Consider the following 72,089-nt stretch of genomic DNA (forward strand, 5'->3'; position numbering starts at 1 on the left):
AAACCAAAAAACAAAACAAAACAAAACAAAACAAAAAACAAAAAAAAGGAGGAGGAAGAGGGGAGGAAGAGGGAAGGAAGAAAGGTGAGGAGAATTTCTACCACATGATTATTGTGACTCCTTCCTGACTCCCGATGACTGTCTCTTTGCTTTAAAATTATTGACACATTGGGGGAGTCAAGATGGTGGAGAAGTAGCAGGCTGAGACTACATCAGGTAGCAGGAGATCCGCTAGATAGCTTATCTAAAGATTGCAAACACCTACAAATCCAATGGGAGATCAAAGAGAAGAAGAACAGCAATTCTAGAAGCAGAAAATCAACCACTTTCTGAAAGGTAGGACTGGAGGAGAAGTGAATCCAAAGGGACAGGAAGATAGACTGCGGGGGGGGGGGGGGGGGGCTGGCTCCCGGCAAGCGGCGGAGCAATGGAGCACAAAAGCAGGACTTTTAAAAGTCTGTTCCGCTGAGGGACATTGCTCCAGAGGCTAAACCGGGGTGAAGCCCACGTGGGGTCAGCATGGCCCCAGGTCCTGCAGGGTCACAGAAGGACCAGGGGTGTCTGAGTGCCGCAGAGCTTGCAGGTATTAGAACAGGAAAGCCAGCTACAGAGACAGAGTCAAGGAGTGAGCTCTCAGCTTGGGGTTTCCTTGAATTGGTCGCAGGCTGGGTGAGCTCAGAGCGCGGCCGGAGGCCAGGGATACGGTGATTGGGCGCTATTCTCTGAGGGCGCACTGAGGAGTGGGGCTCCAAGCTCTCGGCTCCTCTGGGCCAGAGATTGGAGGCCGCCATCTTCATTCCTGTTCTCCGGAACTCTATGGAAAGCGCCCAGGGAACAAAAGCTCCTGAAAACAAACCGGAGTGTATTACTCAGCCCTGCCACTGGTAAGGGTGGTGCAATTCCACCTGGGGCAAAGACACTTGAGAATCACTACAACAGGCCCCTCCCCCAGAAGATCAACAAGAAATCCAGCCAGGACCAAGTTCACCTACCAAGGAGTGCAGTTTCAATACCAAGGAGAGCAGCAGAATCCCAGAGGAGGAGAAGGCAAAGCACGGAACTCAAAGCTTTCTCTCCATTATTCTTTAGTTTTGCAGTTAATTTATTTTTTTTTCAATTTTTTTTCTTCTGCTGCTAAATTGTTTTTTAACTTGTACCCTTTTTTTTTAACGTTTTTTAACTAGTTTATCTAATGTATATATATATTTTTTTTCCTTTTTATATTTTTTCTTTATTCATTTTCTTTTTTTAATCGTTTCTTTTTTTTTTCTGAACCTCTTTTTATCCCCTTTCTCCCCCCCACGATTTGGGGTCTCTTCTGATTTGGTTAAAGCATATTTCCCTGGGGTCTTTGCCACCCTTTTAGTATTTTACTTGCTCCTTCATATACTCTTCTCTGGACAAAATGACAAGGCGGAAAAATTCACCACAAAAAAAAAGAACAAGAGGCAGTACTGAAGGCTAGGGACCTAATCAATACAGACATTGGTAATATGTCAGATCTAGAGTTCAGAATGACAATTCTCAAGGTTCTAGCCGGGCTCGAAAAAGGCATGGAAGATATTAGGGAAACCCTCTCAGGAGATATAAAAGCCCTTTCTGGAGAAATAAAAGAACTAAAATCTAACCAAGTTGAAATAAAAAAAGCTATTAATGAGGTGCAATAAAAAATGGAGACTCTGACTGCTAGGATAAATGAGGCAGAAGAAAGAATTAGCGATATAGAAGACCAAATGACAGAGAATAAAGAAGCTGAGCAAAAGAGGGACAGCTACTGGACCACGAGGGGAGAATTCGAGAGATAAGTGACACCATAAGACGAAACAACATTAGAATAATTGGGATTCCAGCTTTTTCGCAACGGGTTTGCTGCCAGAACACAGGTGTCATGAAAACCACCGCTCAACCTAAGCCAGAATGGGGAAGGAAAAGACTCATATCAACATTGTTGTCATCGGACACATAGATTCGGGCAAGTCTACCACTACTGGTCATCTGATCTACAAATGTGGTGGGATCGACAAAAGAACTATCGAAAAATTCGAGAAGGAGGCTGCTGAGATGGGAAAAGGCTCCTTCAAGTATGCCTGGGTCTTGGATAAACTGAAAGCTGAACGTGAACGTGGTATCACCATTGATATCTCCCTGTGGAAATTCGAGACCAGCAAGTATTACGTGACCATCATCGATGCTCCAGGACACAGAGACTTTATCAAAAACATGATTACAGGCACATCTCAGGCTGATTGTGCTGTTCTGATTGTTGCTGCTGGTGTTGGTGAATTTGAAGCCGGTATCTCCAAGAATGGGCAGACCCGTGAACATGCCCTTCTGGCTTACACACTGGGTGTAAAACAACTAATTGTTGGTGTTAACAAAATGGATTCCACTGAGCCACCCTACAGCCAGAAGAGATACGAGGAAATCGTTAAGGAAGTCAGCACCTACATTAAGAAAATTGGCTACAACCCTGACACAGTAGCATTTGTGCCAATTTCTGGTTGGAATGGTGACAACATGCTGGAGCCAAGTGCTAACATGCCTTGGTTCAAGGGATGGAAAGTCACCCGTAAAGATGGGAATGCCAGTGGAACCACACTGCTTGAAGCTCTGGATTGCATCCTGCCACCAACTCGTCCAACTGACAAGCCCTTGCGTCTGCCTCTCCAGGACGTCTACAAAATTGGTGGTATTGGCACTGTCCCTGTGGGCCGAGTGGAGACTGGTGTTCTTAAACCTGGTATGGTGGTCACCTTTGCTCCAGTCAATGTTACAACTGAAGTCAAGTCTGTTGAAATGCACCATGAAGCTTTGAGTGAGGCTCTTCCTGGGGACAATGTGGGCTTCAATGTCAAGAACGTATCTGTCAAAGATGTTCGTTGTGGCAATGTGGCTGGTGACAGCAAAAATGACCCACCAATGGAAGCAGCTGGCTTCACAGCTCAGGTGATTATCCTGAACCATCCAGGCCAAATTAGTGCTGGATATGCACCTGTGCTGGATTGTCACACAGCTCACATTGCTTGCAAGTTTGCTGAGCTGAGGAGAAGATAGATCGTCGTTCTGGAAAAAAGCTGGAAGATGGTCCCAAGTTCTTGAAATCTGGTGACGCTGCCATTGTTGATATGGTTCCTGGCAAGCCTATGTGTGTTGAGAGCTTCTCTGACTATCCTCCTCTGGGCCGTTTTGCTGTTCGTGACATGAGACAGACGGTTGCTGTGGGTGTCATCAAAGCAGTAGACAAGAAGGCAGCTGGAGCTGGCAAGGTCACCAAGTCTGCCCAGAAAGCTCAGAAGGCTAAATGAATATTATCCCCAATACCTGCCACCCCAGTCTTAATCAGTGGTGGAAGAACGGTCTCAGAACTGTTTGTGTCAATTGGCCATTTAAGTTTAATAGTAAAAGACTGGTTAATGATAACAATGCATCGTAAAACCTTCAGAAGGAAAGGAGAATGTTTTGTGGACCATTTGTTTTTTTGTGTGTGTGTGGCAGTTTTAAGTTATTAGTTTTTAAAATCAGTACTTTTTAATGGAAACAACTTGACCAAAAATCTGTCACAGAATTTTGAGACCCATTAAAACAAAAGTTTAATGAGAAAAAAAAAAAAAGAATAATTGGGATTCCAGAAGAAGAACAAAGAGAGAGTGGAGCAGAAGGTATATTGGAGAGAATTATTGGAGAGAATTTCCCTAATATGGCAAAGGGAACAAGTATCAAAATCCAGGAGGTGCAGAGGATTCCCTCAAAATCAACAAGAATAGGTCCACACTCTGTCACCTGATAGTAAACTTTACAAGTCTTAGTGACAAAGAGAAAATCCTGAATACAGCCCAGGAAAAGAAGTCTGTAACATACAAGGGTAAAAATATTAGATTGGTAGCAGACTTATCCACAGAGACCTGGCAGGCCAGAAAGAACTGGCATGATATATTCAGAGTACTAAATGAGAAAAACATGCAGCCAAGAATACTATATCCAGCTAGGCTATCACTGAAAATAGAAGGAGAGATTAAAAGCTTCCAGGACAAACAAAAACTGAAAGAATTTGCAAACACCAAACCAGCTCTACAGGAAATATTGAAAGGGGTCCTCCAAGCAAAGAGAGAGCCTAAAAGTAGTAGATCAGAAAGGAACAGAGACGATACACAGTAACAGTCACAGGCAAGACAATGGCACTAAATTCATATCTTTCAATAGTTACCCTGAATGTTAATGGGCTAAATGCCCCGATCAAAAGACACAGGGTATCAGAATGAATAAAAAAACAAAACCCAACTATATGTTGCCTACAAGAAACTTATTTTAGACCCAAAGACACCTCCAGATTTAAAGTGAGGGGGTGGAAAACAATTTATCATGCTAATGGACATCAGAAGAAAGCAGGGGTGGCAATCCTTATATCAGATCAATTAGATTTTAAGCCAAAGACTATAATAAGAGATGAGGAAGGACACTATATCATACTCAAAGGATCTGTCCAACAAGAAGATCTAACAAGTTTAAATATCTATGCACCTAACATGGGAGCAGCCAACTATGTAAACCAATTAATAACAAAATCAAAGAAACACATCAACAATTATTCAATAATAGTAGGGGACTTTTACACTCCCCTCACTGAAATGGACAGATCATCCAAGCAAAAGATCAACAAGGAAATAAAGGCCTTAAGTGGCACATTGGACCAGATGGACATCACAGATATATTCAGAACATTTCATCCCAAAGCAAAAGAATATACATTCTTCTCTGGTGCACATGGAACTTTCTCCAGAATAGATCACATTCATCCTAAATCAGGTCTCAAATGGTATCAAAATATTGGGATCATTCCCTGCATATTTTCAGACTACAATGCTCTGAAGCTAGAACTCAATCACAAGAGGAAATTTGGAAAGAACCCAAATACATGGAGACTAAACAGCATCCTTCTAAAGAATGAATGTGTCAATCAAGAAATTAAAGAAGAATTGAAAAAATTCATGGAAACAAATGATAATGAAAACACAGTGGTTCAAAATCTGCGGGACACAGCAAAGGCAGTCCTGAGAGGAAAATATATAGCAATACAAGCCTTTCTCAAGAAACAAGAAAGGTCTCAAGTACACAACCTAACCCTACACCTAAAGGAGCTGGCGAAAGAACAACAAAGAAACCCTAAACCCAGCAAGAGAAGAGAAATCATAAAGATCAGAACAGAAATCAATGAAATAGAAACGAAAAAAACAATAGAACAAATCAATGAAAATAGGAGCTGGTTCTTTGAAAGAATCAATAAGATTGACAAACCCCTGGCCAGACTTATCAAAAAGAAAAGAGAAAGGACCCAAATAAATAAAATCATGAATGGAAGAGGAGAGATCACAACTAACACCAAAGAAATACAGACAATTATAAGAACATACTATGAGCAACTCTACGCCAACAAATTTGACAATCTGGAAGAAATGGATGCATTCCTAGAGACATATAAACTACCACAACTGAACCAGGAAGAAATAGAAAGCCTGAAGAGACCCATAACCAGTAAGGAGATTGAAACAGTCATCAAAAATCTCCAAACCAACAAAAGCCCAGGGCCCGACGGCTTCCCAGGGGAATTCTACCAAACATTTAAAGAAGAACTAATTCCTATTCTCCTGAAACTGTTCCAAAAAATAGAAATGGAAGGGAAACTTCCAAACTCATTTTATGAGGCCAGCATCACCTTGATCTCAAAACCAGACATGGATCCCATCAAAAAAAGAGAATTATAGACCAATATCCTTGATGAACACGGATGCAAAAATTCTCACCAAAATACTAGCCAATAGGATTCAACAGTACATTAAAGGATTATCCACCACGACCAAGTGGGATTTATTCCAGGGCTGCAAGCTTGGTTCAACATCCACAAATCAATCAATGTGATACAACACATTAATAAAAGAAAACAAGAACCATATGATTCTCTCAATAGATGCTGAAAAAGCATTTGATAAAGTACAGCATCCCTTCCTGATCAAAACTCTTCAAAGTGTAGGGATAGACGGCACATACCTCAATATTATCAAAGCCATCTATGAAAAACCCACCGCAAATATCATCCTCAATGGAGAAAAACTGAAAGCTTTTCCACTAAGGTCAGGAACACGGCAGGGATGTCCATTATCACCACTGCTATTCAACATAGTACTAGAAGTCCTAGCCTCAGCAATCAGACAACAAAAGGAAATTAAAGGCATCCAAATCAGCAAAGAAGAAGTCAAACTATCACTCTTTGCAGATGATATGATACTCTATGTGGAAAACCCAAAAGACTCCACTCCAAAACTGCTAGAACTTGTACAGGAATTCAGTAAAGTGTCAGGATATAAAATCAATGCACAGAAATCAGTTGCATTTCTCTACACCAACAACAAGACAGAAGAAAGAGAAATTAAGGAGTCCATCCCATTTACAATTGCACCCCAAACCATAAGATACCTAGAAATAAACCTAACCAAAGAGGCTAAGAATCTATACACAGAAAACTATAAAGTACTTATGAAAGAAATTGAGGAAGACACAAAGAAGTGGAAAAATGTTCCATGCTCCTGGATTGGAAGAATAAACAGTGTGAAAATGTCTATGCTACCAAATGCAATCTACACATTTAATGCAATTCCTATCATAATTCCACCATTTTTTTCAAAGAAATGGAACAAATAATCCTAAAATTTATATGAAACCAGAAAAGACCTCAAATAGCCAAAGGAATATTGAAAAAGAAAGCCAAAGTTGGTGGCAACAGAATTCCGGACTTCAAACTCTATTACAAAGCTATCATCATCAAGACTGCATGGTAATGGCACAAAAACAGACACATAGATCAATGGAACAGAATAGAGAGCCCAGAAATAGACCCTCAACTCTTTGGTCAACTCATCTTCGACAAAGCAGGAAAGAATGCCCAATGGAAAAAAGACAGCCTCTTCGATAAATGCTGTTGGGAAAATTGGACAGCCACATGCAGAAAAATGAAATTGGACCATTTCCTTACACCACACATGAAAATAGACTCAAAATTGGGGCGCCTGGTTGGCTCAGTGGGTTAAGCCTCTGCCTTCGGCTCAGGTCATGATCTCAGGGTCCTGGGATCGAGCCCCGCATGGGGCTCTCTGCTCAGCAGGGAGCCTGCTTCCCCCCCCTCTCTCTGCCTGCCTCTCTGCCTACTTGGGATCTCTCTCTCTCTCTCTCTGTCAAATAAATAAATATTAAAAAAAAAGAAATAGACTCAAAATAGATGAAGCACCTAAATGTGAGAAAGGAATCCATCAAAATCCTTGATGAAAACACAGGCAGCAACCTCTTCGACCTCTGCCACAGGAACATCTTTCTAGAAACATCACTAAAGGCAAGGGAAGCAAGGGCACAAATGAACTATTGGAACTTCGTCAAGATCAAAAGCTTTTGCACAGCAAAGGAAACCGTTAACAAAACCAAAAGACAACTGACAGAATGGGAAAAGATATTTGCAAATGACATATCAGATAATGGGCTAGTATCCAAAATCTATAAAGAGCTTATCAAACTCAACACCCAAAGAACAAATAATCCAATCAAGAAATGGGCAGAAGACATGAACAGATATTTCTGCAAAGAAGACATCCAGATGGCCAACAGACACATGAAAAAGTGCTCCACATCACTCGGCATCAGGGAAATACAAATCAAAACCTCAATGAGATATCACCTCACATCAGTCAGAATGGCTAAAATTAACAAGTCAGGAAACGGTGAGGATGTGGAGAAAGGGGGACCCTCCTACACTGTTGGTGGGAATGCAAGCTGGTGCAACCACTCTCGAAAACAGCATGGAGGTTCCTCAAAATGTTGAAAATAGAACTACCCTATGACCCAGCAATTGCACTACTGGGTATTTACCTTTAGGGTAAATACCCCTTTAGGGTAAATACCCAGTAGTGCACATAGTGATCCGAAGGGGCACGTGCACCCGAATGTTTATAGCAGCAATGTCTACAATAGCCAAACTATGGAAAGAACCTAGATGTCCATCAACAGATGAATGGATAAAGAAGAGGTGGTATATATACACAATGGAATACTATGCAGCCATCAAAAGAAATGAAATCTTGCCATTTCTGACGATGTGGATGGAGCTAGAAGGTATCATGCTTAGCGAAATTAGTCAATCGGAATAAGACAACTATCATATGATCTCCCTGATATGAGGAAGTAGAGATGCAACATGGGGGTTTAAGGGCGTAGGAGAAGAATAAATGAAACAAGATGGGATTGGGAGGGAGACAAACTATAAGTGACTCTTAATCTCACAAAACAAACTGAGTGTTGCGGGGGGGAGGGGGGTTGGGAGAAGGGGGTGCGGTTTGGGACATTGGGGAGGGTATGTGCTATGGTGAGTGCTGTGAAGTGTGTAAACCTGGCGATTCACAGACCTGTACCCCTGGGTATAAAAATACATTATATGTTTATAAAAAAATAATAAATAAGTTAAAAAAAATTATTGATACATTATTTGTTTACTAATGTGTTCAAAATATTTCCTCAGGTGAACATAAAACTTACCAGCCTCTGTAGTTTGGATTACCAACTTTATTTCTTTTTTTGAACATTGCAATAGTTACCCATCCCCAATCTTGCTTTTACTTATGTTTTCCACAATTCTTCCAAATTTCACAATCTAAAATTTCGGTGGCTGGTAGTAAGGTGGAAGCAAGGAGCAAGGGTGACTGCTATTGAAAATTAATCACATTAGACTCCTAAGATGATGTCTTTGGATGATTAGTTATGATCATGATAGGATGAAAATCTCAGAACTGTACTTTTTTTTCTTTCTTGATCCTGAAAGCTCAATGGTCAAGAAACCAATGGTCAAGATCCAGAAAGATGTTGGAAATGAACTATTTAAACTGTTCAGGAAGAAAATAATTCTTTTTGTGTATAATAAAACATTGTTCTTATGCAGCACACATAATCACCTACTCCCACAGCTCACTCTCTGTCCTGTGTTTTTCCAAGCAAAGGGCACTTTTCATTCATTTATTGCATGAACCCATGTGAAGGCTGGAATGTTAAATTGCTGAAATTTAACCTTTCTTAAGCCTTGACATTTAAACTTTTTTAAGCTATGAAATGGCAATGACAATGTAACAGCATGTACAAGGCATTGGACGTCCAGTAGAGAACAAAAAGACAGAAGCTCTGCACTTAGGACACTTACTTTCTATGTAGGGACAATATGATGGATGAAAGCCTCCTAAGCCTAGAAAGTTTCTAGTGAATATTTTATTCAAATATGGACATTTTTGAAAGTAAAAGTTTGGAGGCACTGTTAACAATTATGTTGAGGCAATAGGACTGTCAAGGGCAAACCAGTATGTGTGGTCTCCCAAATTAGAGAGGATAGGATGGGGCACCTGGTTGTCTCAGTTGGTTACATCTCCAACTCGTGATTTCCACTCAGGTCATGATCTCAGAGTCATGGGATTGAGCCCCATGTCAATTTCTGTACTCATGATGGAGTCTGCCTTGGATTCTCTCTCTTTCCCCCCAAACCTCCACCCCCCCCCACTTTTTCTTCTTTCTCTCTCAAATAAATAAATAAATAAAACTTTTTTTTTTTTTTTAAGAAGAAAGGCTAGGATAGGTTTGTAGTAATAGCAGTGACAGTAGATGGTACATATTCTTGAAACCTATATGTGCTAAGCACCCTAACAATCACTAGGCACATCATTTCTTTCACAGCCTGTAAGATGTAATATTGAGGCTTTTAGAGGTTCCCAAGCTGTCAGTGCAGGAGTGAGATTTGAACCCATTAAAATACAAAGCCAGTGCTCATAACCAGTGGGTCCACTAAGTAGGAGACTCTCTAGAAGCTTGAAAGAAGCTTCTGAACACTTAGGGAAACAGATATTTTACAGAATGACTATTCATCTTCTAAAAGGCATCATGCCAAGAAGTGATACAAGATGAAAATGTGAATAAGCCTGAGAAGGGGTGAAAGACCTGGAGACTGGGTTGGTGACAAATGACTCCGTGAGGTCAGGGATATTTATAGATACTGAACAATTTTTCTGTGCCCATGCTATGAACAATGGCCATGATACTTTCTCATGCAGCTTGGACCACTGGCCTTTAGTTTTAACTTATATTTTTAATGTTTGTACATACTTGATAAGTAACTGGTTCCTAAAAGATGTTGACAGACTCAGAGGATTGAAATCATCTTTCCAATTGTCCACCTGTCAGCCCTCACATCATTTGTCCAGGGCACTTGCTATGTACTGTGAGCTCTTTGGGGCTAATGATGTAAAAAGAATTTGAACTTTTAACAGTAAATAATCTGCTAGATAACAGCAGCTGGCTGGATAGAGACCATCTTTGGTGCCATGAACATCCTCCCTCCTGCCAAACATTTTTGTCCTGTGGCGCACCATCCCTAACTCACTTTAAAGTCCTGGAAATGCTCCCTGCCTAAGCAGTTTTGGTCTCAATGTTCTAATCTCCCATGTGGCAAATGTGTTTCTCTGACTGATGTGTGTTTATATGTGTATATGTATAAAAATGAGAGGTTGGCAAGAAATGGAAATGGACTTCTATAGATAGACTGTCCCTGTTAGTGCAATATTTATCCATTCATCTTGCCTCACTCTATATTACTGAGACTCTATATGTGGAGATAATCCCTTTCTGAAATTATAAACAGCATCTTCACACTTACTATATGGTGTGATGGAGCTAATAATACCTCAATAAATTGTCCTAGAAGATTATGAGTTTCCGATCTCTGTTTTGTGGCATTCAACATAGAATCAACTGAAATAATTTTACTGCATTTGTAATTAAGCCCTCAGAAAAAGGAAAGAGAATGTATATTTTGACACAGTTTTATGTGGCAAGATACATGTCAATGTAACTTTTCTCTTTGCTAAATGTAAAATGGCCCCCAAAAGTAATTTCACTAGGTCACAAAACTCTTCTTTCTTTTTAAATAAATTCAGTTTCTTTTCCGATAGATGAGAAGGAAATTCATTGGCTTCAGGTTATGTGAGGTGAGGAAATCAGGGGAGGCTCTCCTATTTGAAAGGATAAGAATGTTCACAATGAAAATAGTTAGAGAGCCCAGGTTCTGGTTGGCACCATTTTTATCTAGTGTGCGATAGCAGGAAACAGGGTGGATTAAAATCTTTTTCAGGTGGATTGAAAAGGTACATTCTCATTACTCTCCTCAGATCATTGGAGGTTCTGTTTATTTTCTGGCTCTTTCTACTTGATACTTCTTTCTAGTTTCCAAGTTTTTCCTCCTGAGGTGGTGGTCAATATACAAAGAATTCCCTAACTCTGGCAAGTGGAATTATTTTTCAAATTATCAGTATTATAGTAATTGTTATTACCACTTTAAAGACATTCCTGTCTAAATACTTTGAATATTACAACAGGGACCCTCATTATAAATACTCATAATTTTGGATTTCTATCCCTAATATGATATTAGGTCAATTGACTCAAAGAAAAAGAACTCCAGCTGGAGTCTTTTGTGAATGCAGGGGAAATAAAATCGAACAAAAAGAAGAAAAAAAAATACAAAATACTCAACAAGCCCATAACTATAGACGAAAAGTCCAATGTCTTGTGTTGGAATTTTAATGTTTAATTTTAATCAAGTAAGTTTGTAGTTGTTAAAATCCAATTCCATTACCAGGACTGGTTAATAGCTAACTACCTATGAGGCTGGAGAAGTTTCCCTCAGTGGGAAGGTCCCTAATGATATTAGCTACTCCATCATTTAGCTCTTGAGTAATTATTTTGTAAGCATACACATATTATCATCATCATCATCCTCATTTCTCTGGTACTCTCTAACTTGTGGCATGACAATAATAGTTTGAAACTTTGTGCAGTCTTATGTAATAACTATTCTAGGATCTGAAGACATTTCTAGCTGATATTTCCATGAATATTTTATTTTATTTTTTTGAAGATTTTATTTATTTATTTGACAGAGACACAGCAATAGAGGGAACACAAACAGGGGGAGTAGGAGAGAGAGAAGCAGGCTTCTGGCTGAGCAGGGAGTCTGATGTGGGGCTGGATCCCAGGACCCTGGGATCATGACCTGAGCTGAAGGCAGATGCTTAATGACTGAGCCACCCATGTGCCCCTCCATGAAACTTTTAAAAGAGAGAAATTTGATTGCTTCCCCCCCCCTTTATCTACAGTCCTTGCAGGTGCATTAAATGAAAGAGAAGTGAATGTTGAACTCATTTAGATCTCCTGGAAAAATAGATCTTTCATGGGCAAAGATAACATCTCGTCATTTATGTTGTGAAAACCTAAATTTTAGATTTCAAGGAAGGGAGTGTGGTTTTTTTTTTTGATAACATATGTAAATGGGAAAGCTAATCTTATAGGTTTTTTTTCCACCTAACTTTCCTTTTTTTAGGCATCCCTTTGGACTAAATATCCTCTTACATGGGTTCCATATCTAATATTTATTTTTATTTATTTATTTATCTAATATTTATTACAATATTATAGTTTCTCATATAACTTGGTTTATCAGGTGTGGCATTAACTTCACCACTTTAGTAGGTTTGGAAGAATGAGACTGGTTACTCTGTTATATGACTTGTAATTCTTAGCTGTTTTAAGCATTTTTCCCCCCAGGGTGGCTAAAGTTTAGAGTCCTAAAGTCTAGTATGATGCCCTTACATGGTCCTCAGGCCAAAGTCTCTGAAACAGAAGCCTTGTTTGTCGTTTTTGTCATTAGCATGATTTAGTACTGTGACCTCAGTCAAGGTGTGGCCCTGCCAGACAGTAAACCTATAAAAAGAATATAAGTTCCTTCAGGCTGTAAAAGAGATTAGTTGAAGGAAGTTGGTTGTGACTAAGATAGAGCTGGAGACTGAAATCAAAGGATTTGTTTGTAAGGTAAGGTCTAGAAATAATCTACTGTTTTCATTATAAAGAGGGTTCAGCATGGTCCTGGTAAAGCCATTTTGGGGACATATGTGGCTTCTAGTTCTGTGTTTTACACCTCATCCGTAGGAGATGCCCCTCTTTGCTTGGAGAGCAAAACTCTTCGCTTGATAGGTGAGTAGATTTCCAATTCCTGGAAGTTTTTATGTGTTAAGAATTGAACGAGTAATTCTACCTTTAGAAATTCATATTTTGATCTTGAGTGTAAGGATAATTTGTTAACATTGAGAGAATCTACATGTTTGTGGTATCCAAAGTATATATAATACTTAAGAGAATTTGATATTCAGAGCATCTGACTGACGTGTCTTCTGTTGAAAAATTTAAGTGTGTGATTAAGCAATTGATTCTAGACTTGAGATATTGAAATGCACGAAAGAATATGATTAAGCTTTAAAGCACTGGTTATAGTTTGTAAGATTTCTAAGTTGAGGGACGTATCTTGATCTTGAGTTTGAGCCCCACGTTGGGAGTAGAGAGTACTAAAAAGAAAATAAATAAACAAATAAAAAATAAAATCATTAAAAACAAAAAAATAAACTTAAAAAAGATTTGTAAGATGAACTTAAAACTTATGGACTACTGGGTTTTTGTACTTACAATTTTAATAATTTGCATATTAGCTTAAAAAAAATCTAATGACTACAAATCATGGTCTCCATAAACAAAAAGCCCCATTCTAACACCAAAACACTCGTGGTGACACTTGGTACTGGTGCAGAAGCAAAAATCTTGCCTGTTTAGCAAATGCTGCCTTCCTTCTCCTAGCCCTGCCCTGTCGCCAGTTCCTCCCACCTTCAGTCTGCCTCCAATTAGAATTCCTTTTTGTACTATCTTATTACAATCCCTTATTTCCACTTCTACCATTTGTGTTACCCAGAAGTTAAGTATTTATTTACATCCCTACCCTGCTACCTACCAAAGTTCATGTTTTGTTCTCCTTTTTGTGCCAGGCCATCTAAGGTGTTATACAGACTCTTTGAAATGTTATATGGTATTGTTCTATAGTCCAAGAGGCTGCACATTTTAATTCAGGAGCTAAGCCTGCTCTGTGTGAAGCAGCCATGAACAAGCAGTACTGTATAGTTCCTGCAGGCTCTGATTTACTAGTTCAGAATGGGCCCCAGAAATCCATATGTGTAAGGAATCTCCAGACAATTCCACTATGCCAGCCAGGTTGGCTATTGCTGGATTAGAGGACAGAGGTTATAATCAAGGAAACAAGTTTAAAGGCACTATGCTATTTAAAACTAATATTCAGAAGCCTAATTTAGTGTATAGGTAATGAGTAGAGCAAGACAATGATGCTAGTTTTGAGTACTAGTTTTGCCCTCACAACCCAATTTAATGGCTCTCCTAATGGGTTTCAAGGCCCATATATACCTGAACAGAGTTGAGGCCTCACCCTTGCTAGAAAAAATGATGGTAGGTCTTGCCTCCCCTGGGCTGGGCAAGTGTCTGGGAAACTAACAAGGATCCTGGGATGAAAGGGCCAGAAAGCCACAGATCCTGGAAAAAGCTTGGCTTGGGGAACTACAAGGTTCTTTGTGTCAACCACAGTGCCATGGGACTGTGTGGAGTCCCCTTGGTCTCCATGAGACCAGGTGAGGGCTGAACAGGTGGGATGGGTCCTCACTGTCCTGGGGCAGACTCAGGACCTAAGCAAAGCCCAGCAGATTTTCTGCTTTTATACCTGTGACTTAAAGGGAGCCTTGCTTTTCATCACCTGTGAAGTTACTGCCTTTGCTCGTGCCTGTACTCCATTGAAGCATGTTTCTGTCCACACAGAAGTCCCTCCGAATATTCAGAGAGGGGGAGATTGAGCAGAAGTAGTGCTAGAGTGCAGTAGTGCACTGCTAGTAGTGCAGAAGGCTAGAGGGGGGTAAAAAGTGTAAGAGATATTTAAGATGAAATATTAAATTAAAAAGAGTACTTAGCTAACTAAACCTGTAGATGTGATTTCCTAACTAAACAATTAAGGAACTACAGGTAAGGTGGTTCCAGTTGAGACTCCACTTTAAGAGCTAGAAGGTCAAGTGCACAAAATATCTCAAAACAGAGCATAATTATATGTAGAGAGAAATAATGAGGAAAAAAACATTTTGGTGGGACAATTATCCAATTTAAGAATGAAACACTGCAGGGGCGCATGGGTGGCTCAGTGGGTTAAAGCCTCTGCCTTCGGCTCAGGTCATGATCTTAGGGTCCTGGGATCGAGTCCCGCATGGGGCTCTCTGCTCAGCAGGGAGCCTGCTTCCTCCTCTCTCTCTCTTTGCCTGCCTCTCTGCCTACTTGTGATCTCTGTCTGCCAAATAAATAAATAAAATCTTTAAAAAAAAAAAGAATGAAACACTGCATCTTTGTGGGGCAAATATTGGGTAGCTTGTTTTCAAAAATAGAAAATTTATGAGAGATAACTATTAATGCAATAAAAAAGTTATGGTAGGTTTACAAATTAATTGGAGGAGAAGAATAATTAGAAATGATCAAACTAACAAACCGTAAAAGACTCTTAATCTCATAAAAAAAACTGAGGGTTGGGAGCCTGGGTGGCTCAGTGGGTTAAGCCGCTGCCTTCGGCTCAGGTCATGATCTTGGGGTCCTGGGATCGAGTCCCGCATCGGGCTCTCTTCTCAGCAGGGAGCCTGCTTCCCTTCCCCTCTCTCTGCCTGCCTCTCTGTCTACTTGTGATCTCTCTCTCTGTCAAATAAATAAATAAAAAATCTTTAAAAAAAAAAACTGAGGGTTGCTGGAGGGAGGGGTGAAGGGAGAGGTGGTTGGGTTATGGACATTGGGGAGGGTAGTGGTATGGTGAATGCTGTAAAGTGTGTAAACCTAGTGATTCACAAACCTGTACCCCTGGGGCTAATATTATATTATATGTTAATAAAAAATTAAAAAAAGAAAAAGAAATGATCAAACTAACAAAACCAAGGAAAAATTTTTTTTTTTTAGAATTTATAATTTTTTATTTTTTTATAAACATATATTTTTATCCCCAGGGGTACAGGTCTGCAAATCGCCAGGTTTACACACTTCACAGCACTCACCATAGTACATACCCTCCCCAATATCCATAACCCCACCCCCCTCTCCCAACCCCCTCCCCCCATCAACCCTCAGTTTGGTTTGTGAGATTAAGAGTCACTTATGGTTTGTCTCCCTCCCAATACCATCTTGTTTCATTTACTCTTCTCCTACCCCCTCAACCCCCCATGTTGCATCTCCTCTCCCTCATATCAGGGAGATCATATGATAGTTGTCTTTCTCCGATTGACTTATTTCGCTAAGCATGATACCCTCTAGTTCCATCCACATCGTCGCAATGGCAAGATTTCATTTCTTTTGATGGCTGCATAGTATTCCATTGTGTATATATACCACATCTTCTTTATCCATTCGTCTGTAGATGGACATCTAGGTTCTTTCCATAGTTTGGCTATTGTAGACATTGCTGCTATAAACATTCGGGTGCACGTGCCCCTTCGGATCACTACGTTTGTATCTTTAGGGTAAATACCCAGCAGTGCAATTGCTGGGTCATAGGGTAGTTCTATTTTCAACATTTTGAGGAACCTCCATGCTGTTTTCGAGAGTGGTTGCACCAGCTTGCATTCCCACCAACAGTGTAGGAGGGTTCCCCTTTCTTCGCATCCTCGCCAGCATCTGTCATTTCCTGACTTCTTAATTTTTCGCCATTCTGACTGGTGTGAGGTGATATCTCATGGTGGTTTTGATTTGTATTTCCCTGATGCCGAGAGATATGGAGCACTTTTTCATGTGTCTGTTGGCCATCTGGATGTCTTCTTTGCAGAAATGTCTGTTCATGTCCTCTGCCCATTTCTTGATTGGATTATTTGTTCTTTGGGTGTTGAGTTTGCTAAGTTCTTTATAGATTTTGGACACTAGCCCTTTATTTAATATGTCATTTGCAAATATCTTCTCCCATTCTGTCAGTTGTCTTTTGGTTTTGTTCACTGTTTCCTTTGCTGTGCAAAAGCTTTTGATCTTGATAAAATCCCAATAGTTCATTTTTGCCCTTGCTTCCCTTGCCTTTGGTGATGTTCCTACGAAGATGTTGCTGCGGCTGACGTTGAAGAGGTTGCTGCCTGTGTTCTCCTCAAGGATTTTGATGGATTCCTTTCTCACATTGAGATCCTTCATCCATTTGGAGTCTATTTTCGTGTGTGGTGTAAGGAAATGATCCAATTTCATTTTTCTGCATGTGGCTGTCCAATTTTCCCAACACCATTTATTGAAGAGGCTGTCTTTTTTCCATTGGACATTCTTTCCTGCTTTGTCGAAGATGAGTTGACCATAGAGTTGAGGGTCTATTTCTGGGCTCTCTATTCTGTTCCATTGATCTATGTGTTCTTTTTTTGTGCCAGTACCATGCTGTCTTGATGATGACAGCTTTGTAATAGAGCTTGAAGTCCGGAATTGTGATGCCACCAACTTTGACTTTCTTTTTCAATGTTCCATTGGCTATTCGAGCTCTTTTCTGGTTCCATATAAATTTTAGGATTATTTGTTCCATTTCTTTGAAAAAAAAATGGATGGTACTTTGATAGGAATTGCATTAAATGTGTAGATTGCTTTAGGTAGCATAGACATTTTCACAATATTTATTCTTCCAATCCAGGAGCATGGAACATTTTTCCATTTCTTTGTGTCTTCCTCAATTTCTTTCATGAGTACTTTATAGTTTTCTGTGTATAGATTCTTAGCCTCTTTGGTTAGGTTTATTTCTAGGTATCTTATAGTTTTGGGTGCAATTGTAAATGGGATGGACTCCTTCATTTCTCTTTCTTCTGTCTTGTTGTTGGTGTAGAGAAATGCAACTGATTTCTGTGCATTGATTTTATATCCTGACACTTTACTGAATTCCTGTACAAGTTCTAGCAGTTTTGGAGTGGAGTCTTTTGGGTTTTCCACATATAGTATCATATCATCTGCGAAGAGTGATAGTTTGACTTCTTCTTTGCTGATTTGGATGCCTTTAATTTCCTTTTGTTGTCTGATTGCTGAGGCTAGGACTTCTAGTACTATGTTGAATAGCAGTGGTGATAACGGACATCCCTGCCGTGTTCCTGACCTTAGCGGAAAAGCTTTCAGTTTTTCTCCATTGCGAGTGATATTTGTGGTGGGTTTTTCATAGATGGCTTTGATAATATTGAGGTATGTGCGGTCTATCCCTACACTTTGAAGAGTTTTGATCAGGAAGGGATGCTGTACTTTGTCAAATGCTTTTTCAGCATCTATGGAGAGTATCATATGGTTCTTGTTCTTTCTTTTATTAATGTGTTGTATCACATTGATTGATTTGCGCATGTTGAACCAAGCTTGCAGCCCTGGAATAAATCCCACTTGGTCGTGGTGAATAATCCTTTTAATGTACTGTTGAATCCCATTGGCTAGTATTTTTGCGAGAATTTTTGCATCTGTGTTCATCAAGGATATTGGCTGTAGTTCTCTTTTTTGATGGGATCCTTGTCTGGTTTTGGGATCAAGGTGATGCTGGCCTCATAAAATGAGTTTGGAAGTTTCCCTTCCATTTCTATTTTTTGGAACAGTTTCAGGAGAATAGGAATTAGTTCTTCTTTAAATGTTTGGTAGAATTCCCCCGGGAAGCCATCTGGCCCTGGGCTTTTGTTTGTTTGGAGATTTTTGATGACTGTTTCAATCTCCTTACTGGTTATGGGTCTGTTGAGGCTTTCTATTTCTTCCTGGTTCAGTTGTGGTAGTTTATCAATCTTATTAATTCTTTCAAAGAACCAGCTCCTAGTTTCATTGATTTGTTCTATTGTTTTTTCGTTTCTATTTCATTGATTTCTGCTCTGATCTTTATGATTTCTCTTCTCCTGCTGGGTTTAGGGTTTCTTTCTTGTTCTTTCTCCAGCTCCTTTAGGTGTAGGGTTAGGTTGTGTACCTGAGACCTTTCTTGTTTCTTGAGAAAGGCTTCTACCGCTATATATTTTCCTCTCAGGACTGCCTTTGTTGTGTCCCACAGATTCTGAACTGTTGTGTTTTCATTATCATTTGTTTCCATGATTTTTTTCAATTCTTCTTTAATTTCCTGGTTGACCCATTCATTCTTTAGAAGGATGCTGTTTAGTCTCCATGTATTTGGGTTCTTTCCAAATTTCCTCTTGTGATTGAGTTCTAGCTTCAGAGCATTGTGGTCTGAAATATGCAGGGAATGATCCCAATCTTTTAATACCGGTTGAGACCTGATTTAGGACCCAGGATGTGGTCTATTCTGGAGAATGTTCCATGTGCACTAGAGAAGAATGTGTATTCTGTTGCTTTGGAATGAAATGTTCTGAATAGATCTGTGATGTCCATCTGGTCCAGTGTGTCATTTAAGGCCTTTATTTCCTTGTTGATCTTTTGCTTGGATGATCTGTCCATTTCAGTGAGGGGAGTGTTAAAATCCCCTACTATTATTGTATTCTTGTCGATGTGTTTCTTTGATTTTGTTATTAATTGGTTTATATTGTTGGCTGCTCCCACATTAGGGGCATAGATATTTAAAATTGTTAGATCTTCTTGTTGGACAGTTCCTTTGAGTATGATATAGTGTCCTTCCTCATCTCTTATTATAGTCTTTGGCTTAAAATCTAATTGATCTGATATAAGGATTGCCACTCCTGCTTTCTTCTGATGTCCATTAGCATGGTAAATTCTTTTCCACCCCCTCACTTTAAACCTGGAGGTGTCTTCGGGTTTAAGATGAGTTTCTTGTAGGCAACATATAGATGGGTTTTGTTTTTTTATTCATTCTGATACCCTGTGTCTTTTGATTGGGGCATTTAGCCCATTAACATTCAGGGTAAGTATTGAGAGATATGAATTTAGTGCCATTGTATTGCCTGTAAGGTGACTGTTATTGTATATTGTTTCTGTTTCTTTCTGATCTACTACTTTCAGGGTCTCTCTTTGCTTAGAGGACCCCTTTCAATATTTCCTGTAGAGCTGGTTTGGTATTTGCAAATTCTTTCAGTTTTTGTTTGTCCTGGAAGCTTTTAATCTCTCCTTCTATTTTCAATGATAGCCTAGCTGGATATAGTATTCTTGGCTGCATGTTTTTCTCATTTAGTACTCTGAATATATCATGCCAGCTCTTTCTGGCCTGCCAGGTCTCTGTGGATAAGTCTGCTGCCAATCGAATATTTTTACCATTGTACGTTACAGACTTCTTTTCCCGGGCTGCTTTCAGGATCTTTTCTTTGTCACTAAGACTTGTAAATTTTACTATTAGGTGACAGGGTGTGGACCTATTCTTATTGATCTTGAGGGGGGTTCTCTGAACCTCCTGAATTTTGATGCTTGTTCCCTTTGCCATATTGGGGAAATTCTCTCCAATAATTCTCTCCAATATACCTTCTGCTCCCCTCTCTGTTTCCTCTTCTTCTGGAATCCCAATGATTCTAATGTTGTTTCGTCTTATGGTGTCACTTATCTCTCGAATTCTCCCCTCGTGGTCCAGTAGCTGTTTGTCCCTCTTTTGCTCAGCTTCTTTATTCTCTGTCATTTGGTCTTCTATATCGCTAATTCTTTCTTCTGCCTCATTTATCCTAGCAGTGAGAGCCTCCATTTTTGATTGCACCTCATTAATAGCTTTTTTTATTTCAACTTGGTTAGTTTTTAGTTCTTTTATTTCTCCAGAAAGGGCTTTTATATCTCCCGAGAGGGTTGCTTTAATATCTTCCATGCCTTTTTCAAGCCCGGCTAGAACCTTGAGAATCGTCATTCTGAACTCTAGATCTGACATATTACCAATGTCTGTATTGATTAGGTCCCTAGCCTTTGATACTGCTTCTTGTTCTTTTTTTTGTGGTGAATTTTTCCGCCTTGTCTTTTTGTCCAGATAAGAGTTTATGAAGGAGCAAGTAAAATACTAAAAGGGTGGCAACAACCCCAGGAAAATATGCTTTAGCCAAATCAGAAGAGATCCCAAATCGTGAGGGGGGAGAAAGTGGATAAAATGGGGTTCAGAAAGAAAAAAAAAAAAAAACTATTAAAAAAAGAAAGCCGATAAAGAAAAAATATAAAAAGAGGAAAAAAAAATATATATCTTAGATAAACTATTTAAAAAACGTTAAAAAAGAAAACGTAAAAGTTAAAAAAATTTAGCAGAAGAAGAGAAAAAGAAAAAAAAATTGAAAAGGAGAAAAAAAAATTAAATTAACTGCAAGGCTAAAAAATCATGGGGAGAAAGCCATGAGTTCTGTGCTTTGCTTTCTTCTCCTTGGAATTCCGCCGCTCTCCTTGGTATTGAAACTGCACTCCTTGGTAGGTGAACTTGGTCCTGGCTGGGTTTCCTGTTGATCTTCTGGGGGAGGGACCTGTTGTAGTGATTCTCAAGCGTCTTTGCCCCAGGCAGAGTTGCACCGCCTTTACCCGGGGCCGGGCTGAGTAATCCGCTCGGGTTTGCTGGGTTTGCTTTCGGGAGCTTTTGTTTCCTGAGCGCTTTCTGTAGAGTTCCAGAGGACGGGAATGAAGATGGCGGCCTCCCAGTCTCCGGCCCGGAGGAGCCGAGAGCCCGGGGCCCCACTCCTCAGTGCGCCCTCAGAGAACAGCGCCCAATGACTCCCGTCACCCTGGCCTCGGGCTGCGCTCCGAGCTGACCGAGCCTGCGACCGGTTCAAGGCAACCCCGAGCTGAGAGTCACTCCTTGGCTCTGTCTCTGTAGCCGGCTTCCCCGTTCTAATACCGGTAAGCTCTGCGACACTCAGATATCCCCGATCCTTCTGCGACCCTGCGGGACCTGAGGCCGCGCTGACCCTGCCTGGGCTTCACCCCAGTTAAGCCTCTGGAGCGATGTCCCTCAGCGGAACAGACTTTTAAAAGTCCTGATTTTGCTCCGTTGCTCCGCCGCTCGCCGGGACTGGCCCGTCCCCCCACGATCTATCTTCCCGTCGCTTTGGATTCACTTCTCCGCCAGTACTACCTTGCAGAAAGTGGTTGATTTTCTGTTTCTAGAATTGCTGTTCTTCTTCTCTTCAATCTCCCTTTGGATTTGTAGGTGTTTGCAATCTTTAGATAAGCTATTTAGCTGATCTCCCGCTACCCGAAGTAGTCTCAGCCTGCTACTTCTCCGCCATCTTGACTCCTCCCCCAACCAAGGAAATTTTCTTTTAAAAAAAGAAACTATAATTTGAATCATTTGTATATGTGTGTGTGTGTGTGTGTGTGTGTGTGTAAAATCAGGTATATTAGCCATTATTGTATATGCAAATAAGCTGCATACTCTCATTAAAGATAACTGTTTTGTTGTGTTGTAATATATATCCACTTATCACTATTTATAATAATCACACTTAAATAAATACAGAAAGCTTGAAAATAAGGGTGAAAATAGAATAATTAAAAAAAGGCAATATGAAACAAAGTAAGACTATCAAACACCTACCAAAACACCCTGGGAAGTATTGTATACACCAGGGATCTAAGATTCAAACACAGATCTTCCCTCACTTGCAATGGGGTTATGTCCCAATAAAGTCATTGTAAGATGAAAATATCATAAGTCAAAAATGCATGTAATACAGCTAACTTACTGAGCATCATAGCTTAGACTAGCCTACCTTAAGCTTGCTCAGACACTTATGGTAGCCTATGGTTGGAAAAAATCATTGAACACAAAGCCTGTTGTATAATAAAATGTTGAGTAATTCATGTCATGTACTGAATTGTGTACTGTACTGAAAGCGACAAACAGAATGGCTATCTGGGGACAGAATGTTGGTGTGTTACTTGCTGGCGCTCTGGTCGCATGGCTGCCTGGGAGCTGCTGCCACTGCCCAGCATTGTGAGAGAGTACCCTACTGGTTATTGCTAGCCTGGGGAAATATCCAGATTTGAAATTCCACGTATGGTTCCTACTGAATGCATGCTGCTTGTTCACATCACTGTACAGTAAAAACAAACAAACAAAAAAAAAAACAAAAAAAAAAAGAAAGGAAAAGAAAAGAATGTAAGTCAAGCCATCATAAGTTGGGGACTCTCTGTAAAATTAGTCGATGGAGATACCTTAGCAAATGAATGGCACCTGAAGATTCTCGAAGACTAGCAGTCCTCTTCTGCTACAGTGAGGTGCCTAAGCGAAGGGGGATAAAGGCTGATTTTATTTAATCTCATTCTAACTATTAAGCTCTATCTGTTAGTTTTTAGCATTTTATGTATAAATAGATCCTGGACATCTTAGGGGCAGGTGAAATAGTCTCCAGAGTAATGATTATGAGGAGTGCGTGTGTGTGTGTTTAAGCGCCTATTTATATAGCATAGCTGTGAGAAATCCAAGCCAAATAAAATGAAAGTTAAGGTTGTAAGGACATGTTTCCTTAGTTTTCTGGGCTGTAGCTTCAATTTCCACAGAATGACGTGGGACCTTCTCCTCTGAGTCATTTGAAACTCCCCTAGACAAAACACTCACAGTCCCAGCCTAGGGAATAAGCCTGCATTGGCAAGAGGCTGGCCTAACAAACCTATCTCTCTGATTCTTATTTTGACATTGCAGTGAGTATACAATCTTTATTTTTAAAACACACACACACAATTGTTACATCATTTTTCCTTGTGGGTAAGGAATCACTATGCTATCATCATTACTATAGTCTGGCCTTTATTGATGAGGTAATTCAATTAAATAAATTATGTGTTGCTAAGTTTTCTGATCTTTAAAACATTCTCTGATTCATGCTTTTGCATATGTATTTGAGGATAGGGATACAGCTTTTCTCCCAAGTATCTCGAGGAGGGGCAATGTTACTTCAGGAGGGTGAATTTTTTTTTTTTTTTGAGAAATTCCTATATTAGATATTTCCAATTCCTTTAGCTAGATTTCCAGCATCATTGTTAGGGCTAGAAAAAAATATATATAATATATTAATAGATATTTAATGTAATAGAAGCTCTTAAGCATAGTCACTACGTTCTTGCTGTCAAATTCATAATACTTAAAAATTATTTCTTATTTAAAAAAATATTTTTATTTACTTATTTTTTAGAGAGAGAGAGAGAAAAAGAGAGAGAGAGAGAGAGCACAAGTAGGGGGAGCAGTAGGCAGAGAGAGAAGCAGACTCTTTGTTGTGCAAGCAGCTGATGCAGGACTTGACCCCAGAACCCTGGGATCATGACTTGAGCCAAAGGCAGATGCTTAACTGACTGAGCCACTCAGGTGCCCCTATTTCTTACTTTTGAGGTAAAATTCAATTCATTATTTTAAAGTGTAAAATTAATTATTAATTTAGTGCACAATTCAGTGACACTTAGTGTTCTTACAATGCACAACCACCAGCTCTCTCTGCTACACCCTCGACCCACTAAGGAGTAACTTAATTCTTTCTTCCCCCAACCATTTGGTTTATGTCTTTATGGATTTGCCTAGTCTGGATGTATCATAAGTGATAGCTAATTTTATATGTCAGTTTTACTGGGCCACAGGGCACCCAGATATTTACTCAAACATTATTCTGAGTGTTTCTGTGAGAGTACTTTTCAATGAGGTTAGTATTTAAATTAGTAGAATGTATAAAGCAGATTGCTCTTCCTAATGTGGGTTGGCCTCATCTGATTAGCCAAAGAGACCAAAAGTGGACTTCTTCCTGTCTGATGGCTTTCTAACTGGGACCTTGACATTTTTCTGCCTTTTGGACCAGAACTGAAACATTAGCTCTTTTTGGTCTGGAGCCTAACAGACTTTGGACTGAAATTAAACTTGATTCTCCTGGGTGTCCAGCTTGCTGATTCTCCTATAGATCTTGCCAACCTCCAAAATCTCCTGAGCCAATTTTTAAAATAAACCTCATTTTCTGTATATATCTCCTATTGATGCTGTTACTCCGGAGAACCCTGACTAATATATCATATAATAGGAATCATATAATATATGGCCTCTTGTGTCTGGCTTTTTTTAGTTAGCATAATGTATTTGAGGTTCATCTAAGAGTAACATGTATCAGTACTTTGTTCCTTTTCTTAGCTGGGAATTATTTCATTGTATGTATTTACAAAAGTTTATTTTTCCATTCATTCATTGATGAACATTGGGATTGTTTCTAACTTTTGGCTACTATGAATAATGCTGCTATTTTTGTGTGCAATTTTATGCGTGGAAATGTTTTAAATTCCCTTGGGTATATACATATGATTGGAATTGCTGGGTCATGCATTAATTCTACATTTAAATGCTTGAATAATCACTAGAGTATTTTCACAGTGACTGCACAATTTTACACTGTCATCTGCAATGTATGAGGGCTCCTATTTCTCTACATCCTTGCCAAACATGTGATTTTATATTTTCTTCATTAAAGCCAACCCAATGAGGGGAACCTGGGTGACTCAGTCAGTTAAGCATCTGCTTCTGACTCTGGTCATGATCCTGGTGTCCTAGGATTGAGCCCTGTGTCAGACTCCCTGCTCAGTGGGGAGCCTGCTTCTCCATCTCCCTCTGCCTCTCTCCCTTTCACACTCACTTTGTCTCTCAAATAAATAAAGATAATCTTAAAAAAAAATAAAGTCAACTTAGTGGGTATAAAATGGTATCTCATTGTGGTTTTGATTTTTGTTTCCTTAACAATCAGTGATGTTGAATATCTCTTTGTGATTGTTGGTTGTTTGTATGTATTCATTAAAGAAATTTTTATTCAATTCCTTTGCTCCATTTTTAAATTGTGTTATTTATTGTTGAGCTGTACATGTGCTTTATGTATTCTGTATACTAGTCCCTTATGAGATATATTATTTCTCAATATTTCCTCCCCCTTCTGTAGATTTGTTTCATTTTCTTAATAATGTCATTTGTAGCACAGAATTCTTAATCTGATGAAATCCAGTTTCTCTATTTTCTGTTGTTCTTTCTCTTGGAATTATAGTAAGAATCCATTGCCAAATCTGAAAATAAAAGACTTTCTCTTATGTTTTTTTCTAAGAGTTTTATAGCTTTAGCTTTTATATTTAGGTCATTGACCGATTTTGAGTTAATTTTTGTATCTAGTATTTTGTATATGGTAGAGGTCTCACTTCATTCTCTGTATATGGTTATTCAACTGTCCTAGAACCACCTGTTGAAGGGTGCTTTACCCATTAAATGATCTTGGCATCATTGTTGAAAATCAGTTGGCATCTTTTCTGAACTCTCAGTTCTATTTATTCTCTATCTGTATGTTCTTATAACATACTAATAACGTTCTAATAACCACATTATTTTGATTACTGTAACTTTTTTAGTAAGTTTTGAAATTGCAAATTCCCAGTATGAGTTCTATTACTCTATTTTCCTTTTTCAAAATTGTTCTGGCTATTTGGGGCCTTTTGTGATTCTATACGAATTCGAGAGTCAAGTTTTCCATTTAGGAAAAGAAGGCCATTAGAATTTTGATAGGGATTACATTGAATCTGTAGATTATCTTGGACACTATTACCATTTTAACAGTAACTATTGCCGTATTAACAATATTAGATCTTCCAGTCCATGAACATAAGTCTTTTCATATGTTTAAGTTTTCTTTAATTTCCATCAGCACTATGTTCTGATTTTCAGTAAACAAGTCTTTCATCTGTTTGATTAAATTTAGTCTTAGACTACTATTGTTAATGGAATTGTTTTGTCAATTTCCTTTTTGGATTGTTTATTTCTGGTATATAGAAACATAAGTTTATTTGTGTGTTTATTTATATCCTACAATTTTGCTAACTTCGTTTATTTTCTTTAACCTTTTCTTTGTGTGGACTCTGGAATTTTCTTTATACAAGATTGTATCATCTCTGAATAGGGTTAGTTTTACTTCATTTTTTTCCAATTTAGATGTCTTTCATTTTTTTCTTGCCTTATTTCTCTGGCACAATCATGAGTACCATGTTGAATGCAGACATCCTTGTCTTGCTCTTGATCTAGGGTGGAACTTTTAGGTCTTTTGCCATTCAGTATGGTGTTAGCTGATGTTTTCTTCTAAATGTCTTATATCATATTAAGGAATTCTTCTCTATTCCTAGTGTGCTGATTATTTTTTTCATGAGAGGGTGTTGAATATTGTCAAGCACTTTTTCTGTATCTATTAACAAGATCCACCTTTGCATTCCTAAAATATGGAAAGGGCTTGGCCACTATTTCTTCAAATATTTTGTCTTATCTTTCTGTCTTTCTTCTCCTTCTGGGACCCCCTCCCCGAATCATGCATATGTTGGTATATTTAATAGCATGCCATGGAAGCTTAGAGCTTTGTCTTTGTCTTTTTTTTTTTTTTTTCTTTTTCTGCTCTTCAGATTGGGTAATCACAATTGAACTATCTTTAAGTTCACCGATTCTTTCTTCTGCCTGTTTGAATCTGTTATTGAATACTTCTAGCAAATTAAAAAAAAATCAGCTGTTTTATTTTCAACTCCAGAATTTTTAGTTGTTTTTTTTTTTTAATAATTTCTATCTTTGTATTGATATTACTGATTGATTCATTCAGGTTTGTCTTCAGATTGTATAAATCTCTTGCTTTTTACTGAATCATTCATATACTGTTCTCCCGACTTCTTTTAGTGCTTTCTTCATGGTTTCCTTTAGCTCTCTGAACATATATAAGACAGTCAATTTCAAGTCTTTGTCTAGTAATTCCAATGTTTGGGATGGTTTTGTTAATTTCTCTTTTTTCCTGTGAATGGGCCATATTTCCTGCTTCTCTGTGTGCTTTATAATTATTTTGTTGAGATGTGGAAGTCTGAATATTATGATGTGATAACTCTAGAAATCAGATTCTATCCCCTCTGCAGGTGTTGCTGTCGTTATTTGTTGAAAGCTGGAGCTATCCCTTTTTTTAGTGACTTTTCCAATCTATTTTTACAAAAACTGTGTTCCTTGTCATATGTGGTCACTTGAGTGTCTGTTGTAGTATCACTGCAGTTAGTCAGTGACCTCACAGGGATTTCCTTAAGTGTTTAGGTCCAATAAGAAAATAAAATTTTAAAAAATGCATCTCTGTTTTTTAATTTCCTCTGACCAATGTGGTTGGAGAAGCCACTTCAGTTAGCATGGTTTGATATAATGGTCAGCCTATGTGCTGGGCCCTCAGCTATCAAAAGCAATTGTCAGAATGGATAATCCCTATTTTTGGAATACAAAGTCATTATTCCCCAAACTGACATGGGCTAACCACATGAGGATTATGGGTGCTGTCCCTATACCTTACAGCTGCCACAGGGCTTGGGATGGGGGATGTTGTCACTAAGTGAAACACACACACACACACACACCAGTGAAGTTTGTCAGCCTCTTACCTTAAGCAGTCTACCTACAAGTGTTTGTCTAGACTCCAGAGTTCCACAATAGTTGTTCCAGATAGTTCTTGCCAACTCAGAAGTTTTTCGATGGAAGAACCAATTCCTGAACATTCTTATTCAAGTATTTTTGGTAATATAGTAACTCCTTTTCTGTTACTTTTGTTCTTCTCCTGATAAAGAAGAATTCAAAGCAATGTTTAGGCAACTTAGCAAAAATCACTGTGTAAAGTCTTGGTAGAAATGACTCATGCACTAATTTTCCTACTTTGTTGCTATGAACCATAGAATAATAAGTGGGCATCTGGAAAATATATCAGGATTTTAAAACAGCCAATGTGGATAAATGATTCCTTTGCATTCTGGAACCTCCTGGGGACAGTAGAGAAATATGTGATTTGAAGGCTATTGTAAGCAGTATGTTTGTTTTTATAATTAGTTATATTAAATTCCAGAAGAAAAGATCATTATTTAAGAGCACTATACTGTAAAAAGAGAGGAAAATTCAAAATAATTACTGTGGGAAACAACCTTATATCCATGAGTAATCAGTTTGGGATAAATTTACAGTATGAGCTGTAGGCCATTATGAAACATCTCTTAGAACAGCTCAACCAAGGTACCTTGGAAGCTTGGGAAAGTACAAGTAATAAGTTAGTATGATGCTTTTCTTTTCCAAAGCAATGCTATTCTTTCCTGGGGCATATGTCCAAGTCAGCAAACTTCTTGAGAGGAGGAGGTAATATCACACAAATGAAATTATAATTGTGTAAAACACAGCTACTTCTTGGAATTTCAGACTCTCTGGAAATAACTACAAAAAATGGATATTTAGTTTTTCCTAAGTTTTTAGTAAGGGAAATATTAACAAAACATACATCTCTCTTATGTAATGCTAATAACTCTCCACAAGATAAACTGCTTTATTTATTTATTTATTTACTTATTTACTTAGGTTTTATTAGCAGAGCTTAAAAAGATTAGTTCCTGACCTAGGCTTAACAGAAAATTAATTTTAAAAGTCTCATCAGAGAGGAGAATTTATAGATCACTGACTCAAACTCTCTGGTTCTATAATGAGACCAAAAAATGTTAACTGAGCTAGAATCCAATTTTGTGTTTTGTTAAGTAAGAACAACTTGCTTCCTAGGTCATTCTGATTTTAATTATAAAGTTTATTGTACATTTTAATATGTCAGAATCATAAGTGTTTTCTATAAAATTCCTACAAATCAGAATTTACTCCTAAATTTAGTTCCCCCCCCCCCAACCAATTTGTATATATTTAGATCTTAAAAACTCCTTTGGCAGATCCACAACAAGTGTGGCAGATTATAATCTGAAAATAGTAACAGCAATAAGCACAGAAAAAGTAAAAGAATAATGGCAGACAGGTTTTGCTGGCACATGAGAGGTCAGCTTTTGACATATTTGAGATAGTATAGAGTCTCACTGTGTACAAACAACCTGGTAATTTGTTAAAATTTCTTAACTTAGCATTTTAGAGGGAAGACATTTTGACAAAAGCCATGTCGTATAATCTTCAGTTTCTGCATTCATTAACTTTTTTGAGAAGCAAATGATTCACATAAGGAGGAATATTTCTGAGGCAATTATTCATCTCACATGTATGTCCCAATGAATCCCAAGATATGAAATATTCTATACAACTTGACAAAAATTATATTAACTACAGGGAGTTAAAATATTATAAAAACTCATTTCAGGTACGTATGGATGGTTGTCTACTCAGTTCTATGCCATTTGTAATGTTTACAAAATTTTATGAAGAGATAATTATACAGATGCAAACATGTATGCATAAATGTATAGGACGTGTGTGTATGTGTATACAAACACATATGTTTATATTTTACATTTCATTTTCTCAGTATAAGGGAAATATAAACTTTGCTTAAAGAAAATCATGGCTTTTGATATCTCTTTAGAGATTTTGCCGGGCAGTGTAGCATGAACATCTGCTACATGCTGAATGGTTCTGATGGTGTTAACTGAGAAGGAGGAATCATTTCACTGGAGACTATAATTCTCAGCTTCAATAAGAACTTTTTAGCTATTGCAAATATATTTCATTGTCACTTTAAACATTCTGAGCAACAGAGAGACTCAGCATAATAAATTTTTAGAGCTCACTGTAGTTCATTCTCTGAGAGCTTCCATCTTTGTCTGTCTTTTGAGATGTGAATATGAGCCCTCATACTACTCTAAAAGGTGTCAAATTTTTTGTTTGGGTTTGCATCATCTTGGAAACCCTTTTTTCCCTCTTCAATTTGTAATTTCTTAAAAAGTCTTTGTGAATTTCCCCCCTTTTTTGCATGTTGGTGTTCAAGATGGTAACGGGTGGCAGGCCCCTGCAGCCTCAGTGGGAACTGTGCTCAGGAATGTGCACAGCTGTGGAAACCAGGGCAGCTATGTGGAGGAGATTTTGCAGTTGTTCAGTTTGCCATATAATGAACACACAAAATATTCCAGTCAGAAACCAAGATTGCTTTAATGAAAATTCATAGGGGAAAAGAAAACAGGTGAGACCAGATTATTTAACCCAATTAAAATCAAGGAACTTTCTTTATTATCTTCAAATAGATTATTTTTAAACACACCATAGTGTGACTTTTCCCTTTGCTCTACTGTGACATAAGGATGAATTTTCAATTTATGTGTACTATGAGATGCCAGAGAATACTAAGGTAGTTTTAGGAATATATATTCCTCAGAGCTTCCTGGGTTCACTATGGAGCAATTTTGCTGGAAAATTGAAGATCCTAAAGGAGCTCTTGAGGTCTCTTCTTAGAACTTTCATGAAATGATAAGTGAGTTTCAATAAGGAGTCAGATAACAACGGGACTCAGGACAAGTGGTGGAGGAATGGTATGGAGGGAAAATCTGCCTCTTTCTAGATGTTTCCTTCTCTCCTTTGTCTTAGCTCTCTCTTTTCCTGGTTTACATTTTTTCTCTTTTTTTTCTTTTCCTTTCTTTTCTTTCACTCCCTTTTCTCCTCACATTTTATTTTATTTTTTACTTTTTAATTTTTAAAAGATTTTGTTTATTTTTTTGAGAGAGAGAGAGAGAGTGAAGGAGAGAGAGAATGATAAGGGGAAGGGTCAGAGGTAAAATGATCTTTTGACTCTGGGATCATGACCTGAGCAGAAAGCAGATGCTTAACCAACTGAGCTACCCAGGTGCCCTCCTCTCAGTGCAGTCTGTTTTTCCCATCTGTGGGTTCTCTGACCTCTTCCCCAAAGCATTCATGTTACATGTATGTATTTATTACTTTTAGAAATCAACCAAAAGTTCTGATATAATATATTGAATGTGATTGAGAGAAAGATGCTGAAATTGTGCTCAAAGAAGAACAATGTTTTCTATTTCATCAGAGAATCTGGTAATTTTTATGATCTATAGAATAGTATTTATAGAGGAGTTTCACGAAGGCAAAGCAAGCTCAGAACCAGGATCTAGGAAGAATAGGCTAGGAGGAATAGGTGTTGGGGAACTGATGTCTGCTTTAGAATCAGAACACTCACTGACCTGCTGCTCTGAGAGTGTTTCAGAAAAGAAGGGTCAGGCCTTGCTGGGGGACTTTGTGGGAGGTCACACAAGGTGAGGAACTGGGTGGTGTTGGTCTACCAGCCTCAGGAATGATGCTACAATGAGGTGAGGGTCTTGAAGCAAATCTTCATGAGCAAGCTATTAGTCTAGGTAAATATCCCATTTTACTAGGTTCCTGTCTTATTTTCCTGAACCAAGTAACTTAGTTATTTTTGCTTGTTGTCAGTGTTGCTTATCACAGGGACATAAAAGTATTTTTGGACTCACTTTTCAGCCTGCATCACCTTGTCATAGGTGCACATCAATATGGCATATCGCAGTTATTACACTTAGGTTACATGTCTTTTCCTGAAGACTGTGAAGAATTAACAGCACATTATTATTTTTTATCATGAGAAATATGTTGCCTGGTAGCAATTTTAAGCCTAATCTTAAAGTCAAATGTGGAATATAAATGACAAGACAAAACAAAACAATCTCAAAAGCCTCCCCCAGTTCCTACCTCTTATTGAAGCACTGGGATCACAGGGTTACACAGATGACCAGAAAATCTCAGCACCTGGGTGGTTCCTGGCACATAGGACTGGCAGGATTTAACATAAGAATAAAATTTTGTAACGGAGGGGAATGGACCACACTGATTATTTCTGCAAGAAGACACTTTTTTCCCGATGTGGTTTTCCCTATTGTGACAGACTCAGCTGACTTCTGCTGGTCTCAGAGGTCAGCAGGTGTATTCACACTAGTTTTCCTGAAATTTGTCATTGCACTCACTTTTCCAGATTTTGTAAACTCTGCTAAACCATGCCATTTATTCAGGAATAAATAGAGAAAGGCCATTCAGTTAGCTAATGATACTAATTGAATGCTTATTTGGCACAACAATACACCACGCCCCTGAAGATTCCCCACGTAATGACAAAGAGTTTGTGGTTTCTGAGAGCCAGGCATGCCAGATTTAATGTTCTAGGGCAAAGAAACTATATATAAGCAAAATAGGTTAATAACTCAGTGTCTGTATACAGATTTATTTTCTCTTGACAGACTGAGGCCTGTCCCGAAAAGTATCAGTAGCATGGTGAGTTAGTCTAGAATCACATAATATGAAGAGCAGTTAGAAGAATTAGGCATTTTTAGCCTGGGGAAGAGAAGACATAATGGGGACAAGATAGTTGTCTTTAAACATTTGAGAAGCTGTCAGATGGGAAAGGATTAGACTGGTTCTGTGAAACTCTAGAGGACATAAATATGGGAGAAGTTTCAATAAGCAGGTTGGGGGTGAAAAGAAATTTTGAACAGTATGATTTATACAAACAAGGGATGAGTTCTAAAACACCATAAGGTGTGTTCATGGAAGGAATTTATGCTCCAATTAATTCGTGGACACATGGATTAGGTATCTTTGAAGGTACCTTCCAACTCTCAGATTCTGTGATTCTTGGATGTGAAAATTCCACTTGACATAGAGTCATCTCTGTTTACCACAACCAGTCACAATAACACACTTAAAGGTGTGCCGACATCCACAATGAAACATGGCTTACAAGGACCCCAGAGGCATGACCTCTGACAATCTCTATCCTTCTCCAGTCCAACTCTCCTCCTCACTCTCCAATTGGTTGCTTTCCTGCTGTTCCTAGATCTTTCTTTTTCTTTCTTTCTTTCTTTCTTTCTTTCTTTCTTTCTTTCTTTCTTTCTTTCTTTCTTTCCTTCATTTGCGATAGAGAGAGAAAGAGCACACAAATGGTGGGGGGAGCAGAGGGAGAGGAAGAAGTAGACATCCCGATGAGCAGGGAGCCTGACGTGGGGCTCAATCCCAGGACACTAAGATTATGACCTGAGCTAAAGCAGACGGTTAACCAACTGAGCCAACCAGGCACCCCTAGAATTTTCTTTTTAGCTCAGAGTCATCATACATTCTCATTCTTCAGCCTTGAATTCTCTCCTTCCACTCTTCCTCACTTAACTCTGTACATCTCCAGGTAAATGTCTTCCTCTCCCAGGGAAGCCTTTACTCATCAGGTTCAATTCCCCTTTTAAAGGCCTTTTAAAAGCCTGCATGGCACCATGTTTAATGTTTACAATGTTCATCCCACCCTTTGAGAACTATTTTCTCACTATCTTTTCTACAGTTTTCTATAGGACTTGAGGGTGGGGACATGTCCCTGGTTCATGGCTTTATCATCAGTATCTTGGCACAGTTCTGAGGACATTTTCCAAAAATATTTGCGAGATGAATGTTATCCTCCTGGATTTAAAAATGCCTGGATATATTGATGTCAGATTTACTTCTAAAGTTTCCAGGACTCATCGTTGTATGTATCTATGAGGGAGTTATGATGATTTAGAATTGGAAAGCTTTTGAATATTTTTAAGACTTTTATAACTTTACAGTATTGCAAAACTTCTTTCATGTGGTAATACTTCTAGAGTTCTTGGAGCAGCTCTCCCCACATATTACTACAATGATCCACCTAATGGGATGTGGGTGCAAATGGGAGCAAAAAACCATGGTCAGAGTTGCCTGATTTGGGGGCACAGTGAGGGAAATAAGTACTAGAAGGGAAACAAGTGCTAATAGTGAGAAAAGGTGATAAAGAGAAAAGGTTAGAATGGCTTTGCACACAATTATACTTGGTTTACTTCTCAGCTGAAGTGAGAATTTATGATTAACACACCTCTCTCCCATCCCACTACAAGCTCTAATGACCTGGTAACTGAACACACAAGACAATGTTTAGCTGTGACATCCAGGAGGGAAATTTTTACACCACTTTAGTGTAATTCAGTACTATTGTCCACTTTTGTTTTCTGAAAACCTGTTCTTCACTATCCCTGCTGCTTTTGCCTAAGAAAAGTTAATTTCTGTCTCAGACATTTCCAACCTTTTGACAGGTTTTCCACCCTGGTTGGCATGGAAAAAAAAATCACTGGTTGGATTTCATGGTGGAGTCTGGATCTATATTTACTGTCTATGGTTCATTATGAGAGGTCTCCCTGAACTTGTTTGGTAGTTTGGAGACCACACTGAAAGGAGAAGATATTCATTCCTTTGAACTTGTGTGATTATATGAAGCCGTTTTTCTCTTCCTGCCCATCCATCCTGTTTGCTTTTCTTCAAGAAAATAACCCAGTCTTGTGCTACTGACTGTACTGATGGAAGTAGAAGCCCTTTAATAGGCAATGTAACAGATTAGTGTATAATATTATTAGGGTCAACTGCTTACAGAGGCCATTAGAAGTTGTTTCATCCAGGGAAGAGATGGTAATCATAGTTATGACCCCTTTTGCAGCAACTGCCATGGTCCTAGGAATATCAGTCCCAAATTGTTGCTTTAGCAGTGACAATGGAAAGAAGAGAAACACATCTGAGCCACTGTGGTGTCTGATGCCCAAATGGTGACTTGATCCATTTTCAGTAGGGAGTGGGGTTTGAGTTATTTTTTTCTAGAACTGAAGATATGTCTATGATGAATCATCCTTGCTTTTAGTGGTTATGTTCAAGTCAACAAGTATTTCCTGAGAAATTCAGAGGAATACTACAATGAATAAGAGTCTTACATTGAAGCTCTTCTTGGCCTATGGACCTCATTGCATTATTTGGGGACACATGGATTGGTTGTGTGACATTATTCCCATTAGCAAGATGCTTAGGTCAGTGGTGCTAACAGGTATGTGGGTATGAGTCACATAATAGAGAAATAAAGTCCTGTGGTTGTCTTTTATCATAATGCAGCAACTGGAATATCAGAGCGGGGCTTCCAGATGAAGTCCTGGTGGGAAGGGGTTGGTGGGCTGGGAATTGACAACAATGTGACCAAGGTAGATGTTGCTCAGCTCAAATGGACCACTGCTGTCTAGGTAGGAGATCTATTAAACAATCCTTTGGATCCTATGATTGGAAAAACAGGGCAATAAAGTCAGGTAAGAGGAACAGATAAAAACTGACTAGTGAGAAGATAGTTAAAATACTTGTTCTCGAAAGAATAAGAAAGAATCCCGGATGAGTCTTTGCTGGCAGGCCCTTCCCTGGTGTGACCTCAGCTAGCTGGGGGCGCTGCGCGAGTGGTTGCTCTAATCCCAAGGGTGGCTCTTTCCAAACTGCTGCGTGTCCATGTGTGCATTCCTGTGGAAGCCTGCAGCCGCACGTGAATACAATGAAGACAATCCTTGTCTCTGGGACTGTCAGCCTGTCACATTTGATGAGTCTTAGATTTGAAAAGGAAAAAAAGAAACAAAACACTCACATCAAACAAATATGCAGTAGCCAGAGCTGAAAAAGAAAATAGGCCACACTGGTGGACATCTCTCTCTCTCTCTCTGAAAAAAAAGAAAAAAAAAGTCACATGAATTCAAATTTGGAACAAGACTGCATCCTCCACAAGGCCTGCCTCACTGAAAGCTTTGGGTGTCCGTGGGTATGCTGCATTGCTCCGTCTGGCAAAGACAGAAGGAGGTGATTCAGGACAAATTGAAGCAGTGCAGGGAAACCTGGCACTAAATTTAGCAAGAAATTTGTAATCCTGCAGCTGGCTGAATCCGTTGCTGGGTAGGTTCTGTCCACACAGAGCCCTACACAGCCCTCAAGGACAACTGATGGAACATGGGCAGAGAGCCACATGGTCCTGGAAGAGGCTTTCTAATCTCTTATTCTTGTTTTCTAAAACTCATGCACTTTTTAATTTTTTTTAAAGGCTGGAAAGATCCCTTTGTTATTGGCCTTCCATTACCTAATTAAAATAAGAACAGCATGTGAGAAAACTGTTAACATATAAGAAGAAAGTCACTCTCCTCTTGGGCAAGTTGGACTTCCAAACCTTGTAAGATGTTCCCCTGGAGGATGACTCACACCATCAGGATTACCACTCCCAAGCACCTCAGAGGGAACAACATTTGGTGTGTCAAAGAAAGGACATGCAAGAAGGGGGAGGATTTTCCACAAAAGTACAGCTTCCTGCCAGAGAGCACACGTGAGGCCAGGACATTTGGGCATAAACAGCTCACACATCGGAAAGAGCGAGAAAAATGCAGAGATGACTGCTGAGAGGGTTGAAGAAATCCATATATTTTTCAGAATGTGGCAAAAGTCCTCTGTGGTCACTCTATCAAAAACAAAAGTATTAAAGTGGACCTTTATTATGTTAAGCCAAATAGGACCTTCCCCTTTCAAGAAATAAACTTTAAAAAAAAAATGTGGGCAAAAAAACGGAACCCTGATTTTTCGTGTGATCCTGAGTCTATTACCTAAATATTTTATTTCATATTCTCTGTATTTATATGTAAACAATTTTGTGACTTATCTCTCCACCTCAGGGGGCTCTATGACAAGAAACTAGGGCCACAACTCTGTTCTCCGTCTACTACAGGGTTGAGTGCACACTCTCACCTGGGGTAGTGAGGGCTTCTCCTTGCGGGGGGGGGGGGTGCTGGGAGGCAGGGGCGGAAATTGAGGGTTAGCCTAATACAGATTGAGGGCATTCAGTCTCAGTGAGGCAACCAGGGCCAGGTGGTCAAGGGCAAAAGGCAGAGTAGAAATGAGCCTGTTCTCCCTTAGGCCTTCCTATAATAATTTCACACTCTTGACAATAGAGACATTTTTAGGGTTGTCTCTGTTGAGCTTCCCACCCCATCCCCATATCTATCTCTGTTTCAGCTTCCACCTTAGTAGAATTCCCTTGGTGCCATTTTTCTCTGACTCCGTTCTCTCACTCCCCAGCTCTTGCTGCTCCCCTCGGTTCTGTGCTCCATGCCAATGTCCTCCCTTGCACAGTCTCAGCTATTGCTGAAGGGTTTCAGTTTTCTACCTGTAGCTTAATTTTCTGCTGGAGCTCCAAGACCTGATAAACAACATGCCAACCCAGAGGCCTAGTAGATATCCCGATATCAATATTTCCCAAATCAAACATATTCACTAATTTACTTATTAATAAGCTGCTATATGCCAGATCCTGTGTGAGAAATCAATAGCCAAGCCAACCAATAACATATTGAATGATAAAACAGTTTTAGCATCATTTTTGGGACCATGGGCTTCAGAGAGGGAAAAGCTGGGTTTTGTCACTTTTAAGCTGTATGAACTTAGATGAGTTACAGAACTTCTCAGGATCTCAATTTATTCATTGTAAAAAGAGGATAATAACATTACCATCTTGAAGTACCATTTTAAGAATTAAATGTGATAACGTTTGAAAGGTACATAAACAATGCATGGTATGTAGCTAAGATCAGTAAATATTAGTGGTCAGGAAAGAGATGTAAAAGAAATAGAGGGACAGCTAACAATTCCTAGTGGATCAGGGATGACTTGATAGTGGTAGAGGAGCTGATATCATCTCTCAAAGATGACAAGCAGTCAGATAGATGGGGTTGGGAGGGGAGATCTATTCCCCCATTTGTGAAGGGATGGAGAATGAAATAGCATGTGACATTTGTTGAATCTTAAGCAGTGTAGTACCAAGAGCAAGGAATTTGTGGGAATTAATGAGGAGAGATGAAGGTAGAATGTATGGGAACATCGTATCATGAAGTATCTTGTGTGTTAATCTAAAGAGTCTCAAATTTATCCTGAAAGCTATGGAGGAATTGAAGGAATTTCAATAGGAAAATGACATGATCAGATTTGTATTTCAGAAAGAACACATAGGCAACTGTGTGCAGTAGGGATTGGAGCTGTGCCAGGCTTGAGGGAAGGAGACTAGTTAGGAGGCAGTTGTGGTAATCCAGGCAAGAAGTGATGAGGGTCTGGATTAAGGTAATGACTTTGGGGATAGAGAGAATGGCATGGAGATGAGTCAATATTAAGGAGTTAGAATCTGTAGGACTTGGTAGCTCAGTGTGAAGTCTCAATGAGAAAAAAGAATCTGGGATGCCTGCCAAATTTCTGTGTGGGCAAGTGGATGGATGGTAACATCATTCAATGAGATATGGGAGTTGGAAAGAGGAAACATTTTGATATTGGGTCCAGTTTGGGACCTAATGATATTTCTATTATATTAATTTAAAGACTGATGTTAATGGAAGTCTGGGTTTTTTTTTTTTTTTTTTTTCCACATGTAAATAACCAAAGTCCAGGGGATGATAAGTAGTGCAGTCTGTTCAGATGAAGAATCTGGTGTCAGGTGAAAAGAGCCAAAAGCAAAGACTTGGAGGGATAATGGACATTTAGGAAGGAAGATAACAAATCGGTGACATAGTCTAGATTAACAAGTCATGGAGCTCAGAAGAGAATCAAGAAAGTTAGCATTGCAGGAAGTGAATGGTTACAGACACAAGTATATCGAGTTAAGGAAGAGGAAACTGAACACTGGGTTGGGAAATGTGGCAGTCATTAGTGAACTTGAAGGGAACAATTTCATTGGAGTTGTGAAAGGAATGTCAGAGTATAGTGAGTTGAAAAGAACAGTGAGTTGAAAGGAAGAGAGAAAGGGTAATCTCCAATATATTCTACTGAGTTAAGAAGAATTATGAAAGAAAGGAAAAGAAGAGAGAATGGAATTTAGAACAGGATTTGAAATTTAAGAAGGTAAGATTTTATTTATTTTTGGAGCAAATGTGGAAGGACACTGTGTGTGTGTGTGTGTGTGTGTGTGTGTGTGTGTTGAGAAGGAAAGACAGTAGAAATAGAAAGATAGAATAGAGCACTGTCCTTGAGGTTGTGGGAAGAGATGGTTACAGAGCATGAGTGGTGCATGGCACAGGCTCTGGGAAGAAGGGTTATTTTCTCCACTGAGAACCAAAGAAAATGATGAAATACAAGTTTATGTATAAATTCATTTTAATGGAGAAAAGAAAGAGTCCTTGCTTGGTACACTACATTTTTCCCTGTTAATTAGGGGCAAGTTCATCCATTGAAAATATAGAAGAGGTAGGCTTGAGGTTAGGTAGAGCACTTTAAATAGATTTTCGGAGGGGTGGAATTGGGAAATACCTAATATTTGTTGGGTGTTTACTGCATTCTACTTATAACTTTAATCATTGTAAATATATTCATTTTTTAATTCTTACCATAACTCTTTAAGACAGATAAAATAATCATCTTTATTTTAGAGATGGGGAAACTAAGGCACAGGGAATTTTTTAAAAAATGCTTTGACAATTATGTTGTTAGAGAAGGGCTTGAACTCAATATTTTGACTCCATAGGCCATCTTTTAATGTATTAGTGTATACAGAGAACACTAATATTCATTTATTCATTCAGTAAATATTAACCAAATGCTTTCTATGTGAAAAGACTTTTTAGTCTTATCAGATGCATTGATACACAAATAGTCAAGATGTTTATGTTCATATTTAATGATGGGAGACTGGCAAGAAACAAAAGAGGAAAATTGTAGTTTATAGTAGATGAAAAGTAGTGTAAAATAAAGGGAAACATAAAACAGGTTGAGGGCCTGAATAGGTAGATTATGAATATAGGTAGGGGTAGAACTTATTTGAGATGATACCATATGAGCAAAGACTTGGAAGAGGGAAGGGATTAGCCGTGTAGATAGTGGAGAGAACATTCCAGTGCCCAAGGCATGACTGTGGTTGACATACTCAAGGAAAAAGGAGGATAGTATGGAAGATGTTTCCTAAGCAAGGTGGGGATGGGGAGGAGTAGGAGGTGAGGTCAAAGAAGATGCTACGGGGAAGTGCAGATCATGCAGGAGCATTGGATTTTTTACTCTGTGTAAAATGGGGGAGGATTGCAGGTTTTGAACAGGAAAGTGACATATGAACATTCTTAGGTACTAAAAAGATGACTCTGGCTGATGTCTTGTGAATAGATGGAGGGTGCATGAAGAAGCAGGGAGACCAGAAGGGAGAGGGCTGTCATGAAGGTGATTGGAGATAGTAGCTGGGACCAAAATAGTGGTATTAGAAATAGTGAGTAGTGGTTGGATTCTGAATAAATTTAAGGGATGGAACAAACAGAATTTCCTGATTCACTGCAGGTGGAGTGTAGAAAAGAAGAGAATAGAAAGATAACTCTTGAGGGGTTTTGGCTTACATAATTATAAATGGAGTTGGCATAACTGAAATGGAGAAGAGTTAGTGTAGGTTTAGGGGACAATCAGGTGTGACAATCTTTCCAATTGTGTAAGTTTTCTCCCTCAGCATTCAGCATGCCTTATAGATAGTAGAAGAGTGGAATGGGAGAGTTTGACAGATCAGATATTGGGGATTTACAAAGTTAGCTCAAAGGAAGGACTAGGGGTGTGAGATTTTGGAGTAAAATAAGACTCAAGAAATGTGGAAGTAATAAAAGTGATGGAAGTAATGGACTATAGATTCTAATTTTCAAAGAAAAGTAAATTAAATCTCAAAGAAGATAGTAGTGTCACCAGATGCATAGGGTCCAGTGTGGGGGTTTCCACAGAGTATCTGTGTCCTCACATGGGGTTGTGGAGGGAGTTGTTAAGCAGGATGAAAAAAATTAGAAAAATTGCAAAATGTCTGGATCATGGGACCTGGGCTTTGAAGTGACTGAAAGTTAGAAATCTTGAGAATAAGGAAGCGAATAAGTTGGAATAACAGGTTGTGTGAGTAAAAGCAAGGTGTTAAGTTTGAGATTCCAGAATGGGTTGAGTTCTAGGTAATGGCCAACTTTAGGATATAGCCTTTGGAAGGGCTGCTGAAGTGAAGTAGAGGCAGACAGATGGAACTACAGTCAGAAGAGGATGTAAGATGGATTGATCACTTAGTTTTTTGCTTTATTGAGATGTAATTGATATATGATAAAATGCAAATATTAAAGTGTGAAATTTTGACCTTGTATACACCCATGGAACCATCACCACAATCAAGACAATGAACATATTCATTACCCTCAAAAGTTTCTCCATGCCTCTTTGCCATCCCTCACTCCTTCCCACTCCACTCTGCCCACCCCATTCCCAAGCAAAAACTGACCTGCTTCTGTCACTACAGATTAATTTGTATGTTCTAGACTTTTACATATAATGGAATCATACTACATGTATTCTTTTTTCTTTTTTTTAAAGATTTAGTTATTTATTTGTGGGGGGTAAGAGGAAGAGGCAGAAAGAGAATCCTTAAGCAGACTCCCTGGTGAGTGAAGAGCCTGATATAGGGTTCTATCCCATGATCCTGAGATCATGACCTGAGCTGAAATCAAGAGTCAGACACTTAATCAACTTGAGCCACTCAGGCTCCCCACAATGTTGTTGTTATTTGGTTTTGTTGTCATTATTTGGTTTCCTTCACTCAGAATAACTACTGTAAAAGTTATTCTTGTTGTTGCAAATGTCAATAGTTAATTCCTTTTATTTTTGTGTAGTATTCCAGTGTATGGCCACACCTCAGTATTTTATCAGATGAATAACAGTTTTATATCTTTTGAAGGACATGAGGATTGTTCCAGTTTTTGATTATTGCAAATAGAGTTGCTATAAATATCTACATATAAGTCTTTGGACATAGGCTTTCATTTCTCTTGGACAAATACCAAGGAGTTAAACTGCTAAGTCACATGGTAGGTGCATGTTTCATTTATTACAAAACTACCTAATTGACTTTCAGATTCACAGTGGATTGGATCATTTTACCATCTAACCAGCAGTGTATGAGAGTTCCAGTTGCTCTACCTCCTCACTAACACTTGGTATGGATAATCTTTAATTTGATCAGTTCCTGTTGGTGTGCAATGGCATCTCTTGGTTTACATTACCATTTCCCAGGGGCCTAATGAAGTGAGCATATACCTTTTTACTATCCATTTATCTTTCTTGAGAAATGGCCAAATATTTTTTGCCATTTTTTACTGGGTTGTTTATTTTCTTTTTAAGTATAAGAGTTTTAGAAATGCTCTTTATACAAGTCCTTTGCCAGATATATATTCATAAACATTTCACCCAGTTTGTGGTTTCTTTCTTCATATTCTTTTTTTTTATTGTATTTTTAAATTTTCATGTATTTTTAAGTTAATTTTTTTAAAATTTCTTTTCAGCATAACAGTATTCATTGTTTTTGCACCATACCCAGTGCTCCATTCAATATGTGCCCTCCTTAATACCCAACACCTTGTTCCCCCAAACTCCCACCCCCCACCCCCCTCAAGACCCTCAGATTGTTTTTCAGAGGCCATAGTCTCTCATGGTTCACCTCCCCTTCCAATTTCCCTCAACTCCTCCTCTCCATCTCCCCATGTCCTCCATGTTATTTGTTATGCTCCACAAATAAGTGAAACCATATTATAATTGACTCTCTCTGCTTGACTTATTTCACTCAGCATAATCTCTTCCAGTCCTGTCCATGTTGCTACAAAAGCTGGGTATTCATCCTTTCTGATAGAGGCATAATACTCCATAGTGTATATGGACCACATCTTCCTTATCCATTCGTCCGTTGAAGGGCATCTTGGTTCTTTCCACAGTTTGGCGACTGTGGCCATTGCTGCTATAAACATTGGGGTCCCAAAGGCCCTTCTTTTCACTACATCTGTATCTTTGGGGTAAATACCCAGTAGTGCAATTGCAGGGTCATAGGGAAGCTCTATTTTTAATTTCTTAAGGAATCTCCACACTATTCTCCAAAGTGGCTGCACCAACTTGCATTTCCACCAACAGTGTAAGAGGGTTCCCCTTTCTCCACATCCCCTCCAACACATGTTGTTTCCTGTCTTGCTAATTTTGGCCATTCTAAGTGGTGTAAGGTGGTATCTCAATGTGGTTTTAATTTGAATCTCCCTGATAGCTAATGATGATGAACATTTTTTCATGTGTCTGATAGCCATTTGTATGTCTTCATTGGGGAAGTGTCTGTTCATATCTTCTGCCCATTTTTTTGATACGATTATCTGTTTTGTGTGTGTTGAGTTTGAGGAGTTCTTTATAGATCCTGGATATCAACCTTTTGTCTGTACTGTCATTTGCAATTATCTTCTCCCATTCCGTGGGTTGCCTCTTTGTTTTCTTGACTGTTTCCTTTGCTGTGCAGAAGCTTTTGATTTTGATAAAGTCCCAAAAGTTCATTTTCGCTTTTGTTTCCTTTGCCTTTGGAGACATATCTTGAAAGAAGTTGCTGTAGCTGATATTGAAGAGGTTACTGCCTATATTCTCCTCTAGGATTCTGATGGATTCCTGTCTCATGTTGAGGTCTTTTATCCATTTCAAGTTTATCTTTGTGTACGGTGTAAGAGAATGGTTGAGTTTCATTCTTCTACATATAGCTGTCCAGTTTTCCCAGCACCAATTACTGAAGAGACTGTTTTTTTTCCACTGTATATTTTTTCCTGCTTTGTCGAAGATTATTTGACCCTGGAGTTGAAGGTCCATATCTGGGCTCTCTACTCTGTTCCACTGGCCTATGTGTATGTTTTTATGCCAGTACCATGCTGTCTTGGTGATCACAGATTTGTAGTAAAGCTTGAAATCAGGTAACGTGATGCCGCCAGTTTTATCTTTGTTTTTCAACATTTCCTTAGCAATTTGGGGTCTCTTCTGATTCCATACAAATTTTATGATTATTTGCTCCAGCTCTTTGAAAAATACCGTTGGAATTTTGATGGGAATGGCACTAAAAGTATAGATTGCTCTAGGCAGTATAGACATTTTGACAATGTTTATTCTTCCGATCCAAGAGCACAGAATGGTCTTCCATCTTTTTGTGTCTTCTTCAATTTCTTTCATGAGTGTTCTGTAGTTCCTCGAGTACAGATCCTTTACCTCTTTGGTTAGGTTTATTCCCAGGTATCTTATGGTTCTTGGTGCTATAGTAAATGGAATCGTTTCTCTAATTTCCCTTTCTGTATTTTCATTGTTAGTGTATAAGAAAGCAACTGATTTCTGTACATTGACTTTGTATCCTGCCACGTTACTGAATTGCTGTATGAGTTTTAGTAATTTGGGGGTGGAGTCTTTTGGTTTTTCCATATAAAGAATCATGTCATCTGTGAAGAGAGAGAGCTTGACTTCTTCATTGCCAATTGGATACCTTTTATTTCTCTTTGTTGTCTGATTGCTGTTGCTAGGACTTCTAACACTATGTTGAACAAGAGTGGTGAGAATGGGCATCCTTTTCATGTTCCTGATCTCAACGGGAAGGCTGCAAGCTTTTTCACATTGAGGATGATATTTGCTGTGGGTCTTTCATAGATAGATTTTATGAAGTTCAGGAATGTTCCCTCTATCCCTATACTTTGAAGCATTTTAATCAGGAACGGATGCTGGATTTTGTCAAATGCTTTTTCTGCATCAATTGAGAGGACCATGTGTTTCTTCTCTCTTCTCTTATTGATTTGTTCTATCACATTGATTGATTTGTGAATGTTGAACCATCCTTGTAGCCCAGGGATGAATCCCACCTGGTCATGATGGATAATCTTTTTAATGTGCTGTTGGATCCTGTTTGCTAGGATCTTGTTGAGAATCTTAGCATCCATATTCATCAGAGATATTGGTCTGAAATTCTCCTTTTGGAAGGGTCTTTTCCTGGTTTGGGGATCAGGGTAATGCTGGCTTCATAAAAAGAGTCTGGAAGTTTTCCTTCTGCTTCAATTTTTTGAAACAGCTTCAGAAGAATAGGTGTTATTTCTTCTTTGAAAGTTTGATAGAATTCCCCAGGGAATTTGTCGTCCTGGGCTCTTGTTTTTTGGGAGGTTTTTGATCACTGCTTCAATCTCGTTACTAGATATTGGTCTATTCAGGTTGTCAATTTCTTCCTGGTTCAATTTTGGGAGTTTATAGTTTTCCAGGAATGCATCCATTTCATCTAGGTTGATTAGCTTATTGGCATATAACTGTTAATAATAACTTTTAATGATTGTTTCTACTTCCTTGGTGTTAGTTGTGATCTCTCCCTTTTCATTCATAATTTTATGAATTTGGGCTTTCTCTCTTTTCTTTTGGATTAGTATGGCCAATGGTTTATCGATCATATTGATTCTTTCAAAAAACCAGCTTCTAGTTTCATTGATATGTTCTACTGTATCTCTGGTTTCTACCTCATTGATCTCTGCTCTAATCTTGATTATTTTCCCTTCTTATGTGTGGAGTTGGTTTGATTTGTTGTTGATTCTCCAGCTCTTTAAGGTGCAGAGACAGTTGGTGTATTCTGGATTTTTCAATTTTTTTAAGGGAGGCTTGGATGGCTATTTATTTCCCCTTTAGGACCACCTTTGCTGTATCTCATAGGTTTTGGACTGAAGTGTCTTCATTCTCGTTGGTTTCCATGAATTGTTTAAGTTCTTCTTTGATCTCCTGGTTGATCCAAGCATTCTTAAGCAAGGTGGTCTTTAGCTTCCAGGTGTTTGAGTTCCTTCCAAACTTTTCCTTGTGATTGAGCTCCAGTTTCAAAGCATTGTGATCTGAGAATATGCAGGGAATAATGTCAGTCTTTTGGTATCAGTTGAGTCCTGATTTGTGACCCAGTATGTGATCTATTCTGGAGAAGGTTCCATGTGCACTTGAGAAGAATGAGTATTCTGTTGTTTTAGGGTGGAATGTTCTGTATATATCTATGAGGTCCATCTGGTCCAATGTGTCATTCAATGCTCTTGTTTCTTTATTGATTTTCTGCTTCGATGATCTGTCTATTACTGAGAGAGGCGTGTTAGGATCTCCTACTATTAATGTATTCATATCAATATGATTCTTTATCTTGATTAATCATTTTCTTATGTAATTGGCTGCTCCCATATTGGGGGCGTAGATGTTTACAATTGTTAGATAGTCTTGGTGGATAGTCCCTTTAAGAATTATGTAGTGTCCTTCTGTATCTCTGACTACAGTCTTTAGTTTAAAATCTAATTTATCTGATATGAGAATCACTACCCTAGCCTTCTTTTGAGGCCCATTGGCATGAAAGATGCTTCTCCATCCCTTCACTTTCAGTCTGGGTGTATCTTTAGGTTCAAAATGGGTCTCTCGTAGACAACATATGGATGGGTCCTGTCATTTTATCCAATCTGCAACCCTGTGTTGTTTTATGGGCACATTTAGGCCATTCACATTGGTGCACCCTGGAACGCTTCTGAGAAATCAGGATTCCCCACCCACGTGAGAGAAAAAAGAAAAGAAAAAGAAAAAAGAGAGAGAGAGAGAGAGGCGAAAAAGGGAAGTAAAAGAGAAGGCTCAGCCCAAATGGGCCCCAAAGTAAGATTTATGAAGTATACAAAGAAAAACAGACAAACAATAAGATTGACAAAAGTATATGACAAGAGAAAAAATATATATATATAAAAGCAAAAAAAGGAAGGACCTCGTCAAAAAGAACCCCAAGTATAAGATTTATATACTATCAGGACAAACACAAATACACAGAAACACTGGCAGAAGAAAAAGATGGGAGAGTGGTTATAAATTCTCAGTGTGGGTGAGGAAGGTTATTTTGATTCTTCCTGGATGTATCTTGATATCTTTGTTAAAGGACTCAACTTTCCTAAGATAAAGGGGGATTAAAAATTGGTTTACCTATAGGGGTAGCATTGATGGGGAAAAGGGGTTACCTTGAAGTTTAAGTCTATATGAATATCAGAAAATAAAAATAAAAAAAGAATAAACTAGACTAAACTAAACTAAAATTTTAAAAAAATTAAAAAAAATAGAAAAACAAAAGAAAAACACGGGTGTATGTATCAAAAAGTTCAGGTTAGAAGGTTATTATGGAATTTGATGTACTGGACATTTCACTGTGATGGTATAAGGTTAAAAATTATCTATATATATAAAAAAAAGAACCAGAATAGTGGGAATGAGTTAAAAATAAAAGTTGTATCTATGAAGTAGTGGTGGTTGTTCTCTTGTCCTCTTTTTTTTTTTTTTTTCTTTCCTTGTTGGTTTTCTGGGGGAGGGGCCTGCCTCGTGGGTTTTCAGTCAATGATGTTCCCTGAGTTAAGTTCTCCCACCCCCCTCAAGGGGGTGGGCTCTGAGGAAACCGGTTTTTTTCATGCTTTGGTTCTCTGGAGGTTTTTATGTTTGTTTGTTTGTTGTTTTTTGTTTTTTTCTCTCACCTTGACAGTTTTTGATGGTTTTTGGAGGTTTAGAGGAAAGCAAACTGCATCCCAACTTCCCTCTCAGAGAGAAGCCTCAGTCTGCTCCCCTGTGGGTGCTGCGGAGCTGCTCGCAGAGCAGGTTCTGAGTTGAGGTCCCTGGGATGCAGGATCTCCTGCTTGTACCTAAAACCACAGCTGTGGCAGCTGTCTGGGCAGCTCCAGACCACCAGAGAGGTTCCAAGCAGTGATCACACACTGAGATTTTCCCCATGGCCGGGGCTGGGAGTGCCTGGTCTTTCTGGGTCCAAGAGCACCAGGCTGGCACCTGCGTGCAACTCTCCCAGGGGAGGGTGTGGGGCTCACGTGTCTCAGGCTCTGATAGCAGGGCATGGCGTTCTGCTGTCTGGCAAGGCTCCCAGCCCCTCACAGGAGCAGGACCCCACGCGTTCTCTGGCGCGCTGGCTTCTCTGGTTTCTCCAGACCTGGTTTCTCCACCCACACTCTCTCTGGCTCAGTGCCAGGGGAGGCTGTCCTGGGTCTGGGGACTTAAGCCCTTGTCCCTAACCGCCCCAATTCCCACAATTTCCCCCTGCGATCATTTGCTCTTTTTGAATGCTTTTAACCAGACTCCAAGTTAATGCTGGTCCCCAGATGCAGGGCACTCTCATATTGGGGTATTACTTTCCAATCGGTCGCCTCTGGTGGCTCCCTCCTCCTTTTGTTTATCTTCCGATATCAGTCCGATGTTCCCACTCTGCTTTACCTGCTCACTGGCGTCTTCCGCCCCTGTAGAGATCCAGACGTGTCTAATTCTGATCTCAGGCTGATTTCATGGGTGATTGGAGTTCTTTGGTAGGTAATCAGCTCACTTTAGGGTACAGGTTGAAACAGCGCCTCCTCCTACTTCCCCGCCATCTTGTCTCCCCTTCCTGGCCTTTATTCTTTAGGTATTTGAGGCACCTAAAGATTCTGATTAGATGAATGACATGGTTAAATTTTCATTTAAGGTATATTTTTCTTTCCCTGGATTTCAATGCAAGAATCTGGGAGGGGTTCTTAATGCTGTTTTGACCTCACTGTTTCTCTAGAGTTGTGGGATCTTGGCCTGGGACAGAAACAGATCTACTGCATGTCCCAGCTCATCGATACAGAGGATCTATGAGGTCAGCCCTGAGGACGACCCTTCCAGACGATGACGCTCCAGGCGGCGCTGCCGCTCCCGTCGGAGATGCTGCTGCTCTGGTCGACGACGCTGCTCCCGAGGACTCTCTTTCTTCATATTCTTAACAATGTCTTTGGAAGAATAAAAGTGTAAAATTTGAAGTAAATCTAATTTATGTATTTTTATCTTATAGTTTGTGATATTTTTGTCCTATTGAGGAAATCTTAAACCCACAGATACTATGATTTTTCTCCTGTATGTTCCTCAAGAAGGTTTCTTGTTTTAGCTCCTAGTCTAGGACTCATTTGCATATGTTGTGAGGTAAATGGTAAATTTTTTTTTCCCTTTGCTTATGGCTGTCTGCTTTTTAGCACAATTTGTTGAAAATACTTTCCTTTCCTTATTGAAATGCTTTGAGACCTTTTCTGAAAATCAATTGATCATATATATAGGCGTCTACTTCTGGACTGTATACATTGTCATTTATTTATCTGCCTACCTATATGGCAAGACCATGTTGCCTTGATAATAAGTATATAATGAGTAGATACAAAACAAATCTTCATATCATATAATATGAGTGATCCAACTTTGTTCTTCTTTTTCAAAGTCATTTTGACTACTACAAGATTATTTGCATTTTCAAATGAATTTTGGGATCAGCTTGCCAAATTCTACAAATTGACCCTATGAGTTGACACTAGGTGGGTCAATTTGTGGGAGGTTGGGTTTTAATAATTGTGTCTTAAGAACCATACTTGAAAATGGTATTTCTCTATTTAGGTCTTTAATTTCTCTTATCAATGTATAATTTTCAGTGAGCAAGTCTTGAAAATTTTTGTCAGATTTATTCGTGATCATCTGGTATGTAAGTTAATGAATAAATTATTAAGTGAAGAAGAGACAAATGTCCATTGCAGAAGAATTCTAAATCAATTATATTTCCACTCTGCCCTTACAGGGTATGCTGTGCATAGTGACTTCTTTGCGATGAGTACAGTACAGACCAGGGAAATAAAAAAGTAACTTTTACTTACTATATAACAGTGGAGAAACATGACAAGCCCTACTTCAACCAGATGGTCAAGGTCAACATTAACTTTCATAAATCATGTTGACAGTATGTACTCTTGATATAATGTGATGGCAATGGCTCTTTAGCTCTGTGATCTTCCTCCTAAAAACACAGAGCCCTAATCTAAACATGAGAAAAATATCAAACAAATTCCAGTGGAGGGATATCCCACAATATACCCAACCTTTACTTCTCAAAACTGTCAAGGTCCTCAATATGCAGGTAAGTTTTCTCCCTGTCTTCTCATGGCTTGATAGCTCTTTCCTTTTTGTCAGTGAAGAATAGTCCTTTGGACATTTGTAATCCAATTTGTTCACCCACTCACTTATTAAAGGGCACCTTGATTGTTTTCAGTTTTTGTCAGTTATGAATAAAATCATCTGAAACATTCATGTGCAGGGCTTTACCTTTTCTTCAAAATTTGTTCTTTCTTGTGGACATATCTTTTCAACTCAATTGGGTAAATACTTAGGTTATGTAGTTTCTTCCTTGTATACTAAGACTATGTTAAGCTTTATAAGAGACTGTCAGGTTGTCTTCCAAAGTGTAGCACCATTTCATATTCTATCCAGCAGTGAATGGGAGCTTCTGTTGCCTACTTCCTTGTCGGCAGAGAGGCAGGCAGAGAGATAGGGGGAAGCAGGCTCCCCACTTAAAAGAGAGCCTGATGTGGGGTTCGATCCCAGGACCCTAAGATCATGACCTGAGCAGAGGCTTAACCCACTGAGCCACCCAAGCGGCCATGTATAGTAAGTCTTGATGTTGGCTAGTGCCAAACCTCAACTTTCCTCGTTTTCAGTATTTTGCTTGCTATTCTGGGTCTTTTGTCTTGCCATATACAATGTAGAGACAGTTTGTTAATTTCTGCAAAAATAGCTTGCTGAAATTTTGGTGGGTGTTGCATTGAATTGATAGCTGGAGATGGAGAAAAACTTGAGATTTTGACAACATTGAGTCACCCTACCCATGTACATGGAATATCTCTGTTTATTTAGAATTTTTTAAACTTCTTTTATCAGACTTTTGTAGTTTTCCTCACATAGATCCTGTGTGTATTTTTTTAAATTTATATCTAAGCGTTTCAGGGAGGTTTTGGTGCTAATATAAATTATATTGTGTTTTTAATTTCAAGTTCCAATTGTTTATTACTGGTATATGGAAAACAATTTGCTTTTGTGTATTAACCTTGTATCCTATGACTCTGCTGTAATCTAGGAGTAATTTATTTTTGTCAAATCTTTGGGATTTTCTACATACACGGTTGTCTCTTTTGTGAGCAGAGAAAGATTTAATTTTTCCTTTTTAATCTCTATACCTTTTACTTCCTTTTGTTTGTCTTATTACACTAACTAGGACTTCCAGTAGTGTTGAATAGGAGTGGAGAGAGGGGGTATCTTTACCTAGTTCCTGCTTTGAAGGGTGAAACAACCTTTCATTTTTTCACAATTTAGTATGATGTTAAGTTAGTTGAGTCTTTTGTAATTGTTCTTTAGCAATTTGGGGAAGTTACTCTTTATTTCTAGTTTGCTGAAATATTTTACCAGGAATCACTATTGGATTTTATCAAATGCTTTTTCTGCATCTATCTGTATGATCACATGATTTTTCTTCTTTAGTCCATTGACATGATGGATTATGTGCATTGATTTTTAAATGTTGAAACATTTCCATACCTGGAAAAAAAAAAAAACCCATGTGGTCATGGTGTATAATTATACAGAAAAAGTCCTCGGCCTTTTCTGTCCTAAGTAGAGAGAAACCCTGCTCTTCCCCACTGTATTTCTTTACCTGTGAGTCTCCTGTGTTGCTCATATGGGACGTTTCACTTCTGATGCCCTGGTCACCCAATGTGTGGAGGTTTCCCCCCACAACAAGCCATTCTCTGTGACACAACCTGGGTGTCCTACAATTCAACTCAATTCTGTCACTATCTGCCTGGAGACAGCATCAGATTCCCCAGGTTGGGGGCAGGATCCCATAAAACTGCCCAATGCCTCTTTCAGATGCTGATTGCAAGCCCAGGTTATTATCTAGTGAAAAGATTCCCATCTACAAGGTAACCAGAGGAGATGACATGGAGAATGTCATGCATATACCCTCAGAAGAACAGAAACTTAAGTGAGAGACTGATTTTTGGTAAATGCCTGAATTATAGGCCAAGACTTATCTCCTGACCAATGAACATCTGCCAAGAATTTCTTGCCCTTCTCCAGCTGATGAGCATACTGCTTGGAATCAGGCTGGATTTCCCCCTCTTTGCTCTCTGTGCCAGTAAATACAGCCCATCCCAAACCCTAGAAGGATTTGCGTGCAGCATAGGGCAACATGCATTTTCTCAAATAGCAATTTCACTGCTATTCCTGAATAAAGTCCATTTTTGGTAATTTGATTTTGCCTCAGTTTACCTAATAAGAAAGATTTGGGTTGACAATCTGCTTCTGACCAATCGGCTATCTTTTGGAGGTTCCTATGATCCCCTGCCTTGGACTTCAGATACCAGTCACAAAACCTGGTTGTTAGCTGCACTTATGACCCATTGGCTATAAATCAGAAGCTCCCATCAGCCCCTCCTCAGGTTTAGTAAATTTGCTAGAGCAGATTGCAGAACTCAGAGAAACATTTTACATACTAAATTACCTCTATTTTTTTTTTTTTTTTTTTTAGATTACCTCTTTTTATAAAAAGATATAACTCAGGAGCAACCAGATGGAAGAGCTGTCCAGGACAAGGTGTGGGGAAAAGGTGTGGAGCTTTCATGCCCTCTCCAGGCATACCACCCTCCCAGAACATCCACGTGGCCACAGATCTGGGGGTTCTCCCAAGCTTGAGCTCTTGGATTTTTATGGAAGCTTTATTATATAGTCTTTATGGATTGGATCATTGACCACTGGTGATTTATTCAACCCCCAGGCCCTCTTCCCTTCCTGGAGGTTGAGGAATAGAAATGAAAGTTCCAACCCTCTAATCACGTGGTTGGTTCTCCTGGCAACCCACCTCCATCTTCAGGTTGGGGAGAAAAATCACCTCAAAGTAAGAGACACTTTTCTGACATCAACACTTAGAAAATTCCAAGGGTTTGGGAGTTGTGCATAAGGAATGATGGATGAAGACCAAATACATGTGAGAAATATATTTTAATAATCTGAAAGACCAAATACATATTTCTGTAATAAAGAATAATATTGCAGTAATTCTTTTTCTGTCTCTACAAATGAATATAGTCACATGTCACTTCTAATTTAAAGCCCTGCCTGAACCAATAGGGAGTTTATTGCTTTCTACTTTGGAACTCGCACAAAACTTGGCTTCTACCTTTATTATAGTACTTAACATAATATGTTGTTTTTACACATTTTAAGTTCTGTAACAATACTCTGAGCAGCTAAGAAAATAACTTCTTTTTGAAAAACTTCCCTTGTACCTGTAGCCCTCAGAGTGTTCCTATTTAACAGTAATTATCTTCATATTCTCCCCTTCTCTAGTACTTAATGCTCTGCCAGACACATGTGAGTACTCAAAAATTTGTTGAAAGCAAAAAAAAAAAAAAAATTGTGTTCCAGACATAAAACATGTTCCAAAGCCAGTCAGTAAAATGCTGAAGCATTTTAATGATATAAACCTAATGCTGATGGTAACATATCGAAAAGAATCCCATTTATTTTCTGTGACATTTTAAATGAATAATCTGGCTGACTTTATCAGTAAGGCAGCTACAGATTTCTGACCTTTGAACCCCTGTGGGTTGTGAAGGGCGGAGAAGGTGGCACTGGGACTTTATCACTCGTCTGGGCCACCCGAGATATACACTGGTTGTGTATATGGCTCTGTAAATGTGCTGACATTGCACCAGACATTCAGGTTGCTTCAGTGACCCTGCCTTGGCTCTGAGGTCAGCCTTTCTTATCCCATTTTCAATCTGTCTTCTTCTATCTCAGGGTGGAGGAGAAGACAGGAGAAGACATTTTGTGTAATTGTTATTGATTGGAGAGGCTTAAAATAAGTAGCACCATCTCAAGCCTGTGGAATGGATCAAGGGGTAATGGACAAAAGGAATCTCTTTCTTTTTGGAAGTTTCTGTGAAGTCACAACAGAAGGGAAGGGTAATTTTAGGACTCTTTTATCCTCTTTTAGTGTAAGTCAGAAATTTGGGAGACCCTCAATATTTCGATTCTCAAATAAAAATGCCCATTGTAAAATGTTTATCCCAACCGAGGATCATGGCCATGTTTCTAGAGCATTCTTCTCTGTATGTGAGAACCTTTGAGATCTTGTTGTTTTCACGAAAAAGGCTTTATAGCAGCCATGAAAGAATCCTGTGAAAAACCTTACAAAGTCAAGCACAAAAAACACCTGGGATATCAGTAATACTTATCAGCTATTTTAGTGAGAACTTTCTCTACAGCGTAGTGGAAACAATTGCAGTGAATTGCCTGAGCAGAGTTATTTTTGTTTTAAGAAACTGCGACCCTGGCCTGAAGGAGCTAGACTCTTCCTTCTTGAAAAAATACCATTATCATTTTTCCTATTCTATTTAAGTAAACCCATTTTCTAATTCTACTATTGTTTTTCTCACCTTAAAACTTCAGATATATGTAATTACTTTCAAAGATAACACAGTGGTATAAAAATTATTTTGCAAGAATTTTCACTTATAATTATTTCAATATTCCCATGAGGTAAAGATTAAGGAATTAAAGTATAATGAGATACTTTTAAAAAAAGATTTTATTTATTTATTTAAGAGAGAGAGAGAAAGTGAGAGAGAGAGGATGAGCAGGGGAGGCAGAGGGAGAAGGAGAAGCAGACTCCTGGATGAGCAGGGAGCCCGACTAGGGGCCCGACTAGGACCCTGGGATCATGACCTGAGCCAAAGGCAGACACTTAATCGACTGAGCCACCCAGGTGGCCCTAAAATGAGACAGTTTTCAAGGTCACACATTTGTTAGGGATACAGTGAAAGGCAGAGTCTCAGCTTCCTGACCCTAAACCAGAATTGCTCCAAGAGACCGCAGAGAATTGAACACAATGCATGCTACGGACTTTCCATCTATTAACTTGTAGTTGGGAGGTGTTATCATTGTGTCAGTTTTCAATATTGGGGGGATCAAGGCTTAGAGAGATAAGGCGATGTTCTCCAGATGATAGAGTCATGAACTGTTGACCAAGTTTATGGCCGAACATGACTGAGCCCAAACTTTGGGCTGTGTTAGAGCAGCTATGCAGCTTGGCCAGAGCAGGTTTTCTCTGAGCTCTGTCACAGTGTTTGGCTGTTCAGGTAATGCCCGGTGCAAGAGTGCCTGACTTCTGGGATCAGCCCAGGCTTTACTGGCTGCACTTCCGCAGCCTTGCGCCGTAGCAAGAGGCAGTGCCATCAGGGAGGAAATATCTTAAATTGGGATGTCCAATGGGGATACTTCTTTTCTACTTGGTTTGCTGGAGGGGTGCCTTTTCTTCTGTGCTCAATGATGCCGTATGTGACAGCTGCCAGGCTGCCAGGCGCACTCACATACGTTAGTACCTTAGGGTCATTGTTCTTGCTGTCTTAGCCAAACCACCTGTAGAATGGGCCTGGGACACAGCCAGGGCTTAGGAGGGAGGAATTCCAAAGTTAGTTTATAACTTCTTCATACTTCGTGGGGGCGGGGTGGAGACAAAAGCTATATTCATTGTAGATAGTGTTATCTCTTTACCTCAGTCATAGAACTCAATATCTAGGCTTGAGATGGTGCAGTCTTATAAAGAAAATTCAGAGCTCATTGAAAATGTTATCAGTTACCAACTCACCACTGATAAAAAAGGCTATAATATTTACTAAGCAGTTAAAGTATCAGGCTACAAACTGTGAACTTTCCTAATACTGATATTTGATGTTTCTGGTGAAATTCAGTGCTTGAGATGATACCTGGAAAGTCCATAAAACTTCAAAGATCTATAAACAAGTCAACTTAACTACCTCAAATATCCTAACATGCCACTGGTACTTCAACTTTTCCACGTGTTTACTGAGAAATAAAACTCAAACCACACTCAGGGGGTTGGAAGCCATGTGGGTATGTGAGTTGGGGAATTCTGGGCTTCTAATGGGGATGTGGAATCCTTGGGTCCCTGGTTTACCCAGAGGGGGTTAACCTTGTAAGTTTGTACTTCTTTTCAGTCAGGGTAATACAAACGGAGGAGTTTTTTTGGCCTGGAACTTGACAAGTGCCATTTAAACAGAGTATAATGATGGGTCTGACTGGTTCCCTGTCAAGAAAAGTCAGGGAGCTCAGTAGCTAACTTGGCTACACTACACATTTGCATTGGACTGGTAAACTTAACGCCTATTGCAGGCATGGAAAATGCCACTGACATATGAGTTACGGTTGCTGTGAAAACCATAACTTTGAGTTTATTGACTTTTGGTATGTTTAAGACTTTACCTATTGTGGGGGCGCCTGGGTGGCTCAGTGGGTTAAAGCCTCTGCCTTCAGCTCAGGTCATGATTCCAGGGTCCTGGGATCGAGCCCCGCATCGGGCTCTCTGCTCGGCAGGGAGCCCGCTTCCTCCTCTCTCTCTCTCTGCCTGCCTCGCTGCCTACCTGTGATCTCTATCTGTCAAATAAAAGAAAAAAATCTTAAAAAAAAAAAAAAAGACTTTACCTATTGTGTTAGCATGTTCAGGGTAGGGATGCCGAGTAGAATTCGTGTCACATTTTCAGAAGAAGACCGATTCTGCTTTAAACTCTTTTTCCCCCCCTCCTAACAGGTTCTCTGAATCTACAGAAAGCTGTCAGAGACTTCAACTCTGGTTCAGTCGCTCCATTACCATTGGCTTGAATTAGAAAATACATCAGTCCTGTGTCCAACTCACAAAACTTAGACCCAGAAGGAAAAATAAATTCCTTGTGAGGTCATCCCTCTAGTCTGAACACTATCTGGTAGACTCCTTGAGCCACTAAAATGGCAAAGATCTTGGATGTCTGCCCAGCTGTCAGACAGAATGGAAGAGACAAGGAAAGTGGCCAGGAGCAGTGGCGCACAAGAACATGGAGCCTGAACAGGAAAACAGAGGAGATGGAACAGTGCTACATAATGATTAGAGCAACTTACATGGGACCAAAGAAAAGCACTTCTGTGAGTGTGTGAGTGTGAGTGCGTGTATGTGTGAATGCGCGTGCGTGTGTTGGGGGAGGGAAGGGGAGTGCTAATGAAAACCTTTCAGACACAAATAAAACACTTACTCATTTCTTTACAGGTATTCCATCAAAAAGAGTGCCAGAAAATCCAGGAACAGAGCTGGTGGCTTTTTTGTCTTGAAAAGCCAAATAAAAAGTAAAGGAATAGAAAAAAGTAGAGGCAGAGCTGAGATGATTGTAAGCTATATTTGGTAAAGTGATCTGGGTGTGAGTATGTGTCTGCAAATTCTAGCTTGTTCCTCAGTTCTCGACACTTCCTCAGTCTGCATTCACAGCCAGCAGTCTGATTACTGACCTTTATAGAAAGAAGTCTGCTGAGATGGGGAAATTTCAACAGTTCACTTAGCAAGCTTGACGCAGAGGGGATCCTTCTTTCTGCAGTTTCAGATGGGCTAGTTACTTATCTGAAGGGAGTTAAGAGGTCCAGCAACTCTTGAATCCTCATCCTGTGAGCTTGAGATGTGTTTTCCAAGAAGGTTCTTTTTAGGCGTTTGAAATATTGAGAGCATACCGCCATGTTTATTTGATTTTATTCCTTCATTTTTCTAAAAAGCAATTTGATACATTTGTATTTCTTTCTGGATAAAATCATGTGAAATTATTTTATATTGCTTGACAGACTGCATTGTTAACCCTCATAGTATGTAATGTGTGTCAAAGAATGCATTACATACAGTGCACATTTATTGGATACACTGTAGTCTCTTAAAATACGGGTAAAAGCTGCCTTAAGCATCAAAATATCTCTGTTCTTCCAAGAGCAAAAGATATTGTGTTATTGCCTGTTGGTTTGAGAGATACAGTTTAAACACTTACTTTACATAAAAATACATATAAAATAGAGCCCATTTTTGGATCACCTTTGATCTGTAAGTGGTACCAAAAGGAATAGATTTTATGGGGAACTCACCTATTCTTGATCAAGGTGGTTGGTTATTCACATATTTTTACAAAATGTAAATATTTTGTTCATTGCTTAAGAATAAGAGAAGTTTCCATAAAGGTGTGTGATGTCAGTTTTCTTTTTAAGAAGTTTTTTCTGACTTGCTAAAGTCTTCTGTATCTGCATAATTTCTCCCCCAGTCCTTTCAGCTAAAAACCTAATTGAAGCTGATGTCCACCAGGGAGCATTCATGAACCTGTAGATCAAGGTTCTATAGGCACTTCCATGATCAGAGCAAAATCTTTGTTGGTTTAAGTTAGATCTTGTACATTATAGGAGCCACAATATGGTAGGGTTGGCTGAGTCTATATTTCCAATTTTTCTTTGCTGAGAACTCTCATAAAAACTCATATCTTTTGAAAAAAATCCCAATAATTCCCAGGTCTGGATTATGTTCTGGTTATGCTCCTGAAAGCACAAACATTTTTCTGCCCATAATTAGTGGGGGAGACTTAGGCTGATAATGGCTTATTTAAAAATTGTATGCTCTATAGATATTTAAAAATTATATAGATCTAAAAATTTTACATGTATGTTGCTGAAATCATATGTATGATGCTAAAACATTTGTATATTCATACACCCATGTGTCTAAAAGAGGTGGTCTTTTAAGAAAAATACTTTCCCAAACCATGAGCTGAGCATCGCTTTGTGGATTGTATGTCTAGTCACTTTCTGTGTATAGACAAGTTTCCATATGCCAGAGAAATAGAACTACTTCCAGGAACATGAATTTCACTGAGAGTTCTTTTCTGGAATATTTACAATGTGGTCATGCATCTGTGTTAAGTTAGATCTGAAAATTTTCTGCCAGTATAAGAAATCTTAAAATCTAAGATGCTAGTACCATTTTTTTACATCCCAGATTGATTTTTAGATATCAGTTCAGGCTTTTTATTACTAGGATTCTTCACTCTATTGTTTTTTTAATGCCTTCTATGCAGATGTAATTGTTTTCATTAAATATGATAGAAATGATATACTAAATGATTTTGAAAAATTGGTATAAAATGAATCCTTGCTTGGGGAAAATATGTCACATACACATAGAGAACAATTTTTAAACATTTGCAAGCATACCGGGTCTATGAAGAATTCTGTGTAAGTACAATTGTGTAACGTTTCCTTTAGCTTCTCTTCAGTAAGTGATGTTGGATTTACTGATTTCTGCAGCCCAGTGGGGATCTGGGATTATAGACCTCAAATCATAGTTCTATATGGAAGGCTTCTTAATGAATTAGATTTTCAATAAATACCACATTGCAAAGGGCCAAAATCCACCACATAAATTGAGGTACTGAATTGTATCGATCACTTTGATGAGTGTTCAAGTAAACATTAACAAAAGAAAATACTTGAAGTATTAAATAATGGAATTTATAATGGGCTCTTAATCATTCAGACATTACCCCCAAATTTGCAACTGTATTTTGAGTGGCATCCAGTAGGCACTCAAAGTTTTTGTTGACCTAAACTCCGTGTCTTCTGCACTGATTATATGCCTTTGGAGCCATTCTCCATGTGACTGCGTGTTGGCAGTACTGGGAGAGCTCTCCTGACTACAGATTCTGAATGCGCAGATCTAACGCTGGGCTTGCTCACAGCATGGTTTTGAAAGGATCCCAGAAGATTCAAATATGTAGATGGTGTTAAGAACCACCACTCTACTACTATATTTGTTGAATTTTTTTTTTTTTTAACATTTCTTCAATTCAGCAGTCAGCTTTTTGGAGAGAAGGACATTGCCATGGAATATGGGAAGCATGTACATTGCAGTGGTAGGTATCTCAAAGGAGGAGATGATGGCTTAGGAATCCATATTCAGGATTAAATGAATTGAGGGTCCCTCTAATCTAATGATTTCCTAAGAACATGTTAGGAAAGAAGGTTGAAGATGTTTTTTTAGCTTCTAACCCAGACAAGATTAGGTGAGAACATTACTAAGGCGTAAGTGTCCGCTAAACTAAACCAGGCAAGTCAAAATGTATCTAGGATTACATACTTTGTAATAGGCAGCTTGTTTTTGTTTTTGTTTTGCTTTTATGGACTTGAGCTATATTGAAAGGTTTAGTTACCTAAGCTAAAATAATTTTTATGCGTCCTAGCCAGCATTTAGAGTGTGAATGGGTGATGGAAATGGAAAGCAAATGCCAACTCTGCAGGTCTGCGTTGCCTTCCCATCATGGCAAGGAGACAACAGAGCCTCTCATAGGGTTCTCTCCTAACCAACCACAAACCCGTATTTCAAAGATAATTCTCCGAGGCACAATGATGGGAGTGCTCATTTATCAGCCAAGAAACCTGTTTCTTTTAATAACAACTGCATTAAAATTTTTGTTCAATTATAGTTGTTCTCCCCAACTATTAAAATGGGCACTTTCCACAAAAGTTTTTATAATTGGCAGTAGGTTAGTCCTTAGAAAATCCTCAATCTTTAACTAATACTTTAGCACTATGTAAGCAAAAGATAAGAAGGAAGAGTAATTTTTTGTCCAAAAATTAAAATAAATTTGCTTGCTTGCTTCGTGCAGACAGCCTGAATATACCAGGTTGTGGGATTCATTCTGTGCTCTCTGGAATGTTTCACATTTTGATACAATTAGATATCTTCTCTTCCTCCTTCAGGTTGGTCTTCAACTGTCAAATTTTTCCTTATCCTCTCCTGTATGTGTTTAGACTTTTTTTTTCAAGATTTTATTTATTTATTTATTTATTTATTTATTTATTTATTTATTTGAGAGAGAGAGAGAGAGAGAGAGAGAGAGAGAGTGAGCATGTGGGCTTGGGGAAGAGCAGAGGGAAAGGGACAAGCGGGCTTCATGCTGACCTTGGAACCTGACTCAGGGCTTGATCTCATGACCCTGAAGTCATGACCTGAGTCAAAATCAGGAGTCAGACACTCAACTGACTGAGCCTCCCAGGCACCCCATGTTCAGTCTTTCTATTGTCTTTAGTTTAGTTATGGGCTGTATACAATTCACCTGAGTCCTTTCTACCTTTTGGATATTTTTGGATATTTTTTGGATATTTTTTCTTTAAAACCCACGGTAGTCATAAATTCAGTTTTTAGCATATGCTGTTTTTTTTTTTTAAAGATCTTGTTTATTTATTTGACAGACAGAGATCACAAGTAGGCAGAGAGGCAGGCAGAGAGAGAGGGAAGCAGGCCTCTGGCTGAGCAGAGAGCCCAATGCAGGGCTCGATCCCAGGACCCCGGGATGATGACCTGAGCTGAAAGCAGAAGCTTTAACCCACTGAGCCACCCAGGCGCCCAGCATATGCTGGTTTCTAATTAACAGCTCATCACTTTGTATATGACCCGCTCTTATTTTTGGTTTCTAGGAAAAAAAAAAAAAAAACTATACCTGAGCTTCCTTATAGCTCTGCACCATCTTGTTCTGACACCTGAGGTATTACTTGGTTTCTATGTCAACATTGGCTTGTCTGGGAAAACTCTTGCTCTGATTTCCAATTATATTTACTTTGCTATAGATTTTATAGTTCATCTTCTTATTGGTATTAACAACTTGATCAATTTAATGATCATTTATTAACTACATAGAAGGAAATCATTCTGAACCAGAGGCTCATAAAGGTGAAAGCTGTAAGTGTACTATTTTAGTGATATCTGGAAGAAAGCCCTGAAACATGGAACACTCCCTTTGATCAGACACCCATCCAGCCAGGTCCCTGAACACAGAAGAAGACAAAGAAGTTTAATGTTTCATGTTAACAATGGCTTCTGCTGCCAAACAACACTGTAAATCCTAGCAGGCGCAGTACAATTCCATGGAGTATTATCTTAAGAGGTTACTCTGAATGAATGAGAATAGCTCACAAATGCTCATTTGTCCACAGCCACCCCAGGGCCCAGCCTTATCTCCCCTTATTCCGGGTCAATGCAGGGAAAGGTCACTGGAGACCTCCAGTAAGAAAAGCCAGAGGAGAGCAGTGAACATGACCGTTTGGCCCAGACGGGAAAATGAAAATGGCTTAGAAGACTTGCTAAAATCCTTCTTAGCTGGGGAGGGATTTGGGAAAGCAGGGTATTGCTTCCCAGGCATATCTTCCTCATCCTTCTCAGCCACCTTAGGAGAAGAGAACTTTGAAAAAGTAGGAAGAGAGGCCTGGGCCTCTTCAAGGAGGAAATCCACACTGCCTGAAATATTCGTGCTCCTTGGAGGAACAGTGTCAAGTGAAAAGATGAGTAAACAAAGATTTTAAAGGAGGGAAATAAAGACTGGCCAGGATTCCTGCTTCCTTGTGAGACTTTGTTCTTCTTCATCTAAACACTGCCTGTCTGAGAGGAAGAGAGAGGGAGAAGAGGGAGGAGGGGCGAAGGGGCAGAAGAGGCAGGGAAGGGGAGAGAGAGAGACAGATCTAAACAGAGATGGTTACGCCTTCTTTCAAGGGAAGTAGAACTAACGTCTGTATTTCTCTTGATACCTGAGAAAATAATCCTCACATCTTCCCCTCGTCAACCTGCTTGAAAACCTCATAGAATGGGGGTGATTGAGAGGCACATCGAGAAGGGCATGTGAAGGGGAAGGGAATCTTCTGTTACCTCCCCATAAGTGCCAGTGAATTCCAGTCTGTACTGCTTTCTGTATAGAGCCGCTGAGAGAACAAAGTCCCTTCACTTCGTTGCCCTCCTTTCCTTTTTTTTTTTTTTTTTTGTAAATGCCAGAAACTTCCTTGTCAATTCTTTGAAGCCTGAGGACCCTTTTACAATGCTTTTAAATACGTAAAATAAGTTACAGAGAATTACAAAGGACATCTGTTATATTGGAATAGAATTTTACCAATGGATTCCCTAAGTGTGTCCATGGGGCCCAGGTTAAGAATCAATGTTAAGGGGCGCCTGGGTGGCTCAGTGGTTAAAGCCTCTGCCTTTGGCTCAGGTCATGATCTCAGGGTCCTGGGATCGAGTCCCACATTGGGCTCTCTGCTCAGCAGGGAGCCTGCCTCCTCCTCCTGTCTCTCTCTGCCTGCCTCTCTGCCTACTTGTGATCTGTCAAATAAATTAAAAAAAAAAGTCTTAAAAAAAAAAGAAAAAAGAAAAAAAAAAGAATCAATGTTAAATAGGGTCCTGCATAATCAGGGTCTCTGCAGGGGATAGGGGACGCATTCAAGTTAAGTTCATTTGAAGGCTATTTTATAAAGAGATGTTTACAAACCAAGGGTAGGGAGTAGAGAAAGCATTCAGGGTTAGAACATATATGGTTCCAGAAACTACAGGGCTATCTTAAGAGCAAAGACAAAAGGAGGGGAAGGGGGTTCAGTGTGTAGTGAGGCACCTATTGAGAAGAGTGCCTCAGTCATGGGAATGGGCTGCCATGGATGTCATTTACAGGGAGGGAGCCTGGGGCACAGGTACCTGACCTCATTCCTCCTGATCCCCATTTGGGGCTCCCCAGAGATGCTGTGCATCAAGCTGACTTAAAAAAAAAAAAGAATAAGACATAATTTGATTTAGGCCTCAACAATTGTCCTGTCTGTCCTCGAGTCAGAGACCTCAGGTCCTTCACCTCTCACTTGGCCCTAGTCCTGTGTCTTGTGTTCTATTAATCAGAAGCATCATTGAAAGGTAGCATATGGAAGCAGGTAAATTACCACGCACAGATGACATCGGTAAAAAGTCACTTACCATAACTCAAGTCTTTATTTTTGTTGGCAAATATTTAAAAATACTTTAAAACATATGTGGCATTAAGAGTAATTGATTCCGCTCCCCCCACAACCCACCTTTTTGCTAGAATAATTTTTCTTTTGTGATTGATGTAAAAAACAACACTCACTGATAGATTTCTCAGGAAATCTCATTATTTGCAGGTTAGCTGGCTCAGGACGTCATCTGTCTGTGCTGAAGGAGAAATCCTTTAGAAGTTTCATCTTGAGAAACGGTTAAATTCACCAAATTCTTTGGGAGCAGCTCTTTGGTCTTTGAAAATGTAGGTGGAGTACTTAGAACTATTTGAAAAGTTATTTGTTCCAATGGTTTGTACTGTCATTCTACATATTACACAAGACCCTTTAAAAAGGGAAAGAAAAAAAGAACGATTATTATCAGCTCATGAAGAATCATTGAGAAAGTACACCCAGTGTTTCCTGATGACTTTCCTTTTGTGATAACAGAGCAGTAAGGAAGATCTGCCTTGACATGCAATGGTCTGGCCAGAGAGGTGTGTGGTCATTTCCCTTGGTGTGAAAGTAGAGCCACTGCAGAAATGGGACTCAGCCTTTGCCCCTGTGAAATGATTTGCATACGGGTGTACCAGAAGTTCCCAGAACTTCACTCCTGGGTGTTCCCCTCCTCTGTTTCCACGGCTGGCTGCCTGAGTCTGTTTGGGTGTATGTCTGCATGTGTCATAATGTTCTGTTTTAAAATACAGCAAAGTTCAAGAAGTTTTGCTTCCTTAAAAGCAAGCCTAGCTGTGAAATCCTGAGCTGCTTTCCACAGGTTTTTGTTTTGTTTTGTTTTTAAAGTACAAAGCAGTTCTCTAAAACCCATCCCTCAAACCCTATGCTAGGATGTTAAGTTCTTATCTGATACTGATGTCCCTAAATGCAAGGTTGCTACCATAGTGCTTGTTTAGCCTTATTTCCCTTTCATGGAGATCCTAACACAGCAGGTAACTTGAGGGCTGGAGAGCATATTTGCAGATGGTGTTTGTTTGTTTGTTTGTTTTGTGAAATCATCCCTTTTCTTTTCTCTTTTTTCTTTTCTTTTCTTTTCTTTTCTTTTCTTTTCTTTTCTTTTCTTTTCTTTTCTTTTCTTTTCTTTTCTTCTCTTTTATTCCTTTCCTTTCCTCTCCTCTCCTCTCCTCTTCCTTTCTTTTCTTTTCTTTTCTTTTCTTTTTCTTTTCTTTTCAGGCAGTGATTCCCTGCAGAAGAATTTTTTTTTTTTAATGAATTCTCAGAGGGTGAACAAGAGATGAAAAGGGAAGAATGGCTGAATATTTCTGCTAGTGGCTTGACCAGAGCAGCCCTAAAATGTTCTGTTTATTAACATGGGGGAATGGTTTGTATAAGGTTAATGCTGGGATCACTGAGCCGGGTCACTCCTCCCGTAGTGTCTGCATGGATTAGAAAAGGCTGCCAGGTGCCCATCTGTTAGCAATACAAGCCCAGCCACAAACACAACTGTCGTGACAACCACACTGAGTTAGTCTTTCAAATAAAACTTGTTAAAAGCTACTGCCCTCCAGCCTCCACCCACTGCAGTTAAGGGCATGAAATCCCCCTGTAACTAGTATTTATTTTCTTAGGCGTGCCTTACTTGAGCAGCTGCTCCATACCAGCCTTTGATCAAAACTAACCCCACCAAGAGGAGCGTTTACAGTCTCCTGAAGGTCAGGATGTGTTTAAGGTGGTGTCTGAAAGCAGGGTCCCACCTGAACTTTCTCAGGCTGCGGCATCTGCCTCCGGGGTCCTCTGGTCTCCTCTATGTTCCATGGTCTTTCAGTCTAGAACTGATGGCCAGTTGATTTCTTCCAGATGATGGCCAATCATAAAGACAGCCTTAGAGTAGAGCTGGGAGTGTGAGGGGTGGAAAGACTCACCTCAAAGCGGTGCCCTCTCCCCAGCCTCCCTGGTTTTCACATTTTGATGAACTTGGGTGGCAAAGGTAAGTTTGGGCTAATTTCAGCTCACCTGTGAAATCTGAGTTGAGAACAGAATCAAAGCTTTAACAGAGTTCACTGGCACTAGATTTCCTGTAGTGTGCATTTTCTTTTAACTTTTATATTTGAAATTTTAAGAGATCAAATGGACTAGTGACCCCTTGGTATGACTCTTCTATCTAGAAGCAATTTAAAATGCTCTCAATATGCTCTCTAAGGAGCTGGTACTTTTAGAAGACTTGCTCATAGTAGACACGTTATCTTTAGGTAGGCTGGTAACATGGGCACTCTGCTTAAAGAAAAAAAATAAAAGGTGAAGGGTAGCAAAAGTGAAATGATGATGAAACACATTGTGTATTTCTGAACTCTATGTACCTTTTGAAAATGAAAAAGAGAAGAGCCTTCTCCGATTGTTAGAAGAACACCAAGAGGCATTTGGTGTATTTGAACAATGTGATCAGTACCAGGCCCTTAGGAAAACAATGATGCCTCAAATATTATAAGACAATTGGGGCTTTTGAAATACCAAATTCCAACTTCTACGCAGCCTGGTACACACTGGGTATGCAACATTATTTATGGAATGAATGAGTGGGTAAAGGAGAGGTGAGAAAGAAGAAGATAGCATTAAAGAATAAACTTTATAAGTATAAATCAACACGTGTCAAAATTTTATGCGATGTACTGATTAATGAAGAAAGCAATAAGATATTACAACTGGTTTAAGAGGGAACTCAAGAATCACACATGCAATGTAGACAGGAATGCTGAAGGGGAGGTGCCAATGGATAGAAATGGCAAAACTGGCCCATAGCCACAGGGCAATGGCCAATTATCCTTCCAAGGGACCCAGTACACATTTCTGTGGCAGGATTATTTGCCTAGCTCTTGCTTTCCACAAATTAACTTGTATCTCTACAGAGCCGTAAAACATCCCAGCCAATGAGAAACAAAAGTGCAAATCGTATAGAATCAAATATTCCTTGTAATCCCAACATTCAGTTGAAGGCTACCAACAATCCCTTGGACCCGTTTCAAATTCCTTCCCTAGAGTAGCTAACATGTACATCGTATTTATGTGCCAGACACTGTTTGGGATTAAATGCTTTACATAGTAATTCATCATATTTTCACCACAGCTCCAGGTGTTGGGTACTTTTTGCAACCCCATTCTACAGTTGAAGAGGCAGAGAGAAATTAAGGAACTGGCCCAAAGTCATAGAGCAAGTAAATAGGGGGCCAAGATTTGGACATAGCTGTCCGACTTCATGATCCCAGACTCTGGCTGAGGGTGCAGACCTGCCAGAGGTTGGAGGTAATCAACGAGGTGAACCAGCCTGGAAGAGGGGCTACTGTTCACACTGGTCTTGAGGTCACATGAGAGAGCCTGAGGGTTGGGGGCATAGGGCATTTGAGGCTGTCCTGGATTCTCCATCGACCTTTTGAGTAGAAATGAGTGCATTGTGTTTCTTGGTGTTCCTTTGTTTACTCGTCAAATCTGCAACTGCCCAGCACTTCGATTTGCATGGTCTATGGACTCAGATGTCCTTGGCAGTAGTTAGCAGAAACAGCTTCATGGCAGCTTGAGTGGAAGCGAGTCATCACAGCTAGATAGCTGTCTATTACAAATGCAAGTAGTAAGCTAAGGGGTCAAACATGGGTCAAATAGATTTGCTTCAGGACAGACCCTTCTGTTTGCTCAGGTTGGCTTTAGGGAGGAAGGCCCCTTAAGGAGGCCACCTGCCCATCCCACTCTCACACCAGGGGGGTGCCTGGCAGCACCCCCATGGGCTGCCTTGATTCTTTATCCTTAGGGGACCAGACCTAGTTTTGTGGGGCAAACACAGAGTGCTGCAAACTCCTAGACTGGCAAAGAGTCTGTCCTGTTCATTTTCTCCCCTAGTTTTACTGCTTCGTATTAAAAAAAGAAGGTCCAGGAAATATTTAGTACAGCTGTAGAGCTGTGTCCCAAGAGCTATAAAACTTCCTGGCCCTTGGCCTCCTGTGATCTCTTATCCTTACTCCCCCTGAAACTGGGACAATGATTCCTGGGGAGGTCACTGATGCATTGTGTCATGCATGTGCAAGTCGACTGCAAAGGTTCAAGGGCAAGGAAAGTGACTGTAGATCTCCCGTTCCCCGGTCGGCCCCCTCCTGCTCTGAGCTGGGACAGCTCAGCCACACCCCAGTTGTGCCCCAGAAAGAGAAATCAGTATAGGTTCTCCCGCATTCAAACGTGCATTCTCTTTGCTTTAAGTAAAACCAGAGTAAAGACGGTAAGCCACTTACAATTTTGGAGAAGTGTGAATGTTGGGGGGAGGGGGCTGTTTTTCATTTTTTTTTAAATGAGCTTTGGCCCTTTATGTGTAAGTACAGTTTCAGCGGGAACATAGCTGATATTTTATATGATTCTTCATGGAGAAAAATGAAACAAAGCTTTGTCATGATAATCAAAATAATCGAGTCCATCTCATTTTTTTTTTTTTTAATTGCTGTGTCTCTGAAAATTTCCTTTAGGGAGACTTGGTGAGAGAAGGGCACTGGGTCCCATTTTATCTGCAAGGGACAATGTCAGAAGGGGAGGTCCATGGGGGCAGAATGATGATGGTTTATGTGTTCATACATTAGTGTTGTACTGGATCCGGGGCTGATCGTGGGCATGTCTTCCCCACTCTCTTGTCTTGTTGGTCATTTGAAATTGGCCATGGTGGGAGGACTTACATCACAGTAACTGGCAAACACTACAAGTCAGAGCTTTCCTCTGACCCTGCCCAAGTGTCCCGGGTGCTAAACGTGTACCAGCAGACCACTTCACACTCCCCAAGGGCCCAGAACGGTATTTGGCAACAGCCGGCATCCAATAAATACCCATTGAGGGAATAAATGAAGAAAATGTCACTCTAGTAAAATAAATAATATCCTCAAGGTACCTAAGTTTAGAATTTTATCTTGACTTTTCTTAACCGTATAATTTAACTTATTGTTTCATAGGCTGTATTTAAGTTGCTTTTCACACTTTGCCTCTTTTGGTCTCCATACACAGTCTCCTACGCAAACTGGAAATCTTCCTCATTTTATAGAGAGAACATGAAGATTCAGGGGTGAAGAGTAGCATAGCAAAGGTCGCGGGGGCAATCAAAGGGCAGAGCTCACACTGAAACCAAGATCTTGTTGATTTCAAAGATGCTGTGTGGCCATGAGACACAAATACCTCACAGGGAGGTAAAGGAGACCCGGGTCCTCCACAGAAGGGAGAGAACCTGAGGCCTGTTCCGTTCAGCTTGAGGCTACTTAAAGAGCAGTGCCACAGAACCTCTAGCTCTATACACCTGCCCTTCCTCCCTGTTTAGAGACATGAGAGCAGACGCATATTACCAGGTCCAGCCAGCATCAATACACTTGGGACTCAGGGCCGTAAACTTTAGCCCCCTGTCTCCCCCAACATTGTCTCTAACCATGGAGGACCCATGCGTTGACTGAGAAGAGACCCAGTGTTGTAAAACAGCTATAATATTTGATCTGCAGCATGAAGATAGCTATCTCTGAATGTATTTACTTGGTAAAAGACGTTGGCATCCCCAAGAGTCACCCCTGGGGTTCGAGGCTTCGGGTTGCCTCATGTGCCCCTGTTGGTCAGTAGAACAATGGCAGAAGCTGGTCTCAGCTCTTTGAATATCTTCAGTGAAAAGGCTGAGATAAAATATTTAATTAAGCTCACCCCCCACCCCACCCCCTGCCATCAGCCCACCCACCTCTACCCGGTCCTGCTCCCCTGTCAGGGGCAAGTGGCAGCTGCGTGCTCATCTCTCTCCTTCACTGATTCTCTCCTCCGGGGCCCTTTACCTGCCCACTCACTGCACACAGAAAGGAAAATAATGAGAGGGCCATGTGATACGGCACAACAATGTCTGGTTATGGCAGGTCCACATTCTATATGAAAGAGAGATATAACGGGGCTGTCACTGTAGGAACGAGAATGCTCATGGGGGAAATACAATAATGTTAAATGCACCTATTCAGCTGCATTGAATGCATCTGAGCTAAAATTAGGATGCAAGGCAATCAATCCTAATCATATTGCTGTACTCTGCTTTGAATGAGATTTTCAGACATTCAGAAAGAAACTCTAGAGTGCCTCTTCCCTGAAACTTTGGTGCCTTCATCAAAAAGAATGTTGCTATTTCCTGTCCCTAAAAGTTGGTTGTTTCTAAAACTTCATTTTATGGGGTGCAGGCTTTGAGATTTGTCCTGCAACCTGTATTCTTCAGTCCGAGGCTGGCAGGCTCACTGGGGCTCTCCAGGTAGAGCAGACTGTGTGCCTCCACCTACCTGGGGAGGCATCAGGAATAATTTGTGGGTGTTACTGGTGACCTTCTGTGAGAGTACAGCACACATGGCTATTTTGGTCTTAAAAGCCAAAATCTAGGAAATCTTATCAATATACACGGAAGAAAGTTAACGCTGTGACTCCATAAAGAACCGTTAAAATCAATAAGAGAAATAGACCTGAGAGTGAAATAAAGTTCCATGTCTTCCCAAATTGTCAAGTCCAGTGAGATGGGAAGGATGGACTGTGACCTGTTTGTATAGTCTCTGGTGGGCTGGGCTGGGGGTTTTGCCATCACTCGAGTGCAGTGGAGAGGCTCAGTGAGTGCGTGGAGGGAAAAGTGACACGTGTATAGTTACATTTCCAAAGTCTCATTCTGTGGAGAGCAGGTTGAAGAGGCTGGGATAACAGCCTGTCCTGGAGACATCAGGTGGGTCCAGAACAAAGACAGTGGTAGCCAGAAAAAACCTGGAGGTTATGGAAGATAGTTAATGAATGAATGATTTTTTTCAGAGGAAACACTGGCAGACTTGACAATGGTTTGGAGGCAGGGGTGTGGGAGAAGGGGGTCCAGGATTGATCCCTGGGCCTCTACCTGACTGACTAAAACGCTACAGCTTGTGGGGCCACTGACAACACCCAGCACTGGAAAGGAGTGGAATGTTGCTGAAGGGTAGGAGACGGGACTCGCCTGCTCACTGTGGTTTATGTCGAATCAGGAGCTATGGCACTGTCACCTGGTGATACCTCTAGGGTCAGGTATGAGGGCTGAGCTGCAGGTGTAAATCCACCCTCATCTGGTCCTCTGGCCATAGGTAGACTTTGGGGCATGGGGAGAGAAAGACATGGAGACAGCCTAGGATGTCACGTTGTAGGAACTTCAGAATCACACATCCAAGTGGAAGATGATGCATTCGGATGCCGCGAGGTAAAGGAGTGGGCAGGGAGACAGGAAGAAAGAGGAGGAAAGCCGGAGGTGGCTGCTCACAGAGAGGGCAGAGAGTTTTCTAAGTCAAAGGTATGGACCGGGGCTGAACCTGGCTGGCAGGTCAACTGGGCTCAGCAACATCAAGCTTATGGACCTCATAAGTGAGAGTTGTTTCAATTAACTTAGCAATGGCACGGCCCAAACTGGAGTCAGCTGAGAAGTGAGAGGAAGCTAGGAAATGAAGGCCATAAATATAGAAAGACCTTTAAAGAAGGTTGGCTGTGAAAAGGGGTGGGGTGCAAAAGAGGTCTGCTTGGGAGGGGAGGGGGAGATAGAGAGAGTGAGGTTGGGAAGTAGGGAGAGTGGGGGGAGAGAGAGAGAGCAAGAGGAAGAATGTGAATCAGACAGGGAAGAGTAGATCAATGGAAAGAAATTCAGTCAGAGGAGGGTGTGGGCATGGTCAGGCTCCAGGACACAGGCACATGATTATCTGTACTTGGAAAAGAAATGGCTTTTCTTGAGTGATAGGAGGAAAAGCCGACTGGAACAGGGTGTAGATGGAGACAGAATTCTCAACTTGGCATCTGGAGAGGTGGGAGTTCCCTAAGATGGCTCCAAGTCTTCTCTGTAACACAGGAGTCAGAGGAGAGGGGGGTAGATGGAAAGACCGTGGTGCAGATTGGATAGTGGGCTACTGACTAGACAAATGTCAGAGTAGAAAATCTGCTCCGGATGGCAAACTCTTCTTATCTCTGCTTTAGAATCTTGTCTGCATTGAGAAAAAAGCACTTTTTTGTAACTGCTGCCATAGCAGGAACAGGAGAAGGTACTGTATTAGTTGGCTAGAGCTGCCATAACAAAATTCCACAGCATGGGTGGCTTATAATACAAGTAAAATTTATTTCTCACAGTTCTGGAGATTGGAGGTCTAAGATCAAGATGTGGGCAGGTTTGGTTTTTGTGAAGCCTCTCTCCTTGACTTGTGGGCAGCTGCCATCTTGCTTTTTCCTCACATGGCCTTCTTCCTGTGGTGCCCATCCTTGGTGTCTCTCCCTCTTTTGATAAGGACACCAGTCATATTGGATTAGGGTCCACCTG

The 72,089-nt window shown here is 39.7% G+C and overlaps 1 long non-coding RNA gene and 1 pseudogene across 2 annotated transcripts; both read left to right on the forward strand.

Moving 5' to 3' along the window:
* The first annotated feature begins 1,902 nt into the window (after positions 1 to 1,902).
* Positions 1,903 to 3,455, forward strand: LOC125096177 (elongation factor 1-alpha 1-like; annotated as a pseudogene).
* A 9,535-nt stretch (positions 3,456 to 12,990) lies between these two features.
* LOC125096178 (uncharacterized) lies at positions 12,991 to 59,367 on the forward strand. 2 transcript variants are annotated; one of them, XR_007126092.1, is made up of 3 exons: positions 12,991 to 13,098; positions 56,742 to 57,109; positions 57,231 to 59,367. It is a non-coding gene; the product is annotated as an uncharacterized LOC125096178 (long non-coding RNA). The 2 variants fall into 2 exon arrangements; XR_007126093.1 differs by lacking the exon at positions 12,991 to 13,098 and adding an exon at positions 53,973 to 54,033.
* Positions 59,368 to 72,089: the final 12,722 nt, after the last annotated feature.

Source organism: Lutra lutra, chromosome 3, assembly GCF_902655055.1.
Source record: "Lutra lutra chromosome 3, mLutLut1.2, whole genome shotgun sequence".
Lineage (NCBI taxonomy): Eukaryota > Metazoa > Chordata > Mammalia > Carnivora > Mustelidae > Lutra > Lutra lutra.